General features: G+C 45.4%; 1 long non-coding RNA gene across 1 annotated transcript; it reads right to left on the bottom strand.

Moving 5' to 3' along the window:
• Positions 1 to 35,628: 35,628 nt before the first annotated feature.
• On the bottom strand, positions 35,629 to 50,183 carry LOC306668250. The gene is made up of 6 exons (XR_013765785.1): positions 50,104 to 50,183; positions 46,765 to 46,907; positions 46,461 to 46,668; positions 45,585 to 45,625; positions 39,040 to 39,102; positions 35,629 to 36,914 (listed from the first exon to the last, which is right to left on the bottom strand). It is a non-coding gene; the product is annotated as an uncharacterized lncRNA (long non-coding RNA).
• Positions 50,184 to 72,089: the final 21,906 nt, after the last annotated feature.

Below are 72,089 nucleotides of genomic sequence, written 5' to 3'. Positions count from 1 at the left end.
AAACACAAGACACACACACACACACACACACACACACACACACACACACACAATGAATGGATGGATGGATGGATGGATGACAGAGCCTGTCAATACCCCAGGAATCCATTAGCAGTACTGACATGCAAGAGAGATGAATATAGGAAGGCATCCCTCCCATAAATTCCATTTCAAACCCAGAACCAGGAGGCATCCCTCTGTGATTCCCTAGAACTCCGTATAGCTTGTCTGTCCAAATTTGCCAACTTGTGCCTTATTGGTGAACTCTGTCACTCAAGCCTGTAGTCTTATTGAAAACATGTGCCACCCAATTGACATCACTTGGGGAAGTGACCATTAATCTTTTTGCAGAGAATTTGAAGAGTAGGATGGGCCTGATGTTGAAAAGAGGCTTTTGTGCCACTCTGCTGGAAACATAGCAATTCCCAAAAACAACAAAAGCACAAGTGACAAAAGAGCAAGGACCATTGTATTTCTTGACTTTCCCTTGGAGTAAGAATTGTGGGGCAGAGTGTCCATGTAGAGTCACTACACAGTAAGGATAAGAACTACCATTTTGGTGAAGAAAAGATACAAGCTATGAGAAATCTTAAACTAACAAGTGCCCCATGAGGTGATTTGTAAGTAGGTAAAGATGGAGAACTCACTGCCCTCCAGATCTGCACACAGCCTCTAAAGAAGGTGGCATGATGCTCATTATTGAAGAGAGTCAGGGGGACACGGTAAGGCAACAGCTAAAACAGTGGAGTCCCATTGCCTCTCTGGTGGCCTTGCTCAAAAAGATGCCACAAAAAGCAAGAGAGGGTATATGTCTGCATGTCAGCAGGGAAAAAAATAATAAAGGTGTCACTGCCTTTATTGACTGGAAGAAAAGATGAACAAAGACAACACAGATGACATCAGACAGAGCACAGCTGTGCCGCATGGAAGAGCTTTTGGCAGAGGAAAGAACACAGAAGCCCAAAGCAAAAGGCAAGATATCAGAGGCTGAGATAGACATCATCTCAACCAAAGCTGGGAGAGGAACAAGGTGAAGTTCAAATACCTGTCCTGCAGATGGCTGTCGATCTGAGCGGAAGCACTGGGTTAGGACATTGGGGAGTTGGAGCTCCAAACCTCAGTTCTTGTGTTCCAAAGGGAGAAACTTTAAAGACAGACACTGCAAGCCATGCAGGAGAACTTTATTGTAAGTAAAAGTAAAGTGAGGCTCAAACAAGGAACACCCTTTGAGAGTGGGTCATCTCCTGGCAGAGAATGAGAAATTTGCTGTCTCCCAATTTATGGTTTTGTGGTTGTCTTGAGAACGGGGGTCCACCTTCAGCACTCTTTGCCAATCAGGTGTCAACTCCTTCAGTCAGGTGGAAGATTTTTGTCCCTAGTTGGTCCTCTCCAGAACTGTCATGGTGCCCATCCTATTTTGGGGGTGCTTCATTTACAAGTCACACCTATGTTGATGTGGATATTGGGGTCACTGACTTTGTACTCCTGAATTAAGAAAATTTCTCTTCTGAAATACATTGAGACACTTATGGCCATAAATTTTAGCTTCACAATGACCCCAACTGACCCTGTCAAGAGTTAGTAATAGCCCCATTAGTCTTTCTTGATGTATCTCTTAATTAACTCTCTTTGTTCTATTTGTATGCCTGTTGTTTTCTGCATTATCTGATTACCTACTTGCCTTAAAAGTAATTTAAAGAAAACCTTAAAAGTAACTTGAAGAAAACCTGTGACCTTTCCTGTTTTTTGGTTTGCATTTCACTGCTCACTCACTGCTACCTCTCATCTCCCACCCAGTGAGAGAACCCACAATGGCTGTGTTTTGTTTGGGAGGCAAAGGTTAGAGGAGGGTCTCTTTGCCTTGGTGCCTGCCCAGGCAAGTGCCCATGTGTGTCTGGTTCATTGCCACCCAGTAGATAGATGCCCTCACCCAGGGTGGCGGGACCTGCATTCCAGCCCCTGCATTGGGGCAAACTTGACTGCTGTGCTCTGCTTTCATTTCTCACCTGTGAAGATTTTTTCCAATATTCCCATGAGGCTGTTGAAGATCCACGAGGAACTTCATCAAGTTTAAGGAAGTGTGACTGGTCTACAGTGTGGGGAGGGGTTTAATCTCAGCATATTTCTGCATGGAAATAATGCTGAATGCCTACCCAGCACCCAAGTTCAGGTAGGGCATGGCAGCTTAATTTACCCCTGGCTTATCATCCTCACCATCTTTATTTGACAAGATGCAAAACCAAGATTATACCTAGTTCTGTACCCTGGTCAAGGTCACCCAGTTAAGAGGGGTTTGAATCCAGCTCTATCAACCTTGAAGTCTTTGCGTGTTCTCACACTACCATTTAGCAAGTCAAAACTTGCTAACTTATTTTTTCTTTCTTGATAATCTCTTGGAAGAAGCCATGTCAGGCTAAATTTGGTAGAGTGCTCAGGGAAGAGTGGGGGTGGTGGAGGAAGGGGATGGGGTGGGAAGCTCAGGAGAAAAGACCAGAACCAGAAGGTGCTCCCAGGGCTGGGCTCCCAAAGCAGCCAGCGATCCCTCTCCAGCCTGCCTCACTGGGTCAAGGCCCAGACCTGACCAGCAGCCCCCAGGCCCTGTCCCTGCCCCTCACCACTGGGCTGGACCCACCTGGCCCCGCCTACTGCCTGCTGTGTGCACTGCAGCCTCTATTTAAAGTACTCACTTGTTTCCCTTGGGTGAGGTCCCTGAGTCAGCGCCCCAACTCCTCAAGGAGCCAGAAGGATGGGTGGCTGGTCCTGGGGGATGAAAGGCAGGCGACATGCAGTGGACGCTGCTGAGGCGACTGTGATGGAGAATGCCCAGCTTCCAGCTCCTGCAGACTTGAGCTGCACAGCAGCAGCCTTGGGGTCCAGTGGCTACAGCATCAGCATCATGGAATGGCGGCCTCTAGTGGCTGTGGCGGCAATACGCCGCTGCTTCCGGCATTGGGTCAGGAGTGGAGTGTTGGCTCAGGGCGTCCGTGGAGGTGCGTCCAGCTGCTGTTTGGGAGTGTGGTGGCCATGTGATTATGTGGCAATGGCAGCAGAGGAGTATGGAAGTCATGGTGGGGGCAACAGAGGTGTCCAGACAGGAGCGTTTTTGTCCTGCAGGGCTGACAGGCGTCTGGCTGCAGTTGTGATGACGTCGGTGTCCAGTGCTGAGTGCCGCTGTCTGGTGTCCCTGTTGGAAAACAGTGGCAGCGGCCTGGAGCTCCAGAGTCTGGTGCTGGCAGCAGAAACACGCAGCTGCATCGGGGTCTGGTCAGTTGCAGGGCGCCAGGTGTGGGCGTGGGGTGAAGCGCATTGACGTTGGGCTTTGGTGGTCAGCATTGGTGTCCAGCCGGGGTTTGGGAGTCTGGTGCTGGGCAGGGTGGGGGCCCCAGAGGAGTCCGTAAGCAGGGGCAGCGGCCACAGAGGCATCCAGCCCTGAGCGTCTTCATCCTGCTGTGGCGACAGGAGTCCGGCTGCAGTGGCGGAGAAGGCGGCATCCGGCAGCCTTGTGGGGAGTCCGGTGGCTGCGGCGAGGAGCTCCAGGCTGGCAGCGGCAGGGAGGGTGAGGGGCAGTGGGCGTTACAGTCAGACGGCCACCAGTAGCTGGGGCGGCCTTCACGGTGGCTGCTCCAGGCCCTTGGCCTTGCTCCTGGAGGAGCCTGCCTGCTCAGGAAGCAGGACAGGAGGCGGAGGTACCCAGACAGCTGCCCAGGACCTTATGCTGCCCACGCATGGAGGACCTCACACTGGCCTTGAGCCCACTGGGTGGCTGCTCGCCGCACCCCCGCTACAGCCTCTGCAGGGGAACTAGGCCATCTGCCAGGTGTGGCGCCTTGGGAGAGGACCCCCTCCCTCCCCAGCCACATCCCACGTGGGCTGTGGGGCAGAGCCCTGAGGACCTAGGACATCTTCATCCTCAAAGCGCATTTCTATAACGGAGGGTGGCAGAAGACCAAGACCAAGGACTCGGAGCCTCACTCTCCCTCTGCCGCCTCTGCCCTCCACCCTCCTCTCCGCCACAGGGATGCACTTTGAGGGTGAGGGTTTCCTAGGCACCTCCCCCGCCCCCACTACTGCTCTCCACCACAGCCCAGGGGAAATGGGGTTGGGGAGGTGGGTGTCTTCCCCAAAGGCTGCCCCAGTTCCTTAGCCCATGTATTGATTGGGTCCTTGTAGTTTTGGTGTAAAGTTTTATAAGTTCTTTATAATACAAAAATATAAATTCACAGGTAAATTTAACTTTTTATAATTAGTATGTAAATATCAATATTGCCTCTCTTTTATGAAAAAACTAAAAAATACAAAGAACCCAATCAATAAATGGGTTAAAGAACTGCATAGACACTTCACAGAAGATACACAAGCAATCAACAAATATATGAAAAAATGTTCAATATCTCTAGTAATTAGAGAAATGCAAATCAAAACTACCCTAAGATTTTGTCTCACTCCAGTCAGAATGGCAATTATCAAGAATACAAGCAAAAATAAGTGTTGGTGAGGATGTAGGGAGAAAGGTACACTCATACATTGCTGGTGGGACTGCACATTGGTGCAACCACTCTGAAAAACTGTGTGGAGATTCCTCAGAAACTTGGAATGGACCCACCATGTGACCCAACTATACCACTCTTCAGTTTATACCCAAAGAACTTAAAATCAGCATATTACAGTGACATAGCCCTCTCAATGTTTACAGTAGCTCAATTCACAATAGCTAGAGATTGTGGAATCAACCCAGATGCCCTTGAATAGATGAATGGATAAAGAGACTGTGGTATATACACACAATGGAATATCACTCAGCCATAAAGAATAATAAAACAATGGCATTTGAAGGTAAATGAAATAAGTTGGAGAATATTATGCTAAGTGAAATAAGGCAATCCCAAAAGACCAAAGGCCAAATGTTTTCTCTGACAAGTGGGTACTGATACAAAAGGAGGTGCACAGAAGAGGTAATGGAAGAAAGGAGGAACATTGGATTGTGCAGAGGGAAATGAGGGGAGGGGAAAGGTGGGGGTAAAAAGATGGTGGAGTGAGACAAATATCATTGCCCTATGTACATGTATGATTAATGAATGGGGTGTCTCCACATCGTGTACAACCAGAGAAATGAAAAGTTGTACCCCATTTGTATACAGTGAATCAAAACACAATCTGTAAAAATTACAAAAACAAGATTGCTCAAACATTAAAAAAACAAACAAACAAAAAAAGGGCTGCCCCAGATGGCAGCTGACCTACTCCCCCTGCAGAGGCCGCAACCCAGGGAAGGGCAGGGTGAACCTGGGGGCTGGGTGAGCGGCTGCCCAGTGGGCTCAAGGCCAGTGTGAGGCACCACCAGCATGGGCAGCATAAGGTCCTCAGAGGCTGTCTGGGTACCGCTGCCTCCCGCATCCTGCTTCCTGAGCACACAGGCTCCACTAGGGGCAAGACCAGTGGCCTGGAGCAGCAAAGCAGAGGCCACCCCAGGTTCCAGTCGCCCTCTGACTCTGAGGCCCTCTGCCCGACACTGATGCCACTGCCACTGCCCAAGTTCCAGGCTGCAGCCACTAGAGTCCTCACATGGCCACCGCCGCTGCACTGTAACCGGACTCCTGCCACCGCCAAAGGATGAGGACCCTCACAGCTGGACACCTTGCCTGCCTCTGCAGCCTCCAGACTCCTCACTTGCCTTGGCCACCGCTGCCATAACCGGATTCCAGACACTGATGCCTCCATGGATGCCCAACGCCAAGGCTGCACTGCCCTTTGCAGCTTCCTGTGGTCGTCCTCCCAGCCTGAGGCTGGGTCTCCTTGTCAGCACAGATACAGCTGGACTCCCCAAACTGCCTTTGGACGCGGAGGCTCGCTGATCAATACCTGCTGCCAGATCCTGACACTGCCCCTGGTTGCTGGGCACCTCCAATGTGGAACCGCTGTGGAGCTGAGGACGGCCACTATGCACTTCAGACCCTGCAACCAGACTTCTTTCACAGCCACTGGACACCTCCACAGGTGCCGCCTACACCTCCAGGCTTGAAGAGGGTGAGGGCGTCCCCTTCCATGCGTGCCGCCTGCTCATCCTTGCCAGGGGAGTAATGCACTGATTGGGTTCAGCCTCTCATTACCAAATCGTTTCACTTCTACCCCTTCTCGCACTGTCTCATCCACGAGCTTTTGGGGGACTCCTAGTACCTGAACCACAGCACGTCTTCATCAAACAGCTGAGCCAGAGCGTAGCTTCTCCTCAGCACCTGCTGCTTCACCTTGCACTTTTATTTTATGGAGATGGCCTCTTGCCTTAAACATCATGAACCAAACTCTGGCACCTTCAAATTCCTTTTGGAGCTTTCTCACTTCTCTAGGCATTAGAACAATCTGAAGTTCGAGTCTTATTTGGATTTGGCCTTAGCTTAAGGGAATGTGCCTTGTTCCATCTTTTCTCCAAGGATGAAAACTGTTTCCATATCAGCCATAAGGCTCTTTGGCTTTCTTATCCCTCACATATACCCTGGAGCAGCACTTGAATTTCCTTCAGGAACATTCCCTTTGCATCCTCAGTGGACTGACTAGTGCAAGAGGCACAGCTTGTCATGTAACATGTAAAACATGAGACTCTTCCCTTGATTCAAACAGTACAGGCCATTACTGAGATTCAACTGGTCCAACTTCAATGTTGTGTCTTAGGGAATAAGAGGATGGCGAGCCATGGTCTGTGGAGCAGTAAGAACACACATACTAAGTTTGCTGTCTGATGGGGACAGGGTGTGTAGTGGCACGTGACAGTTAACACAGTTAACATCACAGGTCTCAATAAGAGATATGAAGGCCTGAGACCCTCACCACCCTTTAGGCAGTCACCTGTGCCCCAGACCCGGGGGCCTCGAGCTCACCTCTTCCACGATGGCCTGTGTGCATCTTCCCCACAGGACCCCTGTGCTCTTCGGGGGTCCATCTTCAGCTACACGGTGCTGGTGGTGGCACAGCCTGGTGAATGGACTGAGCACTTTTATGTCAATAGAAAAGTTACTAAATTCCACAATGCCATCCTGAACAAATAAGATAATTACCATCACAAAAATTAAAAGAGAATTTCAGAGGGGAGAGGAAGGATAGCTGTGGTGGGGGATCTGGCACTGGGCAGTGCTCAGGAGCTCACAGTGGGAGGTGCCATAGAGGACTTTAGGACAAGGGCAGTGGGAATACCTTCCAGAAGTGGAGGGCTGCTAACCTGATAGTTTCTTGTCTTTCTGCCTCTGGTGTTTTGGTGTCTGAAATTTATGTTGCTGCTGGGAAGGTGGTTCTGTACGAAAGGGTGGGATGGTAGCTTGGAACACCATCTATACCAACTGGAAGACAATGTCCAGTGTCCTCTGACTTTCTTAGTGGCAGCTGAGCTGCCTTCTCTTCCTGAAGGGTCACAGTGGCCACTGGTGGCTCAGTCTCTCCCTGTGTGGATGGTGCTGGAGTTGGGCCATCCTCCAGGTTTGAGGGCTATCCTTCCTCCATCACAGGGACTTTGGTGATATGCTGTCTGAAGTGTGAGCAGGTGACCTGGGCCACTGCTGCTGGAGGCCGTTCTCTCACTTGAGGTGGTGCTAGAGCTGCAGGAGAAACACCCCAACAGGACTGCCTTTCCCTGGGCCTTTCCCAATTCACACTAGAACCCTGCTTCTGAGAACAGCCCGGCCCCTCTCCCCACAACAGGATGCCTTCCCAGACTAGGGTCCACCAGCTGCAGGACGTCAGGCTTGTCTGGCTGGGAAACAAATGCCAGATCCCACTGGCACCAGCAGATTCCTCTGCACACACCTAAGTCTTCACCCCAGGCCCCGTCATCAGAGGGCTCAGACTCACTGGGATCTCAGTTCTCCAGCTGTGTAAGGAGTCTCGACATGGAGGGTCATCTCTGATTCAGGCATGGTGAGCGACAGGAAGGTCCTGAGAAGCTTCAGATTGTCCAGGTCCCAGGATCTCAAAAAATCTTCTGGATTGAGGTGTAGCCACACTTCAATGATGGAGCAGAGGGTGCTGTGGAGTCTGGAGTGAGACAGTGAACCAGGTGGGGCTGGGCTCCTCCTTTAACTGGAATCTCCCAAGGTCCCCTGAATGGTGGACTTTCCAATGAGTCACCAAGCAGGTCACATGTAACAGAGCAAAAGGGGCAAAACTCTGAGGTACATTGTAGTTAGAGGACTCCCCACACTTGCTGCTCAGTATCTATACAGAAAAGTGTGGGCAATACTAGCTGGAATTTGCTGTGTTGGGGAGGGATCCTCATGGGGTCTGCCTAGGAGGTCCCCTCTACTCCTCTGTTCCTTGGGTATCCAGAATCCCACCACTGTTGCTGTGTTACTTCTGCAGGGTAAGCCGCAGACCTCGGTGCTTTACTGGGAATCACACAAGGGTGGAACCTGGGGTTCACCCAGCCTTCCTCTTCAACAAGCCCCCAAATGACCTCTCTTGAGACAGAGGCCCTCCCTCTTGGCCTAAAGATCACTCGCTTCTTTACTTGAAGGTATTCCTCCTCAACATCTGGCTAGAGATTTCTATATGTAGAGAAGGCCAGGAGGCTGCCACCTCTAACATCCTGTGCCCCTCATCTGCTAGATGCCTGGTGGACTTAATTAACTTCCTCAAGAGGGCTGGGAGGTTTACTGCCCTGCTTCCTAAATGATAGGCCAAGTACCTGCCGATGGTAGGTGCTTCACATACATTTGAGCCATGAATGAACCCAATTACCTACTGCCTAGCTACCTCAGGGCCAGAGTCCCCTCCATCCATACAGGGTTCTCCGTTCTGACTACATGCAGGTCAGGAACCCTCCCAGAAGCAATCTAGAGTCTCCTTCTCAATTGTGGCAACTGATTTCCCTGAGACATAAGATTAGTGAGACCTGATTCAGAGAACTTCTTCACATGGAGGGACAGGCCCACAGGGGAAGACCGGAGCCCTTGGCAGACTGCTCCACAGGACCCAGCTGACGCAAACAGACCTAGGGCTCATCCTACTTGGTTTTCTAAACACCCAGGCAGGGCTCTCCTCTGAAAACCCTACTTTCCACAGAACTGATGGAACTTCAGAGTGTTGCCCAGCATTCCCAACAGCAAGCAAGGAGATGGCCATGTGCCGGGGATTGGAGGCGATGCGCACCTTTTACACAGCAGCTCCAACGCCTCTGGGTAATGGCCAAATTTTGGCAGGAATACAAAATTTCATGGACGTTCACCTTCTACAGGTCTCTGTAGAATGAGTGCTGGGAAGGTTTCCCCTAGTCAGGACACTAGACTAATGAAATTAGTCATCTTCTCCCTAGATTGGGGGATCAAAGAGGGACATTCCAACTTGAAAAAAGTAGTCATCTGGAAAATGACTCACTGTCATAGAGTCAAGTGAAAACAAAAGATTTTCAGGCCGTTTTCTCAGGGGATATCACACACACACACATACACACACACACACACACACACACACACACACACAACCAAACCAAACCAAACCAAACCAAAAAAACAAAACAAAACACTTGTTAAGGGTCTGGGCCTATCAAAAGGGGAATCTGAGTGGTGTGTTAAAGCTTTCATCACCTGTAGTGGTATGTCCTGTATCACCTCTTGTGTCCTTGGAAACAATTGCCAGATTTGTTGGAACCCAGCACTGAGTCAGAACCTCCACATTCCAGAAAGTCTCCTACTCATGTATTTCCTGAGTCCTGAGTATCCACAGATTGGTAGACCACAAGAAGTCATGGCTGTGGGCTTGCTGTCTCAACATCAGAGAGCAGACTGAGACTTTATGTTGACTGGGGGTGCCTAGCTACGAGGGTTCCAAGTTCTGTGTGTTCCATTGCCAAGGAAGTGAGGTCACTTCCTTGTGGACTCCTTATCTAATACAAGATGGTTCCAAAGGCCCACTGGGATGCAGGATATTCCCTTCTTCTAATGACATATGCATAAATGAATGCAGTTACACCAACACACCCTGAATCAGGTGCCCAGACAGGTCCTGGGATAGCCAGTACCCCTGGTTTGGGGAGACAAACCTAGTTTCAGACCCATCCCCTCCTGCTGGTTATGTGACCATGAGGACGTAATTGTGCCTTGCAGGGCCTCCATAGCTTTCTAACCTGTTACCTCGGAATCATTTTAGCATCTGCTTTTGAGGTTGTCATTAGGTGTATGTGTTCATACATACATGGACTCCCTGAGAAACCCTAATGCTAGACTCATGTGTCTGTAATACACTAACAGATGGAAGGTGATGGACAAAGGATGATATACAGCTCTACCATGACCTGAGTCGCAAAGTGAAAGAGAGAAAGTCAACTCCACTTCTGGCCATGGTTCCTTCTCTGCAACACTGGAAGACTATATGACTGATTTTCAGAGAGAAAGAGAGCCTTCCCTTTGCCATAGACTGCCAATGGTTCTTGTGAGATTCTCTTCCCATTGTGTAATATGGGTACACTACAAGGGATTCCAACACCACAGCATCCTGGTGCTCAAGGCCTGTAACTCCCTCCCCTCTAAGTGGATCCACACCAGCATCTGGTTTCTATGAAACATATCAACAAGGGCCATGGGATATCACTTCCAAGTTTGAGGCCTGGGAAGTATCATTTCTGTCTGGCTTCATAGTCGCACAGCAGAGGGCTACTGGGATTCCAGAGTTTTGTTGGAAAAGTTGGTGTGGCAACAGAGACCCAGGGATCCCATGAAATGGCAAGGGACTGGCATTTTGGTGCTTTCATTTTTCATTGCCACACATCAAGAAAATATCTGGGTTATGAAATTCACCAATGAGCAAAATATATCAATAAGCAATGATGGTGTCAAGTAGCCAAGAGTTGGTCCAATAGCATGGTCATAACCATGTGAGTGGACTTCTCTTTCTCCATGTCTTTCAGGAAAGCCTACTTTGCTTCTTTCAGGGTGACAGCAAGACTCTTCCTTTTGCTTGCTGCACAGTTTAAGACAGTTTCCTCCTATTCTTCCAACTGAAATTTGGAATCAAGGCCCCAGTAGGATGAACAAAGAAGCATCTCAGGAGGCAATACTGATTCAATAGCTAAGGCTACTGCAGCAGAGAGGACAGGTAATTCAGTTTTGAGGACTGGAAAGGGAATAGGAGACCACTCCCTGCCAGGGATAGTCACTAACCTAATGCATGTTCACTTGAAGCCCTATTCTCACTGCTGAATGGAACACAGGGAGCTCATGTCTTTCCCTTCTCCTAAGGAACTTCAAGAATTAGCTAACTATTTCAGGAGACTGAGAACCATCTTCTTTGTGTAGAGCCATAGGGCTTCGTGGCTTCACATTACCTTCCTACCAAAGGTGAGAGGCAGAGGATGCTAAGTTCTTCTAATTAATACTGGAAAAAACCCCAAATTTTATTTGTTTATGCTCTCTTGAAAGTACTAGTAGATTCATCAGCTTCATACCATAAGAAAGAACTAAAGGGTAGAAGATTAGTTAAGCAAAGTTAAGAAATGACAAGAATTCAACTTCCAAATGACCTAAGTGCAGTTGCAGCTTCTGGGCTCTTTCCTGTTGCTTCCAATGTACAGTAGATTTCATATGTGCTGATTTTTGCCTTCCTGGCACAGGACCTAACAGGAAAGGTTTTTCTTATACCACAGCAGCTTCACCCAAGCATCTGGATTTACATAGGTGCAAGTTTTGAAATGTAGGACTAAATGACGTCTCAAGATAAATAACTCATCTCATGAACAAATACTAAAATGAGAAAAAATTCTACTAGAATACAAAAATGTAGAGACTAACCTGACCTAACAAAATATTTCTTAAACTCTAAGCATGTTATTTATTGGCCCAAAACATATCCTAAAGCATTTCTAAAAGATAGCATCCTTATTGTTCCTTGAATTGTTTATATACATCAGAAAGATTTGTTGTCCTTAATGAATGGTTCATTTTGCCCCTTCACATGGAAATTTATTTAAACATGACTGAAATGTCTTAAGAAGCCCAATCACAAATTTTCACAAAACCATTTATAAGAAGGAAAATGTCCTCCTCCACCCAACTCTACACAACGTGGCTGAAAAACATCCCTACAAAACTAGAAAAAGACTATGAAAAGGTTTCGTGAGTTGTGACAGGTTATCCAATGATACACAGAAACCAGATTTTTAAACACTCACAATTGCTCCTCAGCCACGTCACAAGTACCTAAGATATTTATTCACCACCTATTAACTCGTTTGCACAAGGAAAAATAAAATCTTTCTAATGCTAAACACAGTAGATGGAGGGAATGCAATGTCAAGGAGCAGCTTTCTCTTGTCATCACCTCTGGGTTTTCCAGCTCACTTTGAGGTTGATCTCCATCCTGCCCACGTGTACCAGGCTCATTTACATACAACCAGGGAGCCTGCCACAGAAGACTACTACTTCCCATAGAGGAGGGCAGGTGCTCTTTGGCTTTCATGACACTAACACCTTGTGAACATCCTTTCTGCTTAAAGAACAGACTGATGAACACACCACATCACCTGCATCTTGTGAACACTGATACCTATCAGTTATTGAGAGCTGTTATATTCCCAGGGTTATCTACTATAAAAAGGCAAGGTCACTGGGGGAAGCACTGGGGACTCCTACCCCAGCTTCCTGCTGAAAACATTAATGGTACTTGTGCTTCAGTTTTAACCCTGCTACCTTCCCAAACACATTCTATTGCATGATTCTACAAAGGAGGAAATGCTAAAAAGTACTGAGGAGCTAGAATACCTGAAGAGGTTCAGGAGGGCATGTGACTATGTCCTTTTCCAGTCTGACCTCTTTGGAATGATTTGGAAGTAAATGAATCCTAGACACTGACAAAAGCCTTAGTTATCAGCAACCCTGAAGTCCTGTGTTGGGTCAGTATGGAAAGACTTATCCCAGTCTTACTAAGCAACAAAAGTGTTGTGACTGAACTCAGATGATAGAAAACCTTCAGTGATCCACAGTGACATAGTTTTGGGGGAGAGGTAGGGACAATGTGGGTAAATGAAATGCTCAGGTCAGTATTATTTAAGAAGATTTTAGATTAATTCAAACTATTACCCCCAGCCCTTTACAATAACAATAATAATACAATAATACAATAATCCTTTTATGACCCATTCTCCCTCGTCCTGACCATTCCCTAACAAAAATACTAACCAGCTGATATATTGCCAAAATGAAAGGGCCAGCAGGGTGTGGTGGCAAACCCCTGTAATCCCAGCACTGGAAAGACTGAGGCAGGATCATCTGGAGTTTAAAACTAGCTTGAGAAAATTAGTGAGGCCTTAAGCAACTTAGCTAGGTCTTGCCTCTAAAGAAATATGAAAACAGGCTGGGGATTGACTCAGTGGTTAAGCATCCCTGGGATCAATATCTGGAACCAAAATAAATAGATAAAAGTTCATCAGATTTTCAGTCCTAGAACCCAGGTTCCTGAAGGTGGCAGGGGCTGGGGGCTCACATCCATGCCTTTGCTCATGCAGGGCCTCCAAACAGGTTCCATCCTGTGTGTTACAGCTGCTACCTGCAACTCAGGTTTCAAGCTCCAGCCAAGTCATTACCTCCTTCCAGAAGCTTCCTATGTTCTTCATTCCCCAAATGGATACCATGTGGTGCCCCCTCTATGTTCCACTAACACTGCTTATTGACACTTGTAGCAAGAACCCAAACTGTCAATCACTCAGTATTTCTCTGGGTCTCCTGAATGCACAGTGAGATAGAAAGTCATAAACTGAACCATGAGGATGGATAAGCAGTGACAGCCTGAGGCCAGTTCTCTACAGCAAAAAACTTGGTTCTCTGGTAACAAATAACCAAGAAACCAGACCTGACAGGGTAGCAGGGAGGGCTTCCTGGAGGTGGTAATGGCTGAACATCTGAAAAGGAGGTACAAATTACTTCTCTGGACCTCAGTTTCTCCAAATCTAAAGCAGAGTGAGCCTATGCTTCACGTATAGAGCCAACTTGGAGTTCAAATTAAGAACAGATGAAGGACAAGGTGCAGGGAAAAGCACTATATGGCAATAGCTGGCAGCTCTGAGATTTTTAACTTCTTCTGGGCAAGGCAGGGAGGAGGTGAACTCTGGGAGGGCCTGGAATAGGGCCAGAGGTGGCGGTGGGGAGGGAGTATTTGGGAAGCTCAAGGCACTGACACAAGCAGATCTGCAGGATGGAGGGGAAAGGGATGGTGCCACCCTGCCAGACCTGGCTGTTCCCAGGTGTGGCCCAATCTTCCTTTCCTGCCTAATTGCATCCCTCTTCCTCCCTGCACCCTGCTCACAGGTGTCATTCCTTCTGCCTCACCCACAGGGTTCCAGCTGCCTGACTCACTTCATGCAGTCCCCTTCACTTGATCCCCTCCCACTCCTATCTGTCTCCAGCTCTGGATGAATTCCCCAGCCAGGCTCATCTCCTCATTCTTCTCTGAGCCCCCCAACCCAAGTTGATGGTGTCCCCCTCTTCCAAGCTCCCAGCATCCAGCCTGCACTGCATGGTTATGTGCATTGGGCTCTGGAACCAGATGCCCAGAATTCCAGTCCCAGCTCTTGCAGGCATGACCTTGGGTAACTCACAATTCATGTCCTTTCCCTGGGCCTTACCTATGCCACCAGTGAAATTGGGGATATTCATTTTTGAATCTCAGGCATAAAATGATCAGTTGACCCTCTGTATCCAAGGGTTCTATATCTGCAGATTCGATCAACCACAACTGAAAATATTTTTCAAAAAATTTCCCATACTTATTCCGTAAAATATAACATGACAATTGTTCATATAGAACTTGCATTGTGTTAGGTATTATAAGCTACTGTAAATTATGTAGGGATGACTTGGGACAGGCCTACTTTATATGTAAATGCTCTGCCCTTTTGTGTAAGGGACTTGTGCCTCCAAGGATTTTGGCAGAGCAGGGGGCCCTGGAACTTACCTCTCATGACAGGAGAGGTCACAGTCCCTTTCCAGCATTGAATACAATAGCTGCTGCATAGTGAATGTCTGTACATTTGTTTCAGTAGCACCACACAGAATGTACCTATAAAGTGTTCTGTGTGTTTCTGGCCCCATGCTCAAGGACATGATTTCTTCAACACTTCCTGGTAAATCAATGGGGATGGGTTCACCCTCCTTTTGTATGATGAATCATGGTCAGGTTCAATGATTTGCTCCATACTACTCAGCTTGGAGTGGCGGGTGGGAATTCAAACCCAGACTTATCTGTCCCACATCAAGCCTGGAACACAATACGTACAATCATTCACTCACTCTACAGACCCCCTATGGGTGCCTCCTAGAAGTGGGTGCTTCCAGGGCAAGCTCAAAGATGCACAACTATGCAATCTAGGTGTCACTGTTACTATTCCCAATGAGGCTGCTGACCTGGGGAGGCAAAGCCCATTGGGCCTGTGAGGAGACTGCACTTTGCATTAGTGAGTCCCAGGTGGCTTCAGGTTGCTTTGTCCAGGTGACCAATGCACCTGCTTCCTCAGTTCACTGCAGCTGAACATCATGGTCATGACCAATTCCATCCTTCCAGAGCCAGGGGTAGCAGCACCTGCCGGCTGCACTTCTGCCCTGGGTCCCCAATTTCACAGTCAAGCTCTCCCATCACACCTGGCACTTCCCATCTCTCTCCAGCCTCAAGCAAGTCCTCCAAGGGGAACTGTCCTAACAAGAACAAATCTCCACCTTTCAATACTTATTACTAAGTGAAGAGGCTGGTCTGCAAAGGCTGCAGACTATATGACCCAATGAGATGTCATTCAGGAAGGAAGAAAGCTAAAGAGACAGGGGAAAGATCAGTGGTCACTAGGAGCCAGCAGGGGACAGAATAAACAGGTGGCATATCGGGGACATGTGAGGTAGAGGAAATGCTGTGGGGGAGGAAAATGTGGGTACAGGTCATTCTACAAGTGAAGATTAAGGTAAGCCACAAACTCCAGGTGACAATGACATGTGTTCCTGAATTGTAACAAAGGTGCCTGTCTGGTGGGCATTGATGGTGGAGGAGACTGTGCATGTGCAGGGATGGGTACATTTGGGAAATCTCTGTACCTTCCCCTCAACTTTGCAGTGAACCATAAACTGCTCTAAAAATCATCAATTAAAAAAGAGAAAGAGGAGTAAGTGTGCATTGTCACTCAGCACTGGGTGTGGTTGAGGGTCATGGGCAGGCAGCCAGAGCTCTGGGCAAACAGACCCAGTGCCTCTTTCCAAACCAGCCTCTCCACACACTCAGCATAGTCTGGACTGCAAGGGACTTTGAGGTCCCTGCAGAGAAGGGGTCTGATGGTGACAGCTCAGAAGCCCTCCCTGCCACATCTCCAGGAAGCCTTCGGGGAAGACTCAGGGTCAGGAGAGCCCACCTCTCCCTGTCTGTCTGCAACTTGTCCCTACCTCTCTAGACCTCATTCCCTGCCCCCTTGCTTTCCCCAAAGCTTGCCAGCTGTTTCCTGCCTGAGTGCTGTTGCTCTGCCTTTCCCAGTTCTTGACCCTTAAGCTACTTTCCTTCAATAAGCCATCAGTTCCCATGACACTTCCTCCGTGAAGCCCACCTTGACTGCCCCCCAAAGCCCACCCTGGCCCACTCTCTCCCCTCTGCTCTTTCCTCAATCATATGCGCATTTGTCCTACTTCTTCATCTGTTTCCTTGTCCTCTCTCAGTCCCTCCTTCTACACCATGGGCTCCAGGAGGGTAGGGGCCTTCATGGTGCTCACTGTGGTCTCTCCAGCTTCCCCAGGATTGGGGAGGAGGGATGGGTGGCTCTGGAAAAATACCTGAGGATACAATGAGAAGCAGGCAGTCTTCCACCTGGGGAGGGCCCTTACCAGACCCCGCCATCCTGGCTCTCTGATCTTGGCCTTCCAGCCTCCAGATCTGTGAGAACAAGTTTCTGTAGCGTAAAGGTTACCCAGTTGATGGGCCTTTGTCACAGCTGCTTCTACTGATTCTGACACAGGGAATCTGAATCAGATTTGGGAACTGCCTGTGGGCCATTGGAGGTACCCAGGAAAATGGAGGATGCTCTCTCCACAGAGCAAGTAGAGTGTCTGCACAATTTCAGGGTCTGCACACCCTGATCCTGTGGACACCAGGCACACAGTAACCTGCAGGCAGCACTCAGGACCAGGACAGGCACAGGGGAGAGGGCAGCCACCTCTACTGCAAGAGGCTGTGCTCCACAGGCAGCTGCTCTCACCCTTCAGTGGGCGCCTCTGTGGCTTGCCTGCTTGGCTTCCATCTCCCTGCCTCACCATTTCTCCTGGACTCTCTTTGGTGACCCTTCCTTTCTCTCACTGGGTGACCCTCCAGAGCAATTCATCCCACTGTGAGGGGCACAAAGGGGCAGTGACCCAGGCTGATCCAGCCAAACTCAATCATCAAGCAGGGGAAACCTCTTCTCCTGCAATGCCAAGTCATCATATCAGGCTAGCAACAGGCCACCTCCCCACAGAGAATGAACAGCAGAAGGCAGTGTGAGATGGAGAGAGGTCGTGTCCTGATGACGTCACTGCACCCCTGGAGAGAGGTGTGCTTGAGTCTGTATCAACCTTCCCAAACATCTAAACTAAGAATGCACTTTTCAGCCTCTCTTTCTCCTGTCTTTTTTTTTTTTTGTTCTAGCTAATTTTATTAGTGTGTATCCACCTTGAAATTATGGAAGATGGACCTGGTCTGCTGCTTCACAGTGTGCAGCCTTGGTTTACTTCTCTAAACCTCTGAGCTTCAAATCCTTGTTAGGAAAGAGGAGTTGCTCCCTCTACCTCCACTGTAGGAAGGCTGGGTTGTGGATTAAATGAGAGAAGGCAAAGCACTTACGGTCAATGTTTGAAAAATGGACATTACTATAATTTCAATTTACTAATTAAGCATAATTTACTGGAGAATCATTTCAGGGAAATGCTTTCAAAGACACAAGTATCACTGAGTTTCTGACTCCTGGGGCCTCAGTGTGGGAGCAACTGTTGTGTTGTATCCTTAATGAAAACCCAGGGTCTGGGCTCCTGCAACTTCAGGCACAGAAAAAGCATCGAAACTGATCTACCCTCTTCTAATTTGGCTAAAAGTAAAACACAGTGGCCTCATTTGCATTTAGAACTCTAAACCCTCTCACCCAGGGGTTCAGGGAACCTCCATTACAGGCCAGGAAGCTCCTACCAAAGGACTTCCTCCCTTTGGACATCCAGAAACACCCCTTCCATTCATCCTGTAGCACAGTTCTAGAGGCTGCAGCACCCCAAGCCCAGGGCTTACCCACGGGGAGCCTGCTCCTGCTCTGAGAGCATCTGCAAGGTCATCTGTGTCCAGAGGGCAGCAAAGTGTCCCCCTGTGACTGAGACCATCTTGTTCCCAATGGGGTGAGCCAAGGACACTTCTTGCATACAGATGGCCCAGCTGTGACAGCTCAGCAGCAGTGTTGCATGGGGGCAAAGAGACTGTCACCCCAGAGGTTCACATGCTACTAAGTGGGCAGGACCACAATTCAAACCCAGGACTGTGTGATTCCAAAGTCTGGCCCTTTGCCCAACTCCACAGTCCCAGCATAGGTCTCAACCATGTGAGGGCTGTTGGGTTCTACAGACTTAGCAATTATAGACTCACAGGAGTGACAAAAGTTCCTTTAAATACCTGCTAAGCCATGACAAAATGCTCCCACCAGCTCCTATATCACCCTGTGAAGCTGCTACAAAGAGATCCAGTTAGATGTCACAGGAGACACAAGGAAGCAAGAAAGCCAGGCTCCTCCTGCTGTCCTCGCCACTGAGAACCAGGGTGCTCAAGTCTGCCAGAGACGGCTGTCACTCTCTCAAGCTCCCAGGAGCTGTGCTGCCAGAGCCCTGGAGAAGCCTCAAAATGCATCAGCTGGGCGGGACTGCGTTATTCAGGAGGAGAATTTCTGTCCCAATGAGTCCACAAACACAATGCACGCAGCTGAACTGAATCAATCCTACAGGCCTCAGAAATGTCCCTCTTGGAAGTACTGCACTCATGCAATGGAGGAGCTTTCTGCAGCACGTGCCCTGCCTGGCAGGGAGTGGAGGCTGGGGCCTGGGGTTCCCATCCCAGAATCAAAACTCTGGGAAGAACAGGCAGAAGTTTCCTCTCTTACCTGATGACCTAGTGTCCTTGCTTCCTTCCCACTCATCCCCAACACGTGCATGTCCCTCCCCTGCTCAGGACTTCCCCAGGGCCCCATCTTACCCAGAGTGAGAGCCAAAGACTTGAGCAGCTATGAGGTTCTTCATGATTTTTTTCTGATCTCATTGTTGCTCTCCTCTCTGCTCTGCTTTCATTGGCCTCCTTGCTAATCTCTGTTCTCAACTTGAGGGCTTTGCTTATGCCGATCCTCTGCCAGAGACACCCTTTCTGCAGATGTCTACGTCCTCCCTTCCTTCAGCACTCGGTTCAAATGTCATCCCCTCAGAGAAGCCAACCCTGCCACCTTTTATGATCAGGCAGACAATGTCCAACCTCATTCTTGCTATAAGCTGAGATATCCTGAAGGGCAGGTCTATGCAAACCTTCCCTTGTTCTTACATCTTCTATAGCTCCCTGCTACCTGTTGACGTGAGTACAAAAGCTGCAGCCTGGCTTCCACAGTCTTGCTCAGACTGGGACCAATGGACCCTCCTGCCTCATCTCCTTCCTCTGCATGTACCTGACCCCACGGTGTGTTCCCAGGGAACTGTCTGAAGGTCCCTAGGCAAATGTGCTACTACTAAGCAACACCCCGTCCCCCTTTTGGTGCTCTTATTGTGCCAAGTGCCTCCTATAATTATCCTCATAATTACTCTCGACAATCTGCCAGGGTCTCTCTCTTCCAGTAAAATGTCAGCTCCAGAAGGACAGGAATTGAGTCTCTCTGGTTCACTGCTGAATCTATAGAAATACCTATAGTTTCACCATCTCCAAGTAGGACCAGCAGCTTTTCAGGCTTCTTATTTTTCCAATGTGGGGATTGATATGAGCAGGTTTTTTTTTTTTTTTTCTTTGATGTCCTCAACTCTTCTCTTTCCAGTTAAAGTGAAGGCTTTTTGATTCTGACCATGATGGAGGCTTGGTCATAGCAGAGGTCACACAAGCTGAGACTCAAGAAGCACTGAGATGTCTGGTTGCTTTGCTCACTGTGGGGTCCTGTCATTAACTTATGAACTAATATGGGTTCCCCAAGAAAAGCAAGGGAGGTACTGGAGAGCCCAAATAACCCAGTCAAGGACATTCTAGATCAACCATTCCCCAGCCAGACCCCAGCCAAGTGTATCCACAAAAGCAAGGCCACCCTGTATAAAATGAACTCTACCAAGATAAAGGAAAGCATCCAGACTTAATGCTCTGAACTGCCCAAGAGGCTGAGAGAGGGAGTGTTTGGCCTTGGCATGCTCTGGCATTGCAATCATGGAAAGGAAATTATTTTAAGAATGGACCTTGCTAGCCAAACAATCCTGTTCTCCACAGTGTCGAAGGGTTCCTGGGTACCATGGGCATTCAAGAACTGATGCTCTGTCCCACAATGCAGAACCTTAGCTTTGCACCTGCTAATACGTCTAAAGGAGAGGAAGAGAATTTTTTCTCCTCAGTTTTAAGATACAATAAGTCTTAGAGTGCTTTCCAAATCACAGAACAACATTCTCTGGGCTCATCCATTCCTACCATGGTCTCGAGTCATGTATCCCTTCCCCTGGCCCCAACTTCAGGATTTCTGTGCCTCCCTTTCTCCAACCATGTAAGCCTGGTGAGACTGCCCATGGCACCACGTCACCACCTCTTCCTGCCTCCTAATAGTTCTTTATTAGCTCATAAGTGCAAATTCGGCCAGGGATCACTTGGTAAACACAGGAAAATGCAGATTCCCCAGGCCAGAGCTACAGGAATCCTGGCTCCATGTAGGAAAGTTGAAAAAGTGAATCTTTAATTCGTACCCAAGGTGGACTTTGAACACTTTGGAAAACATTGTCCTAGGACCCTGAAGCCCAAAGCACATGAACCTGGATCACACGTTGCATGGAGAACGTTGGAGTGCAGGAAGAGATATGGAGGCAGCCTGCAGAGTGACTACTTTTATACCTGAGACTCTAGGGGTCTAAGAAGTCAGTCAGTTGTCCTTGTGTCCTTGTGTTCAAGTCAGGGACAAGTTTGATCTTCTATGAAAGAATAGGAAAGAACAGGAGGGGCCAGAGTTTACAGACAGTGTCTAAGGAGGGCTGTAACTTTGATGGTGAATCTTGTGGACTGCTCTGCACACACACCCCTCCACCCACCAAATGACAAAGTCTGAGGCTTTAAGAATTAAAGCTGACCCAGGAGCATTCAGAGGGGGTGAGGGGAGCTGGAACCTTTGGTTCCGTTAGGGGAGGTCCTCACAATGGGTGGCAGGTACAATTGGTCAACTCAGCAAAATTGCCCATCAGAGTTCAGCTAGAATCACAGCAGAGGACCCACTTCCCGATTTGCCCAGGCACTGTGCATGGGGGAAATTGAATTGGCTGTTCCCAGGTGCTGGTTTTGAAAGTGCCCCCTTTTTTTAAAAAATGTGCTTACACCTGGCACCAGAGCTTTCTGCAGCTTGGCTTAATCACAAAGCATTATATTTTAAAGCATCTTATGGACTATACATTCAAAGGTTAGGGGAAGGAGTGATAGTAGCATAAAACAGACATTATTACCTCATGTACATGTATGACTGCATGACTGATATGACACTACAATAGGTATAATAAGAAAAATGAGGGATTACATCCTATTTATACATGATCTATCAAAATGTATAAAAGCATTCTACTGTCATGTACAACTAATTAGAACAAATAAAATAATTTTAAAAAGGTTAGTGTGTGCATAGGGTGGCTGTTGAAAAGGCATGCTCTTCTTTTCATGTGGGTGAAAAAAATCAGCTTCATGTTTACTGTAAGATGAAGAAGCTTGTAGGTCCCACTCTTCAGCCTTTGGATAGACCTTCTGCTTGCATACTGTCCCAGTTTCTCCCTCTGAGGTCTCTTTGGTCAGTGGGTCACCCTTGAGCAGGGACATGGTGTACTTTGTTTCTTCAGGTCTGGGTCCTGGCAAGATGCCTAGCTCATGGGAATATCTGGAAAGCCATTGCTGATGGAATGAATGGTGGCCAGGGCAGCTGTGCCTAGGACTCAAGCAGGTCTGGGAACAGCTTAAAGCAGAAGGGAGGATAAAAAGTCCATCATACTGTTTCTTTGGTGGTGGTGGTAGAGTGCAGGGGATGTTGGGTGAGTAAGCATGAAGGTGGAGAATGGGGATGTCACAGGGTATGGCCAGTGGGTTTTATAGAGGAACAATAGTCAGGATCAACGGTATTGATCAAAAATCTATTGTGTAGCAGACACTTTTAGCTTAAGATTCTATAAATCGTTCAATTAGAGTCCTTGAGCTTAACAAGTTCACATTCTTTAGTGAAAAACATTAGACCTTTATTGGCCCTTATTTCACACACAGACATTCTATCAAACATTTCACTGGTATTAACTAGTTTGCTCTTAGTAACAACTCTGTGAGTTCATACTGATATTCTTCCCATGTAACAGACTGTAAAACAGGAGTCCACAGAGATAAAACTACTCACCGAAGGTCACTCAAACCTGTCTGGATTACTCCCAAGCCTCTTTTGTTAAATCAGTATGTTGCCACAGCTTTCTTGTTTATTAAATGGAGGACTAGATTTCTTTATTGAACACAAGGTTTATCCGTTATCTTCTGCTACACAGCAATCACCCAATCTCAGTGGCATGTCACAAGCCTTGATGGCACTCCTCTGTGAATTCCTCTGGATGTCTCTGCTGGTTTTAAGTGGACTGGCTCCTGTGTGACTGCAGGAGGGATAGGGTGGGCAGATTTGGCTGGGCTCAGCTGAGTGGCTTTTGCCGCAAGTATCAAGTCTTCAGTCCATCGGGGTAGTTTTGTTCCCTATGTTTCTTCTTTTGGGACCAGTGATCTAACTAGGACTTGTCCTTCCCCTGGAGATGGTGAAGATCAAGGTGTGCATGCACATTTCAAATCCTTGCTGGGGTCAGTTCTGTTAACATCTCCTTGACTGAAATCAGTGACATGCTGAACCCAGAATCCATGAGTGAGCAACTGCCCCTAACATGTGCACCCAACTGCAAAGTTAGATGACAAGGAACACAGATCAAAGGGGAAAAGATAGAGTTTGGGACAATAATTTAATGGACTACGAGCAGTAGGTTACTTTGGTTAAAAATGTGGAGCAGGAATTGGCCAAACACATATATCAAAGTCTTCAAACTTTTCAAAAACTGAAAATTAAGGACCCAATCAGAGAATTGATTCAGAGCCTGTGGACATCAGTGACAGCTTTAGTTATACCAGCAAGTAACTGGAAATGGCCTGGAATAAAGTTAATTGTGACCCATTGACAAGATGGGGTATTTTGCAATTATAACAAAAATTTCATATTTTTTAAAACATTCGACTGTACAAAACACACATGAAGTTGAGTGGAAAAATGCAGGATGTAAAACTGCAAATTTAATGAAGTCTTAATTGGTGAACAGTTCTCTCTCTCTCTGTCTCTCTCTCTCTCTCTCTCACACACACACACACACGGACAACAGTGAGATAGATGATAGTAACCATGACTATCTGAAAACACGCAATTCAGGTTGTTATTAACTGTTTTCTTTATTCTTTCTAATGGCAGCTTTTCCATAAGGAACAAACACTTCTGTTTAGGGACACACCACATAAGATGTGCTATTTAAAATACTCTTGCCAATGACACATTTGTTCTGAGCTTTTTCTATCAAGAAAAGAAAAATCACCAACAAGGGTTTTATGGAATAGAAAGAGAAAAACAATAGTAAAAAATGGCATAAATCAGACATTCAAAATATTTTTAAAAAATCTTGTAACATATAAATAACTTCAGTTTTATAGCTTGTTTTTGGGGGGTGGGGGGTGCTGAGGATTGAACCCATGGCCTTGTGCATGCAAGGCAAGCACTCTACCAGCTGAGCTATATCCCCAGTCCCAGTTCTGTAGCTTTATAGATGTCTGGCCATAGTACATATAAATAATTTCAATTACATGGCATAATTATAATGCAAATTTTATAAGTCTGAAATTGATCAATATTATCTGGATTGACAATAAGTTCATAATGTAGCATAATGGATTTTTTTAATGCAGCATAAATCTACTTTAAAAATTATCTAGCAAGGACAAGTCACATTAAAAATTGCCACAAGAGTGATGCAGCCACATCAATGTTCAGTGCTGTTCAATTCATAATAGCCAGATTGTGGAACCAACCTAGATGCCCTTCAACTGATGAATGGATAAAGAAACTGTGGTATATATATACAATGGAATATTACTAGCCATAAAGAATAATAAAATTATGGCATTTGAAGGCAAATGGATGAAATTGGAGAATATCATGCTAAGTGAGATAAGCCAATCTCAAAAAACCAAAGGACGAATTATCTTGCTGATAAGTGGATGAGATACATAATGGGGGGTGAGAGGGAGGCAAGAATGGAGGAAGGAGGGACTGTATAGAGGGAAAAGAGGAGTGGGAAGGGTGGGGGAAGGAAAAAATAACAAAATGAATTAAACACCATTACCCTATGTAAATGTATGATTACACAAATGGTATGACTCTACTTCCTGTACAACCAGAGAAACAAGTTGTACCCCATTTGTTTACAATAAAAAAAAAAAAAGAAATACAGTGCAGAGCTGAACAACAATCTATGCTGCCCAGAAAACACAGCTGCTCCAAAAACCTTAGTCCTGAATAGCTCCTGGAAAATAGCTTCAGAAATAGCTAAATTGTCAAAAACTATCTCCTTGAAAACCTCTCTCTTTGTTTTCATCTCTTTTGTGAGTAAAATTTCTCAAGGTTGTATAATTTTTTTAATAAAAAAAATTTGCCACAATTCCTGGGTGGTGACCTCATGCCAGGAGCTCACAGACTCAGCAAGACAGGAGCTCTCACTGTGAGTACCCAGGGGACAGTCCACTCATGGGCTCTGGTTAGAGGACACTTCTATTCAAGTGGAGGGATGGGGATTATTTTCTTTCTAAAACAAGAAAGCAAGTGGAAATGTTGGATTGAAGGGGTCAAAGGTGAACAGGTCTTACACTGTGGAACCAGCAGGAGGCCTACAATTCTCCCCAGAACAGCTGAGCAATGAAGACACATTTTAAAAAGTGGAGAATCTTGATACCAAAATTGAAAGAAAGCAGCCCAAACATAAATAAAATTAGATTTTGTGAGCACATGAGCTGAGTTATTCTGGCCTGCATACCAAGGGAAAGGACTGTATAGTCAGTGTACCAGTCCCTCCCAGCCTGCCCTGCTGAAACCCTCAGTCAGACGCTGCATGGCGACCACACTGTGCTCTCAGCAGCTGTCCCCTCCAGTATTCCCAGAGAAAGTGCAGGAAGACACAGTCCCTGATCCCAAAGCTGCCACTGCCTTCAGATGCCACTCAGCCAGGAACCCTGCTTCCCAGCAGTTCCCCTTCTGTCTGGCCAGACCCCTGTGGGACAGCAGGCAGCTCTCCGACAGCTCTGGAGTAGGGCATGGGCAGAGGGATTCCTGCCATTGCAAGAGCTCCTAGCTGTCAAACTCAATACCTGCCCTCCCCAGAGCAAGGCTAGACATAAATGCTAGCTCACTCCATTGCTGCGACAGGGGAGGACAGAATGTCTTGTCCCAGTTGCAGAGAGCAAGACCCTGGTGCCAGCCCCACTTACTCACTGGCTGCACAGCTGCAGGACCTGCTGTGGCACATTGTCTATCACCTATCACCTGTCCTTTCTTCTCCCTTCAGAGGCCTTGGGATGGCTCTTAGCATACACCCTGCTCCAGACCACAGCCCTGCTCTGACCTTGGTGGCATGTGGGGCATTCATGTGGGGGCTTGAAACATGGCTCATCTTGCCAGAAAAGAGCACTCCTAAGGGGGGACCAGCAGCATGACCCTGTACTAGAGGAGTAGGTACCACTAGCCAAACACTCACATTTGTCACCCTAGTCCCCACTATCTCCATGACCCAAGAGATTCCCTCTACCTGACAGTCAGAAGTTTCTCAGCACCCCCATGGCCCACCATCTCCACCAAACCCCAGCTCTCCTATGCAGCATCCTGGCTGCCTCTGGGAAGTGTTGCTGTAGCAACCCAAGGGGAGGGATCCCTGCCATTGTCACAGCTGGAGACCCCCAAACCCAACATCTACAACCCTTCCAGGTGATCTGGAAACCTCACTGGGTTAACTGGGGGACCAATAGGATCCGGATGCTCAGCCCCAGTGCAAGCATTCCCAGGACCCATTTCCCGTGTCTATCCCTCCTGCATCTGGTGCATGCACACGAAACTTGCAGTGACCCATATCCCTTCCTGGTGGTACTCTGCCTCATGTCTTGTGTCAACAGTTTTCTGCACATACCCACAGGTATTCTACTAATACCTTCCAAAGCTGTGCCTTAGCAACAGGTCTGACATTGGCATTTTGCCTGAAACAGCATTGGCAGAAGGACTTTTGTGCTGGCCTCTGGAAATCCAGAATCCCAAGTTTCCTAACCACTGCCATGGGTACTTCCCAGGGCAAGCTTTATCCATTACACCTGCCCCAGGCCCTGGGAGGCAGGGACCTGCCTCCCACATGTAGCCTGGTCACAATGTTCACTGACTTCCCTATACTGGTTGGTCACTCTGGGCTACCTGAGCCTGTGGGACCACTTATAGGTCTACTTGTGATCATCCTGCAACTGTGCCTGAGTGGTTGAGAAAAATGCCTCCTAGGAGATTGTCTGGGATTATGTGGAACCTTTGATCCTTTCATGGAACTGGGACATTCCCTCCATCCTCTGCATGCCAGGTCTCCTGAAGGAGACACTGCTGTCAGCTGCATCTTTGACTAATTCCTACAGCTCAGACCACCGGTTTACCAAACAGATGTCATGTATGGCACTGGAGTAGGAAGTAACTCCTTGCCTTCTTGTAGCACCATGGCCTAGAACCCTGGCCAGGGAAGACTCTGCTCAGAGCCCCTGGAGACAGTGGCTATGGGGTGGCCTAGCAAGCAGAAGACCCTAAAGTTAGAAAATATCAGAGGGGGAGCTCCCATGTCACTGGAGGAGCACGATCTGCCTTCAGGCCTCTGGTATCCCACAGCTGCCTGCCTTCCTTTGTGCCCAGGCCTGGGGCTCTGCAGGGAAACCTCTGCATCCAGAGATCCCAACACAGAGCTGAGACCTCACAGGCCACCTGTATGAGCTCCTGCTGCAAGAGAAATGCCATCAGCAGCTCCTGCACCTCCACTTGAGGTCTCCCAGCCCTGAAGAGGAGGGCTCCTGGCACATCTGACTGTGAGCTGCCTCTGGGATGCTCTTCATCCCCAGGGATTCCCAGAAGAAGGCCCAGTGTGAGAAGGTGGCAGATGGAAGGGTGGGACAGCCATTATCGAGGAAAAACAGCTCATCCATGGGGGACACCGGTAGGCCATGGAAACCAAAGTTTCCTCTGCTGCCCCACCTCCAAGGGGATCCTCTGAGCCTGCCTACACCTCTGTAAATCACCTGTCCAGTCACCACTGAGGACCTAGACAGGGAGAAGGAGAAAACTCTGCAGCACATCAACCACCTTCTGAGGTGAGAGCCAAGCCATCTGTGACAGCTGCACCATGGCCCACGTCCATGCCTGGGCCCCCACTCATGGAGAGGGACCAGGCCTCTGGCATCACTGGGCCTTAGCCAGAACTCGCCCCACCATCCCAGTACCACCACTGTGGCAGCCTCCATCCCAATGTGGGTGGGCTCTACTCTCTTATCCCACCCTCCCACCTCCAACCTTAGCATCCCCTTCTCCCCCAACCTGCCAGTTGCTGCTTTGGCCCCTCCTCCCAGGCCCCCTCCCAGCACATTGGCAGGCTTGGCTCCACAGCCAGTGGCTCCCTTTGGGGCCACCCTCATGAACACCATTATGCCTTCCAGCCCCTCCATCTGGGGCCTCCATCCAGCTCAGCTCGGGTAGGAGCTTCCTCCCCTCTCACTAGGGCCCAGTGCCCAACAGGACTCAGGGCCTCACCTGTAGGCGGCACCAACAGGCAAGTTCCAAGGGCGTGGCAACAGGCTCCACATGGGAAGCAGCCTGTCTTCCCTGGAGCCACCATTCCACCAATCCCTGGGGTTCCTCATGGGAAGATGCCCACGGCCCTCTCCTTTGCCAGCCCTCAGTCTGGATGCCTGGGAGCTCCAGGTCCAGGGGCAACCCCAATCCCACCCTCGACTGCAGGCCCCCCAGCCTTGGGCGGCCCAAACCACTCAGTCCTTGGGTCTCACAAACATCAAAACCCCACTATGGGTTCCCATGCCAACACCCAGACACGTTCTGCTGGCAGCCAGGCTACAAGGCCTGCTGGGGCATCAAGTGCATTGGCCTCTGCCTCTGCAGCTGCCCCCCAGAGGCCAGGGCCTGTGGCCAGTGTTTGTCCTGAGAACAGGCAGCCCCAGACAACAAGGGACAACCAAGGTGCCTCCCTTTTAAGGTTGACAGAGGTAGTGACCTCTAAGGCAACTGGAAGGACAGACTTGTCTCCAGGTCTGACTACTCCTAGCACAGTAGTGAGCATGTGCTCAAAAAGTAGAGGCACCCCCAAAACCAGAGAGAAAAATCAGGCAAGCTTGGGACAGAACACCAACAGTGTCCCTGGCCAGAGCATTACCACTGCACCAGAAAACATAAAACCAAGAGCAAACGGGGGCAAGGAAACACTGGAGTTCCTACCCTGGATGCCACCCACCAACACCTGCCACCCAGGAACACCTAAGCTCATCTCAGGGGACCAATATCACCCCTAGAAAGGCTACTTCTAGTAACTCATCTGTCCCTGTGACATCAATGGGATCTGGGAGCCCAGACTTGCTCCCAGATCTCATATCAGCCTTTGGGAACATGTGCATCTCCTCCCAAAGAAAAGGGACCCCAAACAACAGACAGCGACCTGGGGCAAGCTTGGGACAGAGTACCTCCAATGTCCATAGAGCACCACCATGGGGACCAAGGGGCAGAAGGGAAAGTGCAAATCAGGGCAAGCGACCACTGGTTTTCCTACAGTTACTGCCATCCCCCAAAGCCTGCCCAAGCAGAACTCCTAAAACTCTCCGGGGGAAACAAGGACCACCCCAAGAAAGAACTCCTCTACCATAAGTCTGTTCCCATGCCACCAATGGGATCTGGGAGCCCAGACTTGGTCCCAGGTCTGGCATCTCCCAGGACAGTAATAAACACCTTCTCAAAAAGTAGAGGAACTCCCAAAACTGGAGAGCAAAATCAGGCAAGTTTGGGACCAAACACCAACAGTACCCCTGGCCAGAGCATTACCACTGTACCCAAAAAACAAAAGACCAAGAGAAAACAAAGACAAGGAAACACTGGAGTTACTACCCTGAATGCCACCCCCCAACACCTGCTCACCCATGAACCCCCAACACCTACTCATCCAGGAACAACTAAGCTCATCTCAGGGGACCAACATCACCCCTAGAAAGACTACTTCTAGTAACTCATCTGTCCCTATGACATCAATGGGATCTGGGAGCCCAGACTTGCTCCCAGATCTCATATCAGCATTTGGGAACATGTGCATCTCCTCCCAAAGAAGAGGGACCCCAAACAACAGACAGCAATCTGGGGCAAGCTTGGGACAGAGTACCTCCAATGTCCATAGGCAGAGCACCACCATGGGGAACAAGGGGCAGAAGGGAAAGTGCAAATCAGGGCAAGCGACCACTGGTGTTCCTACAGTTACTGCCATCCCCCAAAGCCTGCCCAAGCAGAACTCCTAAAACTCTCCTGGGGGAACAAGGACCACCCCAAGAAAGAACTCCTCTACTTGCAGGTCTGTTCCTATACCACCAATGGATTCTGGGAGTCAAGACTTGCTCCTGAATCTCACATCTTCCTTTGGGGCCATGTTCATCTCTTCTAAAAGTGGAGGGAAAAGAAACTCAAGACAGCATTAACAGGCCAACCAGGGCTTCACTTACAAGACCCACTTACAAGACTCCTGCCCCTGCCACCCCACTAACAAGACCATCCATGTAGTGACCACCTTACATGGGACAAAGAACAACTCTGATCTTGGAGACACAGGGGCTATTCCTTTAAGTGCTAAATGGCTCCCCCTCTTAGAAGCCCCCAAGTCCACCTTGTGGAACCAATGCCACCATAAGCAAGGCTGCATATACTTACACCTGTGTCCTGGCCTCTCACCCTGGCAGCTGTGCTTCTCATGGATGCACAGTGAAGAGGAACCTGGCCTTTAGGGCCCCATCCTTATCTGGCCAGGGCTTTCCTCCTGGTACAGTAATGAACATCTGCTCAAAAATTATAGGGACCCCCCAAACCAGAGAGCACCATGGGGCAAGCTTGGGACAGAACACCAACAGTGCCCTGGATCTCATATCAGCCTTTGGGGCTATGTGTATCTCCTCCCAAAGAGGAGGGACCCCAAGCAACCACCAGATTCTCTTCCTCCAGGCCAGGATCCACACCTGTGGGGAGCAGAAGAAAATGCTGCCCTAAGTCAACAACCACCTTCTAACTGACAGGACCTGGTGTGAGCCCTGTTTAGATGCATACCACAGGTCTTTTCCTGACCTGTGTGATCCTTGGGTGAACAGGAAGCTCAGAGGCACAGCATCCCACTACCACCCACTTCCTGGACAGCTTTGCCCTCAAAGCAGGTTAGGAGGGGACTGAGGTCTTATTTGGGCTCACTGGTTGTTGTCCTCACCACAACAGACACAGACCCTCAGCCTGGCTCTCTCTGGTTTCCTTGAGGTTTGGAGCTCTTTGAGCTTTGGCCATTTACTTGATCAGGGAAAGTGAAAGTTGGTAGAAAATGAGATGGGATGGAAGGTACACAGAGGAAGCAGAATTTTGGTGAGGTCTCTGTTGTCCTTACTAACTGGTCAATGCTGAGCCCACTCTATCAGAAGCTCCCTGGGGAGAATTTTTGCTAACTTCTCTGCTTTTAGCACTGAAGCTGTGAGCAAGATTAAGATGACCACCTGCTGGTCACAACATGGAGTAGGTATGCACTAGACTGATAGGCATGGGTCAATGAAGGACTATTTTACAGCTTGAATTTTGGGTCAAACTTCAGGAAAGTGGGATGGAATGTCATGTTTCAACCTTTCCCACTTTTACACAATCAAGACACTTCTCATGGTACAAAGGCATCATGTGTCAAAAGAGAGGTCTCTGCTGGACTACAAAAAGCAATGTCCAAGGGGAAGAGAGAATGATGCTAAGTGCCTTAAACCCTGATGCTCCCCAGATCCCAACAGTCCTCCACTACCTCAGCTGGGCCTCAGCTGGCCCTTCCTCCACTCCACAGGGCCACCTGGGCATCCTGTAGCCTTCATCATAGGAAGGAGAGTCTGTCATGCTCTGCCCCTTGAAGACTTATCAGGGCACTCAATTTGGCAGGTCACCCACCCCAATGGGGCAGGGCCATGTCCCTTAAGTTACCAGCTCATGGGAACAATACCAATGTCAGCCATTGGTTCTCTCTCAACCTCTCCTCTTATGGTCTGCTAAACACACAGAATCTTAAATTTCTTAGCCATGACAACCCTGAGAAATGGTGGAACCCTTTCTGAGCATCTTTCTCTCCTGTTGTCTCACTTATATCTCATGAAGTGCTCAACAGAGTCATGTCCTCTTTAATGAGCCCAATGGAGTCTCTTATCCTGGCTAACAACCCAAACACTCCCCCGTCCAGAAGGAGATTCCCTCAAGACACAAGTCTAATTGGACTGTGCCTGTCACAGGAGCAGCATGAAAGCCACAGGAGCAGACTCTCCTGCAGCCCCTGAATGCTACTCAGAAGGCCTGCACTGAACTCATCACTGTCTCCATCCCCCATAATGACTGGTTCCACTCCTGGGCAGGGACGTCCACTCCACATAGTTCTACTCATTGTTGTTGTGGTTCTATCCTGGTTAGGTTTTCAATAGGGGTCCCACTGGACCTGGAGACTGAGTTTAGACAAGTTCCTTCCACCTCTGGGTTATGGAATAGATTGGGGATCACTGGTGCAATAGCTTCTTCTAGAATCTGGTCAAATTCAGCATTGACTCAGTTTGAACCTGATCTTTTCTTTAACATAAGAATGTACTGTGCTGATGATAAAGCCCATCTCAGAGGATGCTTGCCTAGCATGCAGAAGGACCAGGGTTCAAATCCCCAGCACCGCAGGATGGGAGAAAAAAAAAAAAAAAAAAAAAAGAATTTGGTACTGCTGCAATCTGCTTATTTGTTACTCATATAATATTTGCATCTTCTTGATTCAATTTGGGTTTCTAAATGTGTTTCTCCTACATTTTGCAAAGTACTGGCATATAGTCATTCAAACTACTCCATAATGTCCCTTTGAGTTTCCTTGGGATCTGTTGTAAGACCTCCTTTCCCAAGTCTCTTGTTAATTTGGCTAAAGTTTTTCTAACTTTGCTTTATACTTTAACCAGGTGAACACAGTCTAGCTCACCACTCAGATTCCCCTTTTGATAGACCCAGACCCTCACCAGGGGTGTGTGTGTGTGTGTGTGTGTGTGTGTGTGTGTGTGTGTGTGTGTGTGTGTGTGCGCGCGCGCACGCCACATTCCCTGAGACTATGGAGGGAAAATCTTTAGTTTTGTTTTCACTTCAGTGTATGGCAGTGCATCATTGTGCAGATGGCACTGTTCCCATGCTGTCCTGTCTAGTGGAAACCTTCGGAGCACTCACCCTGCAGGAGCTCAAGAATGGCCTGGGGCCTGCCCTGCAGAATGGGAACACCTCCTCTGTCCACAAATTTTTATATTCCTACTGACATTTAGCCAGTACCCAGAAGGTGCTGCTGCTGCTGTGTAAAAGGTGTGTATCTCCCCCAGGCCCTGGCTCTTGGCCATCTCCTGGCCTGCTCATGGGAATGCCAGGCATCACTGTGAACTTCAGGCAGCTCTGTGGAAAGTGGGGTTTTCAGAGGACAGCCCTGCAGGGGTGTTTAGGAAACCAAGTAGGATGAGCCCTAGGACTATTGGCCTCAGGCCTGGTTCTGTGGAGCAGGCTGCCAAAGGCTCTGTCCTTCCCTGTGGTCCTGTGCCCATGCTGTGAAGTTTTCTGCCTCAGGTCTCACTAATCTGAGACCTCAGGAAAAGAAGTTTCCACACTTGGGAAGGACTCTGTGGATTGCATCTAGGAGGGTTCCTGACCTACATGTAGCAAGAACAGGGAACCCTGGGCTGAACTGAGGGGGTTCTGACCTTGAGGTAGCTAGGCCATAAGTGGTGAGGTTGATTCATGGCTCAAATGAATATGAAGCACCTACCATTGGCAGGCATTTGGCCTATCATTTAGGAAGCAGTGATGATAAAACTCCCAGCCCTCTTGAGCTTCCATTATTGTCAGAAAGTTAGTTAAAAACACCAGGCCTCTAGCAGATGAGGGGAACAGGATATTAGAGGTGGCAGCCTCCTGGCCTTCTCTAGGCATGGACACCTCCAGCCAGATGTTGAGGGGGAGCACCTTCAAGGAAAGAAGTGGGTGGTCTTTGGACCAAGAGGGAAGGCTCCTTTCTCCAGAGCAGATACTTGGGGGGTGTTGGAGAGGATGACTGGGTGAACCCGAGGTTCCACCCTGTGTGATTTCCAGCAGAGGACTGAGGTAATCTGGGGCTTACCCTGTAGAAGGGACACAGCAAGCTGAGGTGGAATTCTGGTACCTAAGGAACAGAGGTGTGGCTGGGGCCTCAGAGCTAGGCCCAACACAGCCAATCCCAGTCAGGATTGCCCACACTTTTCTGTATATACACAGCAAGTGTGGGGAGCCCTCTATACACTCATGTGCCTCTCGGGTTTGTTCAATTTGTTCTGCTGCATGTGACCTGCTTGGCCACACTTGGGAAGCTCACTATGCAAGGGGCCATGGGAGCTTCCAGTTAAAGAAGTTGCCCAGCCCCTCATGGCTCCCTGTACCCTCCAAATGCCACAGCACTACCTGTTCCATCATTGAAATGTGGCTATATCTCTATCCACAGATTTTTTTGAGATCCTGGGACCTGGACAAACTGAAGATTCTCAGGACCTTCCTGTTGCTCACCATGCCTGAATCAGAGATGACCCTCCATGTCCAGAGACTCCTTATACAGCTGGAGAACTGAGATCCCAGTGAGTCTGAGCCCTCTGATGACGGGGCCTGGGGTGATGACTGAGGTGTGTGAAAAGGAACCTGTGCTAGTGCCAGTGGGATCTGGCATTTGGTCCCCAGCCAGACAAGCCTGATGTCCTACAGCTGGTGGACCCTAGTCTGGGAAGATGTTCTGTTGTGGGGAGAGGGGCCGGGCTGTTCTCAGAAGCAGGGTTCTAGTGTGAATTGGGGAAGGCTCAGGGAAAGGCAGTCCTGTTGGGGTGTTTCTCCTGCAGCTGTCACACCACCTCAAGTGATAGAACGGCCTCCAGCAGCAGTGGCCCAGGTCACCTGCTCACACTTCAGACAGCATATCACCAAAGTCCCTGTGATGGAGGAAGGATAGCCCTCAAACCTGGAGGATGGCCCAACTCCAGCACCATCCACACAGGGAGAGACTGAGCCACCAGTGGCCACTGTGACCCTTCAGGAAGAGAAGGCAGCTCAGCTGCCACTAAGCAACGCAGTTGGTATAGATGGTGATCCAAGCTGCCATCCCACCCTCTCAAACAGAACCACCTCTCCTGGCAGCAACATAAATTTCAGGCACCAAAACACCAGAGGCAGGAGGTCAAGAAACTATCAGGTCAGCAGCCCTCTACTTCTCCTGGAAGGTTTTCCCGCTGCCCTAGTCCTGTGGTTCTCTATGGCACCTCCCACCTGTGAGCTCCTGAGCATTACCCAAATGTGCCAGATCCCCATCCACAGCTATCCTTCACCTCCCCTCTGGTCTGGTCGAGTTTATTTTTCCATTGTTTAGGATGGCATTGTAATTATTTTTAGTAACAAACTTTTATATTGATATAAAAGTGCTCAATCCCTTCACCAGGCTGTGCCACCAACAGCACTGTGTAGGTGAAGATGTATCCCTGTAGAGCACATGGCTCCTGTGGGGGAGGACACACACAGGCCATCCTGGAGGAGGTGAGCTCGAGGCCCCTGGGTATGGAGCACAGGTGACTACCTAAAGGGTGGTGAGGATCTCAGGCCTTCATATCTCTTTTTGTGATCTGTGATGTTAACTATGTTAACTGTTATGTGGCACTACACACCCTGTCCACATCAGAGAGCAAACCTAGTATGCATGTTTTTATTGCTCCACGGATCATATCTCACCATTCTCTTATTGCCTAAGACATAATGCTGAAGTTAGACCAATCAATAGCTCGGTAATAGCCTGTACTTTTTAAATAAAAGGAAGAGTCTCATGTTTGTACTCTAAGTAAAAATCTGTGTCTCTTGCACTCGTTTCTCACACTGAGAATGCAAAATAAATGTTAATAAAGGAAATTAAAGTGCTTCTCTAGGGCATGTGAATTATAAGAAAGCAACACCACCATATTGCTGATGTGAAAAAAGTTTTCATAGATCTGGAGAAAAGATGAAACAAGCCACACTTCCTTAATCCCAAAGCCAAATCCAGATAAGGTCATAACTTTAGATTGCTCAGATACCAAGAGAAGTGAGAAAGCTCCAGAAGAAATCTGAAGGTACCAGAGATTGGTTCATAATGTTTAAGGCAAGAGGCCATCTCCATAAAATAAAAGTGCAAGGTGAAGCAGGAAGTGTTGATGTAGAAGCTTTAACAAGTTATCACTAAGATCTTGCCAAGCTATTTGATGAAGATGTGCTATGTTTTAGTTACTAGGTGTCCCCCAGAAGCTCTTGGGTGAGAGAGATAATGCAAGAAGGTTTAGAGGTGAAATGATTTGGTTAAGAGAGCCTTAAACCAATCAATGAATTAATCCCCTGGCAGGAATAAACAGGCAGTACACATGGAAGGGGACAATCTCCACCCACCCCAAGCCTGGAGGTGTAAGGGGAACCTGCAGAGGCGGCCATTAGCTGTGAAAGAAGTCTGGTTGCAGGAGTGAAAGAGTATAGCAGCCATCCTCAGCTCCACAGCAGGGTTCCACAGCAGTGCTCCACATTGGAGGTGCCCAGCAATGAGGGGCAGTGTCAGGACCTGCAGCAGGGACATCCACCTGTGGGGAAGGTGTTGCCCAGTAAGCCTTGGTGTACTAAGGTAGTTTGGGGAGTTCAATTGTATCTGGGGCAGCATGGATACCTGGCCTCAAGCTATGATGGCAGGTAGTGGTGATGGGCAGTCCAGTCTTGGTGTTGGCCGTTGTGGAGGAGACAGTTTGGAGTCTATCTGTGGCATTTCTGGCATAGACTACTGAGAAATCTGGAGGTGGCAGCTGCAGGTAAGGCATCCAGATAGTAGCGTCCTCATCCTTTGGCGGTGGCAGGAGGATAAAAATTCATAGTCCCTTTACAAATAGGAGGTGAGAAGGAAGGGGTTGATTTGACCAACAGAGATAAACTGTATGTGCCTAATGGCACTGGACCCACCAGAGGACTTTCCCACCACAAGAAGACAAGGGGAGGTGGGGACAACTAAAGGTATATTTCCTTAAATAACCCAATAGAAAACAATAAAACCTAGGGGGCATAGGGGAAGATCATGCACCCCATAGTACTCAGCCAATTAGGAATTTGGGAGGGACTTTGCACTTTACGGGATAAAACGTTGAGTGTACCCTAACTGGGTACCAGGCACTGGATCTTGCAAGACCGTCATTAAAGTAAATCCTTGCTTTTTGCTCTTTCTTGTGTCTCTTAGTCCATTCCTTGGGTCTCAACAGGTAAGCATGTTTCTCACAGTATCAAAGCAGACATAAAGAGCAATGCACTAGAACAGAAGACAGAGACAAACCCACATAGACACAGTCATCCACTACTTGACAAATATGCCAAAAGCATATGTTAAAGAAAAGACTTGACTTTTTAACAAATGGTTCTGGATATCCACATGTAGGAGAATGAAACCACATCCCTATATTTCACCCTGCACAAAAGTAATCTCAATGTAGATCAAAGGTCAAGAAATTAGGCCAGAAGCTTTGGAACTGCTAGAAGAAAACATAGGGTCAACACTATGATATAGTTACATAGGCACTGACTTTCTTAAGAAGACCCCTTCATAAAGTTCCAGAAATAAAACCAAGAGTCAGTAAGTGGGAAAGCATCAAGTTAAAAAGCAAAGAAAACAAAAGCATGAGGAGAGCATGAAGAGAAAGCTAACAGTATAGAAGAAAATCTTTGCCAGGTACTCTGACAATGAAGATTAATATCCTTAAATTATAAAGTACTCAAAAATTACCTCAAAAAAAGGAAGGAAGAAAGAATACCAACCTTAAAAATAAAAACTAGAAAAAAATTCAGTCAATAAATGGGCAAAGGTCCTAAACAGATGTTTCTCAAAAGAGGAAATACAAATGGCCAACAAATATGTGAAGAAAAATGTTGAACATCATAATCAAAAGTACAATGAAAATTCATCCTATTCTAGTTAGAATGGCAGTCATCGGGAATACAGATAACAAAAATTGCTGGCAAGGATACAGCGGAAAGGTACACTTATACATTGTTAGTAGGACGGCAAACTAGTACACTCAATTTGGAAAGCAATATGTAAATTCTTCAAAAGTGTAGCAATGGCACCACCATGTGAGAGATATCCCACATCTCGGTATTTATCACAGAGAACAAAAGTCAGCTCACTATAGCGATACAGACACACCATGATAGTGATACACACAATAGCCAAGTAATAGAACCAGCCTAGTTGCCTCTCAATAGATGAAGGAATAAAAAAAATCAGCATATATACAAAATGGAGTTGTACTCAGGCACAAAGGAGAATGAAATTATGTCATTTGTTGATAAATGAATGAGACTGCTAAATAAATGCTAAGTGAAATAAGTCAATCTCAGAAAGTCAAAAGTCAATTATTATAATATATGAAGATATCTATCTATCTATCTATCTATCTATCTATCTATCTATATATCTGAGATTATTTTAAAGTAGCAGTGAATCTTGAGAGAATAGAGAATAGGCCAGTAGATGATGGGATTGAAATCAGGAAGGGGTCCATGGAGAAATATTGGGTTTTGAAATCTACCAAATTATGCTATGCATATGCATGATCATACCACAATGGATCACATTTTTACCATGATCCTTTGAAACACTAACAATAACAATAGAAGGGAGATCATTAGAGTAGAACAATTAGATCATGAGGAAGAAAGAGGGGAGGGAAAGGTAATATACAGGGGAACATGACTGGTCAATATGCAGGAACAAATATAGCAAAATGAATTCCAGTAATACATGTAATTGTAAGGTATTGACTTAAAAAGCATAACACATGTAAGTATGGAAATGACACACTGAAGCTCTTTAATTTACACAATTATGTGTTGATAATTATAATAAGTTAATTAAAAATATTCTTATACATTCTTTTCCAAAACATCAAAAGAACCCTGAGTGCCGTTAAGAAATGAATGTTTGATTTCAATTTGGACCACATGTGCCAAAAGTATTTCCAAATACGGAATTCATTTATAAGTTTTGCTTTGAAGTGTATTAAATTAATTGACATTTTACATTTACCATTTAATGACCTTTTAAATCTTTCAACATTTTATGCTTCTACAACTTTTCAAATAATAGGGAAGCAATTCTTAGACATGGAAATACATCTTTTTCTCTTCTATTTTGTTTAATCTACTGACATGATTTTGGTGAAAATCAAATCTTGATTTTTTTCTTTACAGGAGTCCATATTTTTTCAAAAACAAAACTAAATTATTGTCTTAAAATTATTGCTACAATTTTCTAGGAAATTTTGTTTTAAAAAGGAAAAATGGTTTCAAGGAAATAATCCTGCCAAATAAAATCTTATGGATAATTATAACCATCATAACAAATGTTGCTTAACTTTAATGGAATTTTAATTACTTACCACTTGATAATAAGCAGTAACCGAGGACATTTTTTTCTTCTTGAAAAAGTTTTATACTGAGATCTACAAAAATAGAAATACAATCTATTTTCATCTAAGTGACTGCACACCAAAACTGTTAAACATGGTATTTCTTGGACAATTTTGTTTCCACAACTTATTTAGCTTTATGGCTTATAAAAACATTTTGACTCACTAAATACCTACTTTATGAATAAATATGTTGGAGTGTTGAATCTTTTTTTTTATTTGTAGGAGTAGTAAAGTTTCTGGTCTAATATCTATTTTTTCATCCTCTTTGAATTGACTTTTGTGCAAGGTGAAAGATACTGAGACATGAAATTGACCAAATTATGCTATGTACATATCTGAATAGATCACAGTGAGTTTCACCTTTATGTATGTCTAGCAAGTACCAATTTAAAAAAAATAAATAAATAAGTAAAATGAAGATGAGTTGAGTAGGAGAAGGGAAAGGGAAGAGGAAGAAGGGGAGGAAAAGAGGAAGTACTAGGGACTGAGATGGAGCAAATTGTATTTCATGCATGTACGTCAAAATGAACCCCACTATTATGTGTAATAAGTACGTGCTAATAAAAACATTTTTAAAATGTGGAAATACATATATGATTTACAAAATAGAAATAATGTAAGATGAACCAAAGAAAACCTTTGTTCTCTTTAAAGAACTGAGCTTAATTCAATGATATTAAAATACATAAAATACATGTGGAAAAGAAACTATATCCTTAAACAACCAATAGGTCAAAAGGATAACTGAAAAAACAAGATGCTTTGAGAATAATAGAGGGGAAATGCAACTTATCAAAACTAAGAGAACACAGTGGAAATAATGCTTAGAGGGAAATTTATAGCTGTGAATGCCCATTGTGAAAAAGGATCATCATCTGAAATCAGTAGCCTTACTTCATACCTTCTCAACCAGAAAAAAGAAATGGAATAAATTAACCCCAAACTTAGCAGATGTAAAAAAATTAATGAATGAATTAATTTAATTAATGAATATCAGAGTGCAGACAAATTAAATTTAATAATAGAAAAGACAAAACAAAAAATTGATCCTGTGAATATAACAGAAGTGGCAAACCTTTATAAGCAGAGTATAGGAAACTTCAAAAAAGTCAACAAAACTTCAAAACAAACAACGTTGAGTAACTTCGCAAAAAGTAATTTGAGAAAAAGAAATACAGGTGTCCCAAGAAGAAATAGATGAAGCAGATAATATATCCTGTATGTTTTTCCATGTCTATAATATACCAAAGAACTATATCATTTCTAACATTTTATTGAAGCTTCTGATAGATTATATTTTTTAATTCTAGAATTTCATAAGATGGATAAAGAAAGGGAGAAAAAGGGAGAATGCTGTTTAAATATTTCACTTGCCAAAGGTCAATATAGACAAATGTTTAGACTTTTAAATGTATTATCTCTACAAGTACTTCCACGTGAGTCTTCGAGAAAACAGAAACATTGTCAGTATGTATTTACATCCATATCAAATTTTTCTTGTTTCGTTTTGGTTTTTGATTTTGTTATTTTTGTTTGTTTTCTGTTGTTTTGTTTTTGTTTTTGTTTTGGTACTGAGGATTGAACCCAGGGGTTCTTGGCCACTGAGCCAAGTCTGCAGCCCATTTTTTATTTTGAGACAGAGTCTCATTAAGTGGTTTAGGGCCTAAGTTGCAGAGGCTGACTTTGAACTTGCAATCCTCCTGCCTCAGCCATCCGAGTCACAGAGATTGCAGGCATGGGTCACTGTATCCAGCTATCATTGTTCATTTTAACTGGGGCTAACCAAAATATTATTTCAGAAGTTTCCAAAGATTTTGGATAGGAAAACTGTATTATGCAGATGTTTAGAAAAGAAATACTAATACTAATTATTTATTCAAGTAGTACCTATAACATACACAGGAGTCTATTGGGGTGGGGTGTGAGGAGATACAAAAAGAAGAAAACTATCTCTACTCTCAGGAGGTAATATTCAAGTATGGAGGCAAGAAAATATACAAAAGAATTCATTATTGCTAAAAAAAATTGAATATACCACAAATATGTCTAAAAGTGTCACTATAAAACTATTCTACTAGGGTAAAAATCTGGTATCTGTAAAACCCTTGCCTCTGTACATGTAAACTACTTTAAAGTGATACCTTGTGATTTCAAGAGTAATGAATACATAGACATAGAAATAATTATGAAACTTACGATTTAAAAAATCTAGAATACCTATCAGAAAATTTTAGCACTAATTTTATTGTAACAGACTAAGGCTTTAGTGCCACCTTGTGGCTGTGGTGATTATTGCATAAAATTGATTTTTACAGCCTTACAGTGAAAACTCTAAAAACTCTTGTGTTATTTTTGTACTTCGTTCAATTTATATATGAAAAAATACACATGAACCCTGATCTCAAAATACATGCAGACTAGCATGGGACACCAACCTTAAAGTAAAAATAGCACAGAGAGCTACATTGTTACAGTTTTGCTAATGACTGTGAAGAATGGAGTGCCTTAAGAACACCAAACAGAAGGACAATCTAGGCTGGGGAAAGGGGATGTCAGGGAAGCCTTCCAGAGAAGCAAATATGGAAGCAGAGACGTGTGGGATAAATTGGAGTTTATTAGGCAAAGTGTATGGGTTGAGAACAGGATGTTCCAGGCAAAGGAAGGAAGATGTACAAAGATGAAACAGCACCTTATAGAATCTTCTTATTGCTTGAACATAGGAATGAGAGTCATGCTTTGGAAGGAAGGTGGATAAGAAATCATATCAGCTTTGCAGGTCATGTAAAGGACTCACACCTTTATCTTAAAAGTCCTTGAAATTTTTTTAGGCAAAAGAATGACATGCTCAGACTCAATTTCTGAAAGCATGTAGTGGGGAAAAGGAATTGGAATGGTGGAAGTTTCTGCATGGGATAAGGAGCTAGGTTAGGTAGCGCTACATAAGTCTCCCTTAGATAATAATGTAAAAGTACATGTATATGCTAATTTTTAAAGAACTCAAGCATAACATAAAGTACAAAGAAAGCAATGTAAACATCACCCCAAATTTCATAACCAGAAATAGTCTTTTTTTTCAATAAGGCAACAGCTTCTAAGATCTTTAAATACTCAAAATGACTTTACTTAAACTACTTTTAAATTTTTATTTCCTACTATGGAAAAACTCACCTGAGAAATGTTTTTTCAACCACTGAAAACAATATAAACATTATTTAAGAATCTAAGCTACACACCTATAATCCTAGCAGCTCTGGAGGCTGAGGCAGAAGGATCTCAAGTTTGAAGCCAGCCTCAGCAAAGGGAGGCATTAAGCAACTCAGTGAGATTCTGTCTAAATAAAATACAAAAAGGGCTAGGGATGTGGCTCTGTGGGCCCTGGGTTCAATCCCTAGTACCCCCTATAAAAAAGTCTAAGTCATCTAAGCTTTTGATCTTCCTAAAATAGTCAATTTGACTCCGTCAGACAGGTAGTAAAATTAATTCATCAAGTCAGTTAAGATACTCTTTGTACATTGCACTATTTTAGGACATGGAATACTGCTGTATGTGTTTTCTTTCAAGAAGGAATTCTTTCTGGTAAACTGTGATCTTCCTTCTCAAGGAGGAATACAACTCATTTTTATCTCACCCAGTGCCTAGGTGCAGTGTCTGGAACAGATTAAAAAGCCAACTGATAAAGAATGAAGGCATGAATGCTCAGCATTTACAGTGAGCATGTTATGTGCCAGGCATTTTTCTAAACATTTCACATTAGTATTTTCTGAAGCCTGGCCCTAAACCAGCTGTCAGAGCATCATCTGAAATTTTTCTGAAATATAAATTCTCAATCAGAAATCCTCTTGCCCTCATCTGTTTCCCTCATTCTCCCAGGTCAGTGTTGAATAAATGTTAATAGTAACTGTTCGATGAAGAGGAGAAACATATGAATGCACTGTAAAATCCAATGAAGGCTTGTCACCTTAAGATTTTGTTTCTGTGGTGTTGGGGATTGAACCCAGGGTCTCGTGCATGCCAGGCAAGCACTTTACCACTGAGCTACATCCTCAGACCCTTGAGATTTGTTTTCAGAGAATAAAAACTTTATTTTTTTCAAGTTTATATTTCTCATTACATATACTATTATGGTCCAGGATTCTTCAGGCATGAATGACCACAGTCACATAGGTACATCCAACGCAGTCGATGCTTTCCAGCTGAGAGAGGCATCTGAAGCCCAGAAGCCGAGTTTGGAGCAGAGGTCATCCTCAATGGGATGGCTCCTGTCAGTGCATTAGGACGCTCCCGAGGAGCCCCGCTTGCTGGGCTGACTCAGGGCAGGGGAAGGGACAGGCAGCCCATTCTCAGGCCCAAGGCATTATTTTCAGCTGGCACAAGCTCTGTTCTGGCACAAGTCTATTTTCTTTTCAAAAACAAATACTATTTCTTAAAATAATATTGAATAATTGCTACAAAGTTCTATGAAATTATTTTAAGAAATAAATGCTTTTAAGGAAATGAATACAATCTTATGGGTAATTCAGAGATTATAAAAACTGTTCTCATTTGTGGAATTTTGATTATTTACCATAAGATAATATGCAGTACAAATAAAAACAGAAACACAGTCTATGTTTGTCTAGTGATTAGTACTGAAAATGTCCAAGCTGAAGAGAGCATTTTTTTGTTTCATTTATATAATTCATTTAGTTGTATGGCCTATTAAATGTTTTTAATTTCTAAATATCTATTTTAAAAATTCTATGTTGATAATTTTTAGTACAAATTTTGATGACAGTTTAGCAGTATTCCCTGTATAAAATGTAGCATAACTGAACTCATTGCAAAATCTATTAGCCTTACTTCTTTCCTTCAAAATAATTAAGAAGCAGTATTGAGACAATCTCCATTGACCAATTTAAAACATATATCTCAATTTCTTTTCTCTCTTATTTCTCCCTGTCCCTGAACAAAAAGAAAAAAGATAAAATTTATGGATTATTCTCAAGTTTCTTTTGTCCCCTACATCCATGGATTTCAGAAGGAAATTCATATTTGATAATAAATCCAAGTATATAAAGATGAAAAAAAATCTCATTGAAAGAGTATTGATTTTCCTGCTAAGTGAAATAAGTCTGACTCAGAAAATCAATGGTTGAATGTGGAAGCTCCCAAGTTGGGGAATAAGAACAAAGGGGTCTCAGGCAAATAGAAAAAGACCAATAGAAGAGATGATGAGGATCCAGATGGAGGGAGGAGAGGAGGATGTAAGGAAGTATTGGGTACAAAATCTACCAAATTATGCTAAGTCCATGTATGAACAGACTACACTGAGCTGTGTGTGTGTGTGTGTGTGTGTGTGTGTGTGTTTATAATGCACTAACTAAAATAAAAACAATAATAGAAGAAAGAGCAGTAGGGTAAAGCAAACAGATTGGGAGAGAAGAGGGGATGGAAATGGAAGTTACTAGGGAATTAGAGTAATCCAATTATGTCATGTGCATGTATGAATATAGTATAATGAATCCAATGCTTCCCATAATTACAATGTACCAAAAAGCCTTGCAAAGAGTTTGATTTAGATCAGTCCAAAATCAACTGCTGACATATGTTATGACTTTGTATGAGTCACTCATCTATTCTATTGTCTTCCTACCCTAAAATAGATATCACCTCTTCCCCTCTTGAGGGATGTGAAAATTACTCCATGTTGGCATAACATTTAGAGATTATCAGAAGGACAATGGCAGAGCAGCATTGAGCACCTTTGTAAGGTGAGTTACTCTAAGTACACACATTAAGAAGAAGATGAAACTGCCATTAGAACTATCAAAAAATAAAGCCAGAGGAGTGGGTTTACCCCCATGCCAGGATAGTGACTGGCATACAGCAAGTGCTAAATTACTTGAAAGGTGACTTTCACAATTCTGTGTTCAGAACAAAAGGGGAAACTGCAACTATATGCTATATATAAACACATTCTCATGCTTATGTGTTTATAGCACAGTGCATTTCATCTCAAGTACTGCTCAAGAAAATTGAAATAAGGCAAAGGTATGTCATTAAAGACAGATTGAGAAATTTTAAATCACATTTTGAAAAGCAACATCTAAACAATGAAACTTGGGGCTCTCTATATTTGTTTCTTAAAGATAGTTCTCATTTTATTGGTGGATCAACAAGATTCACTGTCCAGTTTTTTTTTTTTAATTAGACATTAGTCAGACATGGTGGTGCATGCCTGTAATCCCTGCAGCTCAAGAGACTGAGACAGGAGGATCATGAGCTCAAAGGCAGCCTCAGCAATTTAGCAACTCGCTGAAACCCTGTCTCTAAATAAAATAAAATAAAATAGGGCTGGGGATATGGCTCAGTGGTTAAGCACCCCTGGGTTCAATCCCCAGTATCAAAAACAAACTAAACTGGAAAAAGGCATTAATATTTTGAAAAACTGATGGAGACGCAGGTATATTTTTTTAATACAAGAGAAAGAGAGGATCAGGAAGAGCTTATAATATAAAGGAATAAAATGATACCTTTTTCAGGGCACAAGAAACAAAATGAGTGAATAGAGGACCTGGAAAATGAGAAAAAGACAGAATGTATTAGAATAATAGCTGTCTAAATATTCATGCTAATCAACAACTCCCCCAGTTTACTTATTAACTTACACATGTTAATAGGGAGAAAATTTTACTACTTTGTACCTCAAACTTTCTCAATGAACAAATTCATTTGAGACACAAACTAGAGTGAATCTTCAGCAAAGATATTTTGTTCTGTTGCTTTTTAATTTTCTTAATATTTTTGTTCTATTACTTTTAAAGAAATATCTTAGAATTACTAGATTTAGGCTTGGTATGGCAGCACATGCTTGTATTCTCAGTGGCTTGGGAGGCTGAGGTAGGAGGCTCCCAAGTTCAAAGTCAATCTTAGCAATTTAGCAAGGCCCTAAGCACCTTAGTGAGACCCTGTCTCAAAGTAAAACAAGAAAGGACTGGTGATGTGGCCCAGTGTTTAAGTGCATCTCGGTTCAATCCCCAGTACTAAAGTATAACGAGGATGATGATGATAAATAGTAATAATAATTACCAGACTTACCCAGAGTTATTTTTTTATTTGGCCTTTCTCTAGAATCTACTCATTCCTATCACTAAAATCACTAACCATAGCAAAATTAAAGTGGAACATGGATTACCAAATTGGTTTTGAAGAACAGCCTCATGAATTGTAATTCGTAGGTTGTGAGAATGACAGGTTTATTCCTGCTCAGTAGAGAAAAGGGCTACGATGGCTGTTGCCATTTAATTAAATTTTGCTAGCCAAATGGCATCCTCCATAAGAGCCCTCTGGAAAAGGCCCCTGAGATAAGCCATACCTGGACCGTGCAGCCTGCTGTGCTGCCTGCTCACCTGGCGCCTGTGCTGCTGATCAGAGAAGCAGCGCCCTCCGCTCTGCACGCAGGCCGGTGGAGGCAGAGGGGGCGGTGGCTTCAGGCCTCCAAGGCTGGCATTGCTCTGCCCAGCGGGAGCAGGACCGGGTGGAGTCAGGTGGTGATGCAGGTGTGAGGAGGCAGCAGCGGGCACCGGGAATGTGAGGCTGCGCGTGGCGAAGGCGGCGCTGAGCTTGAGAGCAGAGATGGGGGCGCTGGAGCGGCGGCTCCCCCGCAGCTTCCAGCCCCGCTCCCCTGTCCTCAGCACCCTGTTAGCCTCTCACCTCAGCTCGGGCGGGTGCCCGTCGCCTCTTCAGCCCCTCCACCGCTGCCTCTGGGCTGCCCCAGAGCTGGGGGCCGGGTGCCAGGGGAAGCTGGAGCGGCTCTCTGCTTCATTCATTCGCCACCTACAGGAGCTTCAGACCCACTGTGCGCAGAGAGAAGAGAAGAGGGGTCAGCCTGGAATGAAGAGCCAGGCACCAGCCGGGGTCCACTGTGCTTGGAGGCGCGGGGCGGGAAGGGACTGAGGGAGGTGGGATCCGCCCCTTCCCCGCGTCCCCAGTTCCCGGGAAATGGCTCCGTTTTTTCTCCCTGGGAGAATGAATCCATGCAGCACAACCTTCTCTTCCTCTCCCCCACCGCCCTTCTGCTCAGTCTTAGGAGGGGAGAATTTAAAAGACAGATTCCAGTGTGGAGTCCATGCACATAGCAAGCTGCTGGGTTTGCACTTCCAGGAGATTGTTCTATGTCGTTGGTTCTAATGTGAGTGCAGGGAGGCAGTGGCATTGCTGCTTTTAGGATTTCTATTTAAGTGCGCGCCGCGCTGGGACGACACGTATTGTGGCATTTGCTTATTAAGAGTTAAAATGGTGCGTGGAGGACATAGGGGTCAACTCCACTTAGGATGTAAAGCTTTTCACAGCTTAATCTTTGGCCCCCCTCCTTCCTTTGTACTCCATTGCCAAACATTACATGTTAATAATTTTCTCTAAAAGATCCCTCACATCTGTCTTCTTGTTCTTCTCACTGCTACTTTCTTCATTTAGGATATACTCACTTCTCCCCTTTAGGACTTCAGGGGCCCCTGATCTTCCTAACAACAATTCTTTCCATTCACTCTGTCTTCCATATTGCCATTAGAATTAACTTTCAAAGATATAAGTTTTAAATCACTCTCAGTGTCAGTACAGAATACAATTCAAGTATTCTAGTGTACACATTAGAAGTGTTGGAATCTTGCCCTTGTCTGGCCCTGTGGCCTCATCTCCTGCCCCTTCCTCTCTGTCCCCAGATATGAGGTCTTGCTATTTTGCTGAGAGTCTCACTAAGTTGCTCAGCTGAGGCTGGCCTCAAACTTTTGATTCTCCCATATCTGCTTCCTGAGTTGCTGAGATTGCAGGTGTGCACCATCATGCCTTGTGGACCACAATATACTAATTGCACTGAATTTACACAATGTTGGATGAGCTTACTTCAAGAAAAAGACCCAAATCAATTTCTCAAAATAATCAGGACCCTTTCAACCTCTAATATTCTTTTGCAAATGCTGTTTCCCCATTTCAGCAGGTTTTTGGTGGAGGTCATCTACTAAAGTACAAGCCCCGTTTAATTTTGAAAACGCACAAGCTGACAGCCCCAGGAAGTATGACTCTAGAGTTCACACACTCTCAGAGCACATCTCTGATGGGGGTTGTATCAACTTGTTCTGATTCATTATCTAAAAATCAAAAAGAGGTTTCACAACTATGAACTTTAGAAGCAGAACTCTAAGATGTCTTTTGCTTATGTATTTGTTTACATACTGGGTCCATAAACATCTGAAACTTCACAGGGCACCTGTGTCACTGACTCTTGTTTGATATGCTGTCTCTGGGACAAGGATTAATGATCTTCTTGAGAGTCAAGATTTCTGTGTTGCTTTAGGGAAAAAAAAAATTGACTCCGGGCTTACCTCTTGACCTACATCTCAAATACTCAATTTTAAATGGTGGCACAATTACTATTTTACCCATTCTGTGTGTGAAGCCAAAATGAAGATTGAACAGTTGCTTTTTAAATTGAGACCCAAACCACATTCCCCCCCATTCCAAGTGAAGTGAAACCCAGTTTGTTAGTTTTCTCCTAAAAAGTCATATTTGATACCCTAAGAATTTCTTTTTTTATACTAAGAATTGCTAGACATTTTCACCAAACTTCCAAAACCATAGATTTTACCAGCTGAACAATATCCAATAGATGAATTCTGAGTTTCAGCTAGATGGCCTTCTTTACATGTGTATGATATGAAGGATAGCCTTGCTCAAAGGGAGTGTGTGTCAGGAGAAATGGGCTGAAGAGATTCATAAAGCTGGAAGGGAGCAGAGATTTTCTTGACTATTAATCAATCCCTTCATTTTAAAGAAGAGGAAAATGAATTTAGTGAAGAAAGGACAGTCTTTTCAACAAAGAGTGTTAGAACAAGAGGATGTCCCAGGCAGCAAGGGGGTAGGAGAAAGGAAGGAAGGAAAGGAGGGAGGAAGGAAACCTCACCCCAAAACTCACACCATGTACAAGTATTATTTCAAAATGGAACATGGATTTAAATGTAAAATATAAAGCCATAAAAAAAAAAAAGGAAAGGAAAGTGAAACTCAGCAAAGCAACTTGGTTTTGCCAAAGTTCACCTAGTGACTTAGACCTGACACAGAGCTTGCTTTGATCAACTATTGTTCTCCAGTTTAACAAGTTCCCTTTGGCCCTAATAACTCTGCTGCTCCCTGTTCAAGCTCTTTTGGTCTTGAAATGCCCCGTTCACAGTACTTTATTACCCAGTCAGCATTCACTGGGCACCTGCCCTGCCAGGCTTCCTGCGGGATCAGAAGCCTCAGGACATGGTTCCCAGGTCGAAGGCCTCAGAGGCCCTGGGGGAGGGAGTGCGTGCTCACCCGAGGAGACTCAAACCCCTTTAGGGCAACAGGGCGCTTTCCTTCCTTCTCACCAGGTGAGCAGGGCCAGTCCGTGCTCTGCACACCTGACACACTTTGGTGATCGGCCATCTTGAGTTGCTGGACACCGCTGTCCCTCCTGCGTGGACTGATGTCCACGGAGATTAAGGGGCACGTGCTCCATAAGGTGAGAGAGGAGCGCAGGCCACCCCAGGGGACTGGTGGCCACCTGGCCCATCCCTTGATCTGCACCAGGCATTGGTCACAGGGGGACACGCCAATGGCCACCAGGTCAAGGACACCCCAAGGGCATCCGCAGGCGCCTCCTCCTGCACAGCGGCTGCCTGGCGGCTAATGACAGCTGCCTGTCCCCACCCAGGCCCACCTGCTGCACCTGGAAAGTGAGTCTTAAAGCTGCCGGACGGCGGGATGCAGGGGTCCCACCGCATTTCTATCTCCTGCTCCTCGTGGGAATGTGTGGAATTTTTGCTCTGGAAAGTCGGGGGTCACCTACAGCCTCCCCTGCCTCCTCCTCAGCCTGGGGTTTCTTGTTTCTCCCCAGAAAATGTCGAACCCCCGCGAAAAACTTCAAAATTAAACTTAAAAGTCTCGAGATAAAAGAATTCAACATGAAGAGCTCGGGACCACCGAGGCCCAAGCGCCCTTTCTCCGGAGACCAGGACCCTACACAGCCCTCACCTCAGTGGTGAAACCTCCACCTCAACAGACTCCGCGGCCTCTTGCTGCCCAAACCGCCGCCCTCGAGCTCATGAATAATCAGATCAGCCTTTCTGGGCGGGGCCTGCGCCTCCTCATGAATAAACAGCCAGGCCTTCCTGGGCGGGGCCTCCTCATGACTAATGTTTTTTCTCTTCCCCGCTTTCCGAAGCAGGGCGGAGCTCAAGCTCATGAATATGCAAAGCAGAGGTGAGTGGCAGTTAGCGCTCCCCTGAAAGACCGGCTCTTCACCGCAGCTCTGGCTCCCAGGCGGAGCCCTCCTGCAGCCGGGGCCGCCTCTCTCCCGCCCTTCCCAGGGCTCGTGCCTCGCTCCAGGGCTTGAGGGACCCCCACCGAGCTCGTGCTGCTTCAGGAGTCGGGGGGCGACCAGGGCCCTCCTGGGGCTTCCTGAGGCCGCGCCCGCCCTCCAGGTGGGGCCCCGGGCTGGGCGGGTGAGGTCCCCGGGGACCTTGGGGCTCACAGGACGGGCCGCTGCGCTGGGGTCCCCGAGACACCAGGCCAGCGCAGGGCGGGGGGCGGGGCCGGCTGGACCCTGGAGGGGCCTGGGGTGGGACAGGAGGACGGGTCTGGGATCCAAGGCAGAGCACCCAGTCTCGGGGCGGCGTCCACCTCTTCCCGAGTGACCCTCCACGAGTTCTTTCAACATGAGCGTTATTATGAACAGGAAATCTCCGAGGAGCCCCCTTGGCTGTCGCTGAGCGCAGCCCGGTCGCCTAGAAATGCTGTGGTTTCCTGCGCCAGCATTTAGGGCGAGAGTGTGTGAGCGCTGCTGAGTCCTCGGCGCGATTCTCCCGCAGTCCCGGTGGCTTACCGCCGTCAATCAAAGCCTGACTTTAAAACTTCGCCTAGAGTTGAATTGCCAGCGTGATAAATCCGGCCACTGCACAAGGGAAGCTTTCTTTGCCCCTCATCACAGTTCAAAGGCTTTGCTCTCCCAATCCATTAAGAACTCGCTGTTTAGGGTTTAATTCATTTGAGATTGTATTTAGGATTTTGAGTGGCATATGCATTAATGTTACAAAAACGAATTAAGAGTGTCCTTGCAGAGTCTGAGTTTTTATATGTATATAGTACCCTGGAATGCAAGCCAGGCTGAAAATGTCTTTTCTTTCTTTCTTTCTTTCTTTCTTTCTTTCTTTCTTTCTTTCTTTCTTTCTTTCTTTCTTTCTTTCTTTCTTTCTTTCTTTCTTTCTTTCTTCTTTCTTTTCTTCTTTCTTTCACTTTTTTTAAGTAAAACTAATTTGGAGAAAAGGCTATGAGCTAAGAGAAATAGGCTATGGGGAGAAGCCCAGCAAGGCCTCTCTCTCCATGTTCTTCTCGGCCTCATAGTCATAGCATTTCCTTCTTCTTTATGACCTTTTAGTCAAACCACAGAAGAGAGAATTTCCATATGTCCTATTCCTGGGAAGGCAGAGGAGAGTTAGTCTGATTTTTTTAGATTTGATGACTGGCTTTTGTATCCTGCCTGGATGAAGAGGAATTCTAGTGGCATGGTTTGCTTATCTCACCTGAGATCAGGTCTCCCTGGCTTTCACAGGTCCCTCCAAATGGTCTTAACACACACACACACACACAGGTCCCTGCCCTTGCTGGCCTGAGGCATCCCTTGCCCCAATCTAGTTGGTACGTTTCTTTTTTACAGAAATCAAGGAGCCTTCCACTGCCCACACTGGACCAAACCCCTACTGTGGCCTGCCCATTCCTTTCCTTCACAGTCCTCCTCAATTGGCCAGGAAAGGTTTGCTTCCTCTTTCAAGGGCTCTCAGGATAAGGAGACTAAGGGCTCTTCAGGGTAAGGACTGGGCCTGCTTACTCCTTTTGAATGAATCCACCAGGCCTAGCAAGAGAGGAGGTCTCTGAATGCATAGAAATGAGCAAGTTGTGGAAGAAGACACAGGAGCCAAAGAGGAGCAGAAAGTGTGCTGGGTAAAGATTAACCTAGGAGGCTGGGATGCAGGTAATGGGGAGAGAGTGCTGGCAAGTTAGCTGGTTTCAGAACAGGAACCCAGTAAATGCCAGACCAAGGAATTCAGTTACACCTTGTGAATTAAGGAAATGAGCCAAACTTCAGAGCAGGACACAGTTAAGTGATCAGCTCAGAAAAAAGACATGGGAAGAACTGACACATTTTGAAAGACTTTGATAATCAGTGTGCATTGATATTGGTTCTGTCTCTGGAGAAAAGGCATTTGGGGTGGATATATTTTGTGTGTACCCATAGTCATTGAGTGTTTGATGTTCTTTTCTGTGTGTAAATTTTTTTAGTTGTAGATGGATACCTTCATTTTATTTATTTTTATGTGGTGCTGAAGATCAAACCCAGTGCCTCACACATGCTAGGCAAATGCTCTACCCCTGAGCTACAACCTCCCCCAAAGTCTTTGATATTCTTATTACAAAAAAGTAATACTGAGTGCTTATAATGTTTTATTCAGTAGCTTATCCATTAGTTTATTTTGGTAATAAGCACAACATTCAGCCCTTTTCTTCACAAGCAATTATTTTTTAAAAGTTGCAAGTTTTTTTTCCTTCTTTTTCCTACCCTGGGTATTGAACCCAGGGCCTTGCCCATTCAGACAAGTGCTCTGCCTCCTAACCACACCAAATACACTGAACAAACTGGTTTAATTTTGTAAATCAGGTGTTTTCTGAAATAACAAGGATTTGTATTGGTTCAGAACCTGGGAGGCAGAAGGGATCAACTTCTTGGGACAGACTAATACCATGGAGGGTGCACAGGGACAGCACATCCACCACTTCCACACATGTGGGGCTGGAAGGAGCTAGGACCTAAGGAGAGGGGCCCCTAATCCCCCAAGCTGGTAACAGAAGATCCTGCAGCCTGGTGAGGGCTGGGTTGCAGCCTGGCTCCCAGCCACCAACTGAGCAGGTAAGGGGTGCAGGAGGCACCAGGTGAGAGGAGGGAAGGGGGGAAAAGGGAGGGTTGTCAGGGGAAGGTACACATAACAACAAAAAGCCTCAGGATTCCCATGATGCTCGGTGGAATGGAAAGCGTGTGCAGGTTGCAAATTTCTCCCTTTCCTGCACTGAGTTATTTGACTGTCAGTATAATTTGCCTCACATTTTAAAAGCTAATGAAAAAGAAATGGAGATCCATACTCATGAGCCAATTCAATATTCTTCTCAAAGTCAGATAATGCACTTGTACAGATAACCCTAAGTTAGCCAGGACTTTTAGGAACATGATTCCCTTGGCTGTTCGAGTTGCAGCAGAAGTAAAATTAAAATTTGGGATGCATAGTTTGTAAGAGATGTTTAAGCTCTGTTGTGGAAATGAAGGACAGTCTGCTGACATATATTTATATAATTTATCTTATAAAAAAGAGCCTGAAAATTGAGGTTAAATGATCCTTAATATCTATATCTTCCCCAGACATGGTTGTGCAGGCCTGTAATCATATCAGCTCAGGAGGCTGAGTCAGTAGGATTTTGAGTTCAAAACCAGCATCAGAACTTGAGACCCTGTCCCTAAATAATATATTAAAAAGGGCTAGGGATGTTGTTCAGTGGTTAAGCATCCCTGGGTTCAATCTCTCAGGTAGCACCCCCCCCCCCAAAAAAAATACACACATTTATACACACATTTATATATCTTTATGGAATTTGTTATCTGGTATTTTGTATTAATTGATAGTAGAATCAAAACCATTGGCAGACTATTTCCTAATAATACATCTTAGGTGTGACCAAATGCTTAGTAATATTCACTATTTTCAACAAATTCTACTGTTTTTAATTCTAAAACTCTGAAGCAGATGAATTTGAAACAAATTGGCCACAACTATTATGATGGCAGGAATAAAAGTGATTTCTGCAGCTATCAGTTTGTATAAAATAGAAAATATAATGTCCTACAGACAATATAATTTTTTAGAAAGTTGCTCTATTTGAACTGCTATGATTTAAAAGTGATGCCCTTTTAAATAGTAACACCTACCCACCATGAACAACTAAAGTTCAGTTTAGTATAAATTAAAGTAAAAAGATTGAAAACCCCAGAATGATGCTCTGCCACTGAGGCTGTTTTTTTTTTTTTTTTTTTTTTTTTAATTTGTTTTAGTTGTTGATGGACATTTATTTTGTTCACTTATTTATATGCAGTGCTGAGAATTGAACCCAGTGCCTAACATGCTAGACAAGTGCTCTACCACTGAGCCACAACCCCAGCCCTGAGGCTTATTTTAAAATGGACATATTTTTCTCTTCTCCCTCACCCCTCCCTATACTGGAGTAGGGGGACAGGATTAGATTACTCTTTTTCCCCATCCAGTTATCTGTCCTTGAGCACACACCCACCACAGGAGTGAAGAAATTCAAACTTGGCAATAGCACCAGCAGCAGATCTAAGAAATGATTATCTCCCAAATTAACAAATGAAGTAGGACCAGGCACACCTGGAATCACCTCTTTAAAAGACTTTTGTTTCCCCTGATGGGCAGAATCACAGCCTCTGAAACAGGAGTTCCCTGTGTTTCTCCTTTGCTACCAAAGCAATTAAATTTTTTTTTTAAACAAAGAATTCAGTTGTATAAACAATGCAGGAAGTCAAGAACTAACTCAAAATAGACCTATGTGTGTGTTGGAGCTAAAAGTGTAATTTTCTTTGAAGATGGAGGAGTAAATTTTGACTTTGGATTAGGCAAACCCTTCTAGGATAGGACATCAATAGCACAAAGATAAAGAATAATATATATCAATTGGACTTCAAGTTAACAATTTTGTCTAAGTACATTGTCAAAACAGTGAAAGTTCAACTGACAGAGAAAAAGACACTTGCAAGTCACACTTAATGGATGGAATTGGAGAATATCAAACTAAGTGAAATAAGCCAATCCCAAAAAACCAAAGGCCAAATGTTTTCCCTGATAAATGGAGAATGACATATATTTGGGGTGTGGGGTGTGGGGAGTGAAAGAATGGAGGAACTTTAGATTTAGAAGGAAATGAGAGGGAGGGGTTATGAAAAATGGTGGAATGAGACACATCATTACCGTATGTACTTGTATGATTACATGAATGTCATGAATCTACATCGTGTACACCATAGAAATGAAATGATGTACCCCATTTGTGTATAATAAATCAAAATGCAGTCTGTAAATCAAACATCATTACCCTATGTAAATGTATGATTACACAAATGGTATGCCTGAAATTTATGTTGCTGCCAGGAGAGGTGGTTCTGTTTGAGAGGGTGGGATGGCAGCTTGGATCACCATCTATACCAACTGGAAGATAATGTCCAGTGTCCTCTGGGTTGCTTAGTGGCAGCGGAGCTGCCTCCTCTTCCTGAAGGGTCACAGTGGCCACTGGTGGCTCAGTCTCTCCCTGTGTGGATGGTGCTGGAGTTGGGCCATCCTCCAGGTTTGAGAGCTATCCTTCCTCCATCACAGGGACTTTGGTGATATGCTGTCTGAAGTGTGAGCAGGTGACCTGGGCCACTGCTGCTGGAGGCCGTTCTCTCACTTGAGGTGGTGCTAGAGCTGCAGGAGAAACACCCCAACAGGACTGCCTTTCCCTGGGCCTTTCCCAATTCACACTAGAACCCTGCTTCTGAGAACAGCCCGGCCCCTCTCCCCACAACAGGATATTTTCCCAGATGAGGGTCCACCAGCTGCAGGACGTCAGGCTTGTCTGACTTGGGACCAAATGCCAGATCCCACTGGCACCAACAGATTCCTCTGCACACACCTCAGTCATCACCCCAGGCCCCGTCATCAGAGGGCTCAGACTCACTGGGATCTCAGTTCTCCAGCTGTGTAAGGAGTCTCGACATGGAGGGTCCCCTCTGATTCAGGCATGGTGAGCGACAGGAAGGTGCTGAGAAGCTTCAGGTTGTCCAGGTCCCAGGACCTCAAAAAATTCTGGATTGAGGTGTAGCCACACTTCAATGATGGATCAGAGAGTGCTGTGGCACTTGGAGTGGACAGGGAGCCATGAGGGGCTGGGCATCTTCTTTAACTGGAAACTACCGAGGACCCCTGCATGGTGGGCTTCCCAAAGAGTGGCCAAGCAGGTCAGGGGCACACCTGTGAGGCATATGTGAGATTAGGGGCTCCCCACACTTGCTTCCCAGTCTCTGTACAGAACAGTGTGGGCATCCTGGCCAGGAGTGGCTGTGTTGGGGAGGGATCCACACAGGGCCTGGCTCTGAGGCCTTAGCCACTCCTCTGTTCCTCAGGTTCCCAGAATCCCACCACAGCTTACTGTGTCCCTTCTGCAGGGTAAGCCCCAGGTTACCTCAGTCCTCTTCTGGGAAACACACAAGGGTAGAACCTGGGGTTTGCTGAGTCATCTACAACAGTCCCCAAGTGACTGCTCTGGAGAAAGGAGCCCTTGCTCTTGGCCCAAAGGCCAGTCACTTCTTTCCTTGGAGGTGCTCCTCCTCAACATCTGGCTGGAGGTGTCCATGCCTACAGAAGGACATGAGGCTGTCACCTCTAATATTTGTGTCTCTCATCTGCTAGAAGCCTGGATTGCTTCACTTCCTGACAACCATGGGAACTCAGGAGGGCTGAGAGGTTTGTCTGCCTTGATTCCTAAATGGTAGGCCAAGTGCCTGCCAATGGTAGATGTGTCTCATCATTTCACCTGAGTCCACAAACAGATGCACACAGCTGAACCGAGTCAATCCTACAGGACTCAGGGGGCCCTGAAATGTCCCCCTTGGAAGTTCTGCCCTCATTCGATGGAGGAGCATCCTGCAGCACCTCCCCTGCTGGCAGGGGGTGGAGGCTGGGGCCTGGGGTTCCCATCCCAGAATCAAAGCTCTGGGAAGAATAGGCAGAAGTTTCCTCTCTCACCTGATGAACTAGCGTCCTTGCTTCCTTCCTACTCATCCCCATGATACGCACGTCCATCCCCTGCTCAAAACGTCCCCAGGGCCCCATCTTACCCAGAGTGAGAGCCAAAGACTTGAGCAGCCACGAGGTTCTGCATGATGGACCCTGTTTTTTCTGACCTTGTTGCTCTCCTTCACTCTGCTCTGCTTTCATTGGCCTCCTTGCTAATCTCTGCTCCCACCTTAAGGACTTTGCTTATGCTGATCCTTCTGCCAGGAACACCCTTCCTGCAGATGTATACATCCTCCCTTCCTTCAGCTCTCTGCTCAAATGTCATCCTCTCAGAGAAGCCAACCCTGCCACCACCTCTGGTGAGCCCCTTCCATCTCTCTCTATCCTTTATTTCCCTCTTGGCACTTGACACTTTTGAAATATATTATCTATCTGTATCTCCCCAGACTGGATTATACACTGATTGAAAGCTTGTGTGTAAGTGCTCAATCTGCACCTTGTGAAGCAGGGCTTGGAATATTGTAGATGATCAATAAGTATTTATGGAAATAAGAAAAGGAGGGAGAAGGGAAAAGGAGGTTTCTTTTATGATCCAGTAGACAATGTCCACCCTCATTCTTGCTGAGATATCCTGAAGGGCAGGTCTATGCAAACCCTCCCTTGCTCTTACATCTTCTATAGCTCCCTGCTACCTGTTGACGTGAGTACAAATGCTGCAGCCTGGCTTCCACAGTCCTGCACAGACCCTCCTGCCTCATCTCCTTCTCTGCATGTACCTGACCCCGAGGTGTGTTCCCAGGGAACTGTCTGAAGGTCCCTAGGCAAATGTGCTACTACTAAGCAACACCCCATCCCCCTTTTGGTGCTCTTATTGTGCCAAGTGCCTCCTATAATTATCCTCATAATTACTCTCGACAATCTGCCAGGGTCTCTCTCTTCCCAGTAGAATGTCAGCTCCAGAAGGACAGGAATTGAGTCTCTCTGGTTCACTGCTGTATCTATAGAAATACCTAAAAGTTCCTAAATGTCAGACACACAGCCCTAGAGAAGGGAAGGAACTTGGGCAGGGTTCTGAGGGAGCCTGTGGCAGAGTTGGGACCAGAACCTCAGCCAGAGCCCTCCCAGGGGCCTTGCTGACACTCTCCTGTCTGTGGCTGCCCTCCTCAATTGTCCAACCTGCCATTTCCTTACAAACCAGGGCTGAGCACCAAACCTCTCGGCCTTTCTGAGGGATCCCAGATATCTTGCAATTTTCCTTATTGGAAAACACTAGAATGTGCAACCAACTCTGGAGCTGACTCTTAGAACAAAAGAGGACAAAGTACACACAGATACACACACACACACACACACACACACACACACACACACACAAAGGAGGAGCAACAGGACCCAGCCCCTTCGGGATGCCCTAGAGAGCTGTCTGTCCCCTCACAGGGAGGGGCCCCTCAGTGGTGCTGAGTGCTGCCATCACATGCTGACACATTAACACACACACACACACACACACACACACACACAAACATAGGCAAACATGCACCCATGCACACACAAGGACCAGGCTGGCTCACAAGGTCCACAGTCATGCAAGATCTTTGGCTGACAACTCAAGAGGATGCCAACATGGCTGCAATGGGATGCCAGGCTGATTGGTGGGGAGCAAGTGGTGAAAGGGGGAGGGCCACAGACACACACACACACACACACACACACACACACACACACATCAGAGCCTTATTTATTCACATACACTCTTGCATCACACAAATATAGACTCACTAGTACAGTTCACACAGATTCACATACAGTGCCTAGAGATACACTTGGACATGGCCAAACAGATGCACATACATGCATGCATGCTCCAGCTACAAGTCCTAACACACACACATAGCCATGTGTGCATCCACACACTCACAGTCCAGGCATGAGAATGCCATCCTTAGTCCCCACCTCTATAAATGCTCCCTCATGTACAGGGACCTGGGAGGTGGCTGGATATGAATCCAGAGGCTGGAATAAGCCACAGGCTGGTCCTAGGGACAGTGAAAGGGCAGAGGGGCAGCTGAAGCCTGTCACCCTCCCCTGTGGGGAAGGTAGGAATGAGGGACCCTGCCTGCCAAAGGAGCAGTCCACAGACCCTAACCTGGGACTCTCAGGGAGGAGTCTCCTGGCTCCTGGAGGTGGCTCTGAGGACTGAGAATGTGGGGGTGCAAGAGGAAATTTTTATGTCCCCAAACTGACCTCTCCCCTTCGCTGAAGGCTGAGCCACCTTTGCAGCCCCATTCAACATCATACTCCCAACAGGCCTGCCTGTCCCCAGGAGGTTGTCTCTCCTTAAGACCCTTCACTGACACCCACACACCTGTTTCTTCACAAGACAGGGTCGCACCCAGACACCTCTAGGTATGCTCCCCACCTGGAGGATCCTCACGCTACATCCCCCCTGCACACAGCGTAAAGACACCAGAGATACACCCACACATCCAGCCCACAACCCCGAGCTCACTGGACACACCACCAGAACCCTGATGTAAGATGCCCACCCCAGGTGAGCCCTCCTTTAAGGTGATGGCCCCACCACCAGAAAGGACCTCTCCAGGTGCCAATGTCCCCCACCAAATGTGGCCACACCCTCTCTGATGGACACCTGGCACTTACCACTGCCTTCACAGTGTGCAGTAGCTTCTGCTGAGCCTCTGCCCTGGGAGACAAGGCCAAGGACACAGGTGAGCATTCAATCAAAGCAGACAGTGCTGTCCTTCCCTCAGTCTGGCTGTCACTTCCTTACCCATGGGGTCCATAGCCATGACTTGGGCAGCAACCTCTGGATGGAAGGGGGGACCCTTGGGAATATTCACCTGGCAAGGACACTATGGCTGGTATGCTACCACTCAGGTAAACAGAGCACCATCAGTTGAAGATCCATATTCCCTGACCTGTACACATGCCTACCCCCTTGGCTTGTAGAGGGGATCCCCCACTGTATCCAGAGAAAATGCGCTGAGTCCACAGGAGACTGGAGAAGGGGAGATGCTTGCTTGACAGCAAAAAATAAATCAGGTCATTGTTTTGATCTGCGATGTCCTTCAGAGTACAAGTGTTGCATGCATGGTCCCCAACACAGGAAGGTTCAGAGGTGAGTTTTTAGGCAGTGATCACATCATGAGGATTCTGACCTCTCATTAGTATAATAATATTATTAACATAGACTGAGAACCTGCTATGTTCAGGGCACTGTGCTGAGGCCTTTGGGCTTTGGCTGCATGACTCCATTGAACTCACCCTCCCCCATTGTCCTAATGTCATTGATGAAGAAAAGCAAGAAAGGGTTTTCCAAGTGCATATAGCAAGCAAGCAGCAGTTCCAATTCTGACCTCAGGCCCCAGTGATGGATCTTGCTTATCTGCACCCCTAACTCTACTGGGGTACTTGGGAAAAGAAGGGTGCCTGATCCTTCCTCTAGGAGCCACTTTTCAAAACCCATGCTTTTCCCTTTTGTGCCAAGCATGGAGTCTGGGAAGCTGACTTGTGCTTTTCTTTCCTTGATATCCTGGAAATGTTCCTCCAAGATAAAATAATTGATGGATTTCAGCTCTGCAGCCACAGAAATGTGGGCATGAGTGGGACCAGGGACTGCCATGTCCTGAATTCAGAGCCACGTGCCTCCCACAACAGTTCGACTTTTCACCACAAGGGCACCATGTCCTAAGATCACCTTGGAAAGGGTTGGGAAATTTTTCCTGAAGAACAACGCCTTCCTCAGGATTTGAGAATCCCATCACCCAATCCATGCTGTCCTGGCATGGACTCATACCAGCATCACAGAGCTCTGGTGCAGAGCTTAGTCATAAGAGCCCTCTGCTTCCTGCAATGTCCCTTCAGTGCCCTCCACTGAGGAAGCCCACATCATGCACAGTGTACATGGGGAAAGGTTTAAAATCCAGGCTATCATAGAGGAGTAAACATTGAAAAACGGGAATAATTAAGATCAGACCCCAAATTAATAAACTTGAGAATAAAAAAGGTAATAATACAAAGAATCAATGAAACAGAGTTGTTTCTTGGAAAAGATAAACAAGATGGATAAGTCCCTATTAAAACATAAGCAAGAGAAAAAGAGAGAAAAGCCATGTTTATCAAAATAGAGATGAAAAAGGAAAAATCACCATAGATATCATAGAAATCCAGCAGATCACTAGGGACTATTTTTTTGTGTGTGTGTGTGCCAAACAATAAAAATTTATTTTTTACAATCATCTTTTTTTTTTTAGGGACTATTTTGAAAACTTGTACTTCAATACATTGGAAAACTTAGAAGAAATGGATCCATTTCCAGATAAATATGATCTTCCCAAACTGAACCAAGAGGAAAAAGAAAACCTAAACAGACCAATAACTTGTAATGAGATAGAGGCAGTAATAAAAAGCCTTCCAACTGAAGCAAACAACCAGGCGTGGATGGGCTCCCAGCTGAGTTCTACTAAAAACATTTACAGAAGAATTAATGCCAAGACTCTTCAAATTACTCCATTAAATAGACAGGGATGGAACACTTCCAAATTTATGAAGCCAGTATTGCACACATACCAAATCAGATAAGGACACATCAAGGAAAGACCTACACACCAACATCACTGAAGACTAATATGCATAAATACAGGATGTGTGTTTTGTCTAATATGTGAAGATGGAGAAGAAAAAGGGAAAGAAAGGTGGGCTGGACCTCATAGAAGTCAAGAAAGATCAGTAGAGAAAAGGGACCCAGGAGTGGGCGGGACTGGGGTGCTGTGGAGTGATATTGGCCAAATCATATTGTGGTATTGCATGTATGTAACAACAAATCCCAACATTATGTACACCTATAATGCACCAATAAAAATATGGGGAAAAGATAAGGATTTTCAGGAAATCTCACTTTGATCCTAACCACAACCCTGGGACTGGGACAGCTGTTAAAACTGATAGGTGTCACAATTCACATTGAACTCCTGTTCTGGGTGGTGTCAATCAGCCTACTCTTTAAGATGAAATCATGGCCAGGAAGTTTTGTGTGATGAAGTCCAAGGCACTCGTCTTTACCAAGTGGCAGCGTTCTGTGGCAGGCTATGTGGCCCTCTGTAAATTAAGGTTCCCAGTGGAATTGGGAGGAGATGGAAATCAAGCTGAGAGGTGAAAGACCTTGCGGTGAGGACCCAACAGAAAGCTACTCCTCACCCCTGCATGAATCCCTCTCCTTTGATAGTAATTATAAAGGTTTTGTTTTTTCCTCATGGAAACTATAAAATGGGTGCAGAATAAACATCTTAAAGTGTGTTCTGATGACTGAGGAACAAGGACAGGTATTTTGAAAGCTAGCTTTTTCATACCATTGTCCATGTCACCAACCTTATAAAATTTGCTGTAGTCTGTCTCTGCTTTTGGCAGGATGCTTTCCAGTCATGGTTTCCCAGGTGGGTCTAGGAGGCTCTTTTTACTTCTCTTCAGGGTCTTTATGGACTTTGACATTAGGCTTATGTTTTCAGGTATTTTGTCCTTCTGTTCACTTACAGCCTTTGAAGGGACAGACACAACCTGACATTAAGGATGCAGCATCTTTCTGAGGGCCACAAGCTGCTCATTGAAGAGTAAGAGCACTGTGTTGTAGAAATTCTTGAGCATACAGGTTTGTGTCAGTGATTTTGCTAATGTAACAAGCTTGGGGTTCCAAATCTCATCAAGATTCTATACTTTGTTTTCCACATTAAAATTTGGCCCATTCACTCATGATCATTTTTATACTCTGGTAGTAACAGTGTTGTTTTAATGTTTGCCGATGAGGGAACCTATTTAACTTGAGATGACATTGCTTGTTACTTTCCCAAATCTTCTTTCTGTTTTTCTTCCATTTGTTTCTTCTCTCTTTGGTGTTTTAAGGGGACATGTTTGAGTGATTCTCCCCTCTGGGTGATGAATTCTGCTTTAAGGCTCTATACGTTTGGGAGATCATTCACTGTAATTTTCAGCTGCAGAATTCCTGTATGATTGTGGACACTTAGTGGAATCCCTTGATTCACCTTCTCTGGCACATTTCTGTATTGGTTCTCTGTTTTCTCGAGTTTGTTGAATTCAGTTAAAATGACTCTTTTGAATCCTCAGTCTCACAGATCCTGTTCTGGCCACTGTCCAGTCTATGCAGGAGCCCATGGATGAAATACCTCTCATGTTAGCATGTTTTTAAAGTCTGGCTTTCATGTTTATATTCTTACTAGAGTTTCCACTATCCTCTTTACATCCCTCATCAGATCTTGCATGCTGTCTTCCTTTCACTTTAGATCCAGGTGCAATTTGATCATAGTGATTTTAAAGTCCTGGCCTGCCCAGTGCAACATCTCTGCCCAATTGGAACCTGGCTCTCAGGTTTGCTCTAGCTCTTCACACTGCACACTCTCTCTGTTTGTATCACATGTCCCCTACTTGTCCATTAAAGCCCTAGCACATAAACCATTGTTGTTTCTCTTTCTCAATTGGCCAAGCCTGTAATCACTATGTATCTCAGGATGGTTCATGCTGACTCTGTCTCTTCAAACTATGCTCTTATTTTTAGTGCACCCTTCACATTTAGTCCCAACGTGGACATGATGTACTGGGAAAAAGGTGCTGCAGACTTTAGGTCTCTAGAGTTACTGTTTATATTTTGTTGGCTCGGAGTTGTGGTATGATAATGTGGTGTATTTGTTTTTGAAGGGCTTGTGCCTTTTGTTTTCATAGCGATTCCTTCTTCATACGATCTGAGACTTGCAGTTCCTTCTGCTGAAACCTGCTGTTAGTGCATGGAGGTCCTAGAGAGGCAGGGTGAGGTGTGGAGGGAGGGAAGCCTTCTTTCATCCTGAGACCAGTCAGAGAGTGAGCCTGACACCCTAGGCTGTGACTTCTTCCAGTTCCTCTCATTCCTCCTCTTCAGGTGGAACTGGAAGTGCAGAGGAACAGGAGGTAGATATTTCCCTGCTCCCCACTAAAAGGCAGGGGGTTAGATTTTGAGCCTTCACTTCCCCCAGGCCAGGAAGATGCTATTGGAACCAATCTGGTTAGGCTATGCTCAGCTGGCTTCTCCTGAGGGCAGATATTCTATTCACGAAATGGAGAATGGAGCCAGGTGGACCCAGGTGCCAAAGCTTAAATTTTCTCCATCCCTACTGAAACATGAGGGAAGCATTCTCTGATCTCAGTCCTGAAAAACTGGTGTGGCCACTAGAGGCAAATGCAAGGAAGTCTGAGGAGTTCCAGGGGATTGGTTCTTCCCTTGGGGACTTTTAGTTATGCAGTGTGACCACACTGCACTTCCACCTATGTTCCAATGACAGTGTCAGCTTTCCTATATGGCTTCAGTCTCCAGCAGAGCCCCCTGCTCAGTCAAGCTGATGGTGTGAATTTCCAATGACCCAATGTCAGGAGCATGGGTGGCCCTTGGACCTCAACCCACTGTTGGTGCTGAGAGCTGTGGGCATTTCCAGTTTGGTCTTCCCTTGGAGGGCGGTGAGTATGAGCATGATGACCACAGAGCTCCACGTGCATTGGTCCACAAATTGAAAGCATTGGAATCATTCTTTAGCACTAAAATCTGATTAAGTTTCCTTGTTAACACAGACAACTGTCTACTACTATCCCTCTACCTGAAAAAGGGGTAATGTGCTCAGGGGCACTCCTCCTATTTCAAAGCAGGAAGACACCCCTCCCTGAAGGAGGTGTAACATCATTAAATTAATGTTTTCCTAGGTTCAAAACAAAACAGTTTTCTATCTTTATTCTTCCTGCTCCATGTGTTTTGATGCCAGGCCTGGGCTCTCTGGGTGAGATGTTCATATGGGTGACTGGCCTAAGACTCACAAACAACAACAACAACAACAACAACAACAACAATGAAGTGGCCAGCTCAGAAAGAGAAAAACATGTGCAGTGGGCAACTTGATGAATGATTCCGCCCTCTCCAGGCCAATGAGGTGGGTGACAGGTGGCAGCTCCAACAGCTAGTGTGAGTCTTCCCTTTACACTTCCAGTGGGTGCATTAGATCCAGGGCCACCTTCCCTTCAAGTCAAGAAACATTGAATAAGCAAGGACAGGGATGCTTCATTTTTCAAGAATGGATCAAACACATAGCCAAAGAATAGGCCAGAACACATGGTCTCTGTTGGAGTGATAGTTGCATTCCACATCTCTTGGGGAGACCAAACTGTTCCCTGAGGAGTCCCTAAAAACCAATGTCATGCATCAGTACATTAGGTGGCTTTCTCATCCATTCAGCTTCTCCTGCCAGGAACCATCTGGCTCTAGCACCTACTCCTTAGCCTTTGTCTGGAGTGGTGGGGAACACTCCTCTTTCTAGAATAGACATGTGTTCTCTTCTCAGTCTTGGTTTTAACATTTCAGAACTCTCCTGCTCAAAAGGGGGAGGGAGGCATTTTCCATTGGGCATAAGCAGAATGCATTTCCTCTAAGTCCTGAGTCAATTAGAAAACTGGTACCACACACTTAGATTAGTGGCCTGAATTTTCCAAATTAATTGGTCAGTGGTCAGCAGAAAGAGCTCTTCAAGCTCCCAGCCATTACCCTGATGCTGCAGGTCAGAAAGTGTGAGCCCAATCTGTAACTGGGTGGAGAAGAATGTGATCTGGATTTAGGGAGGGATAGAGAAGGTCAAGTGGAACAATAATTGAACGTATGTATGGTTGAGATGTCCCATCTGGGATTTGTCCCTGGAAGTGATAGGGGAGGTTTTGTAGAGGGTTATCAGCTAACCAGGCAACTGTGGGTCCCCAGAATGGGCAGAGGAGTCATCTTCCAGTGGTATCTTTCCTCCACAGATGTAGTGAAATGGGGTTTGTCATCTGTGAAGTTTAGAGATGTCTGAGAAGTTAGGAGTACGTGACAAGGGCCTTCCAACTTTTTCATGAGATGCTCTTCTGATTCCTGGTTTTTCCACATATAAATAGGACTGAGTCTCCTGGCTGGAAAGTATGTGGCAGGTCCAGAGGTAAGTGTACTGTCTTAGAGGAAGGAAACTCCTACACGGAGCTTAGAATTTGTCTCAGCTGTCGTACAGAATATGTGCTGCTCCCTTCATATTTTCTCTTCTCTCTCTCTCTCTCTCTCTGAAATGCAAGAAATTAATTAAAAAAGCGAAACATAACTTGTCAAAAGTTTAAAACAAAAGGAAAACTTAGACAAACTCACTCAAGCACAGGACCAAGTGCAGAGGGGACTCCTTTTGGATGTTTGAGTCAGGCGGGGTGCACCTGACTTCCAGCTATTTGCCAGCAAAGATCAACCTCTGCTTGTTTGGGGGAATGCCTTCCTTGCTTGGAACTTTGCCATGACATTCTCAATGGTGTCACTGGGCTCCACTTCCAGGGTGATGGTATCCCACCTCTGACATGGATCGCCAGGTGCAGGGTGGACTCCTTCTGGGTGTTGTAGTCAGACAGAGGATGCCTGTCTTCCAGCTGATTGCCATCAAAAATCAACCTCTTCTGGTTTGGGGGATGCCTTTCTTGTCATGGATCTTTGCCTTGACATTTTCAGTGGTGCTCCTGGGCTCCACCTTCAGGGTGATGGCATCCCACCTCTGAGATGCAGCACCAGGTGCAGGGTGGACTCCTTCTGGGTGTTGTAGTCAGACAGGGTGTGCTTGTCTTCCAACTGTTTGACAGCAAAGATCAACCTCTGCTTGTCAGGGAGGATGCCTTCTTTGTCTTGGATCTTTGCCTTGCCATTCTCAATGGTGTCACTGGGCTCCACCTCCAGGGTGATGGTCTTGCCAGTCAGGGTCTTCATAAAGATCTGTATCCCACCTCTGAGATGCAGCACTGGATGCAGGGGGGACTCCTTCTGGATGTTGAAGTGAAACAGGGTGTGCCTGTCTTCCAGTTGTTTGCCAGCAAAGATCAACCTCTGCTGGTTCGGGGGATGACTTCTTGTCTTGGATCTTTACCTTGACATTCTCAATGGTGCCACTGGGCTCCACCTCCAGGGTGATGGACATGCCGGTCAGGGTCTTCATGAGAATCTGCATCCCACCTCTGAGAAGCAGCACCAGGTGCAGGGTGGACTCCTGGATTTTGTAGTCAGACAGGGTGCTGTCTTCCAGGTGTTTGCTGGATCAACCTCTGCTGATTGGGAAGAACACCTTCCTCATCTTGGATCTTTGCCGACATTCTCAATGGTGTCATGGGGCTCCAACTCCAGGTTGATGGCCGTGCCACTCAGGGTCTTCATGAGGATCTGTATCCCACCTCTGAGATGCAGCACCAGGTGCAGGGTGGACTCCCCTAACCAGCAGAAGTTGATCTTTGCTGGCAAACAACTGGAAAACTAGGGCACCCTGTCTGATTACAACATCTGGAAGGAGTCCACCCTGCACCTGGTGCTGCATCTCAGAGGTGGGATGCAGATCCTCATGAAGACCCTGATTGGCACGGCCATTACCCTGGAGGTGGAGCCCAGTGACACCATTGAGAATGTCAAGGCAAAGATGCAAGATGAGGAAGGCATTCTTCCTGATAAGCAGAAGTTGATCCACAAAAAATTACATGTGAAAATTTATGGAATAATATTCAAGTAAGAAATGAAGATGAGTTTCAAAATTAAAATGCCTTTCCTAAGTTTTGTCAAGAGATCCATTTCAGAAAAATTAAGAAGTATACATAAGAATCTTAAAATTCTACTATTCATATATAACTACTATTAACATTAGATACATAACAGATATATGAATTTTATAAATATAAAATCATATAATAGTTTTAAACTTCTAAATTATTTTAAATTGCACACAATTAATATTCTTTTACAATATTATTTTAATGCCAGAGTTTTTAGCATATAGTTCATTTACCCAAAACCCTATATTGGACATTTAAATTATTCTTGCTACCTTAAAAACAGCTATCAGGAATATTCATACAGCTGTATCTTTATAAATACAAATTATTTTAACAAAATTCCCTAAAATATAATTGGTAGATCAATGGCATATAAAATTCTAAGACTTTTAAATTACTTACTATATCACTGTCCTGAAAGATACTACCAATTCACATTTTCCCCAACAATATTTAAAAGCACTAATTCCCCACACTTGGATTGGCACTACATTTAATGACAATAAATATTTCTCCTATATTGTTAGGTAAAAACTAGTCATTCTTTTGCTTCCTTTTTTATTATTAATAAGTGGAAATGTTTATCCCATGCTCACTGAACATATGTATTTGTTATTTCAAAAAATGTCTGTCAATAACTTCTGTATCCTCTCTTAAGATAAAATTCTGCCTCTCATTTTATTCCAGGTTAAAATAATCATTCAAGTTCATTTAAACTTAAATTTAAAAGATTAATTTTTTGTTATCCAAATTACTATAAGCCTAATATAAAGAGAAAATGCTACATACAACTGTTTAAAATTATATAAAATTATATTCCTTAATCCATAGCTATTTTAAAAATTCAACATATATTTTCTCAATAATTTTATATTGTGTTTTCCTTACTAACCTTACAACTACTGTTTATTAATGCCTCAAACAAGTACCAATTCTTTTTTAACAATTTTAGTTAATTTAAGATAAGACCATTATGTATAAAACAAGCAAGTTGTAAAATGGATTTTCAGTATCTATTCTGACCCCATTTTATAATTTTTTTCTTGTCCATTATGAGATACAAAATCAAATCATACATTTGATAAAAACTAGGCCTTCTTTTACTGTAATGCCCTCTTCAGCTCAATAACATTGACTTTAACGATCCCCATTTGCCTAACAGGCAAATTTAATTTTTCTGGCAAAATAAAAATATTTCTTAAGTCATTTCTTACTGTTTAAATACTTGTACAGTGCCAGGCCATTGTCTACAGCTGAAGGCTAATGATGCTCCAGCTTATATCCAGTTTTTTCTACAATTTTAAAGAATTAAAAAAAAAAAAGGAAACACAAACCTAAATAACCCCACTAAATCTCACAAAATTGTTGTTTAAATATGTTTTAATTCTGGTATTAAAATCTCACCACTACTGAACAATACATGGAAAAATAGAATAAACCAGATTCAATAATTATACAGGGTAGAAGCTATGTTTTATATTTCCAGAAAAACCAACCTGTCATCTTGGAGATAGCTGAAGGACCTGACACATCAGGCTGAACAAATAGGTCAACAAGAAGGAGGTAGTAAGACTCCAACCACAGTGTTTACAGCCATGCTGGCTTTGTTGAGCTGTCAGGTAAGCAGAGTCCATGGAGAGACTCTCTGGACCCATTTCCCAGATCCACATTTAATGAACCCAGTGATGTGAACTGGGGAATCCATCCCAGCCTTTACTAATGATACCACATGATGGGAGAATTTACAGACTAACATGTTATACTTATTCATACAACTGGATTTAGTTATGCTGGCTACAGTGGGAACCTACCTATATGTTAGATGATAAGTATGTTGGCTATTAACAGGCAACTTTTGAGGAAAAGAGAGCATAGGGAGGACCTAGACCAGCCAATCGTACTGGTCCTTGAAACTTAAGATTATATGTCTGGAGAGTTATTAAAATGGGACTTTCTCATAACAAGTCACTCATTTACTGCCCTAATTGACTACAATAGAATTTTTCACATTTCTTAAATGGATTGAATGTACAAATGCCTTGCCAGTGCAACATAATGTTGGGGGCTATGCCATGTTGGCGGCGCCGGGATGGCGCCTGATCACATCGGCAGCAAGGAGGTTAATAGACATAAGCACACTCAGGTGATTTTCTCGTCCACGCACACAATGTATGCGCATGTGTTCTCGAGCACTAATTGCCTGCTAGGAGCATCTCGCCTAATCTTTGCGTAAGAGGCGTGGCCCTGCTCTCCGCGTCCTGGAGGTGATATAAGCGTAGGCGGAGTGAGACAGAGAGACAGCAGCCATTAGAAGCAGCCAGAGGGAAAAACACGGGCAGCAGCCATTAGCAGCAGAAAAGCAGTAGCAGAAGATACGCGTCGTGGCAGTAGCCAGAGAAGACATGCCACAGCAGCCATTAGCAAAAAAGCCAGAAGAAAGAACACAGCAGCGAGTAGGGGCAGCGGCAGAAGGCAGATCGCGGATCGGAGGACTGAGACGCATCACTAGGGCACCTTAGGTCACAGGATGCAGGACTTTAAGGCGTGGCAGGCCTCTCTCCTTCTAAGCTCTAAGAAAAGCCTGTCTTTCTTTCAAAGTTTCTCTCTTAAGCAAAGTTTCTTTCTCTCTGACAAGCGGGGTCTCTCTCTCTCTCCTCTCAAAGCAAGTAAACCTCATTTCCTCTATCCTCTATAAACAAGCAAGAAAGCAGCGCACCAAAGAGAAAGAAGTGCCTCAGTTTCCACTCCACCACCCATAAGACCCGTGCAAGTTGTTGCTGCAGGCGGTGACAAATATCCATGGATTATGGAACCGCAAAGAGCCAGCAACAACATAAAATCTCTAAAAGATATGAATATGTTTTGGATTGATCTTCAAAGGCTGATGGAAGATAGTTACATCAGAATGTCACTTCCTCCAGAAGGTCAAAGCCAGGAAGGCTTAGTGGGACAGCACTGCCACTACATGTGTTTTGCTTTTGCTTCTCCTTAAAAAGAGTGAACAGGCAACCATGTTTGATTTAAATTATGTAATTAGTAGAAGATCTAAGATGCCAGGAAAATAATTGAGTTATCTAGGACTATTTCCAGAATATAAAAATAAAAGTAGATATCCAAGTTTTTGAAACTCCCTGTGATTAAGACCATTCCCTATTGTTTGGGTATTACTTTGTACTACAAGTAACCTTGTAATGAAGACCAAATTAAACACAGAAACCTGACTGATGTTATACTAGAAAGATCAGCAATTCATAAACTATGACCCCTGGAGGTTTTGTTAGTAATATTCTAATCTTCAGGGAGAACGATATTCAAAAAGATCTCCGGAATTTATGTGTTGCCTCAGATTTTCTCCATCTTACACATGGCCCCGTTACTAACTTTAGGAACAGGAACTGCAAGGAGAGTTCCTGCTGTGGCCTGTCAGCCTATATGCAATCTCTTCATGCTTCAATTCCTGGAAATGTAAGAGTAATGAATAAAAAAGAGATAAATATCATGTAACTTGTAAGAAATGTAATCTAAGCTCATTTTCTTAATAATTTGTCTCAAAATACTTCCAAAGCCCTGTAAAATTAGGTAAATACTGATGAAAAGATTCAGACTAAATTAAATGCTTTGAAAGCTAATGTAATAAATATCAGTAATGAACTTTCTGTCCTCAAATTTGAACAAAGGCTTAAAAGCCATGCTGATTATATCTATGTTGCTGCAGTCAAATAAAATACTTCCCAATGTGATGGGGGAAAGGTTAAAAATCATCTAATGGGCATTTGGCACAATAATAATAGTAGCTTGGAGCTCATGGAGTTACATAATAACATCCAGGATGTCCAGAAAAGCATGAAAAACAGCATGGACCTTGCATTACTAGCTGAACAAATACTTCATGAATTAAATGGCTTTAATCCTGGAAATATGTGGAAACATTCTGCATGGAATGTTATTGGAATTATGTTTGCTACTATTTCTTTTCTGTATCATTATAATAGACTGTGGTACCCTGAGAACAAGGATCTGGGAACTCCAAGTAAGTGTTCACCACTTGCATTTAAAAAATAAAGAAGTGGGATATGTGGGAAGCCATCTATGAGCCCTGTGTGAAATGAGCAATATTTTAGTCAGTATGCAGGGAAGCCCTGTTCTGGGAATTTCCAGGTAGAAACTCCCAGGTGCAAGAATGCCCATCTCTACCTGCCACCGTGTTCTAGCTCACAGATCAAGTTCAAACACAGCCCTGAGTCAAATAACCTGTTTACAGCAAGGCACTGCCACATAGAGAAGCAAGCACTGAAATAAGACTCCCCCTCACTAAAACTTTACACCTACTGATCCCTTTGATCTGTACCACTATAAATAAATCTCTCTAAGGCTGCTTCTTTGTTAGAGACAGATCCTTCTGGACAGCTCAACCAATCATGCCCCTGCTTTACAAATATTCTTGCCTTTTTATCTTATTTTCTGATCTATTACTTTCATACTTTTTATTTCACA

The sequence above is a fragment of the Sciurus vulgaris genome (assembly GCF_902686455.1).
Source record: "Sciurus vulgaris genome assembly, chromosome: 8".
NCBI classification, from domain to species: Eukaryota; Metazoa; Chordata; class Mammalia; order Rodentia; family Sciuridae; genus Sciurus; species Sciurus vulgaris.
The sequence above is the reverse complement of the archived record's forward strand: the minus strand, read 5'-3'. Positions and strand labels throughout refer to the sequence as shown.